The sequence below is a fragment of the Gossypium hirsutum genome, chromosome D11 (assembly GCF_007990345.1).
Source record: "Gossypium hirsutum isolate 1008001.06 chromosome D11, Gossypium_hirsutum_v2.1, whole genome shotgun sequence".
In the NCBI taxonomy this organism is placed as follows: Eukaryota; Viridiplantae; Streptophyta; class Magnoliopsida; order Malvales; family Malvaceae; genus Gossypium; species Gossypium hirsutum.
Genome location: NC_053447.1, coordinates 63,892,804 through 63,964,892, shown reverse-complemented (window position 1 = coordinate 63,964,892; position 72,089 = coordinate 63,892,804). Strand labels below are relative to the sequence as shown.

Genomic DNA, 72,089 nt, shown 5'->3' with positions numbered 1-72,089 from the left:
TATTATATGTAATTTTGTTAAACTAATAAATAATTAAAAATAGAGTTCACATGATATTAATTTATGTTAAAATTGATCAAATTTAAATCTATAATTTTTATTAATTTAAATTTATTAGAGTTTCATTATTGGAGTAAAGAAAAAAATTTGAAAAGATATAACAAGTATTGTTAGTAAATTTCATAATATAAAAGATTAATAATAATGCATAATGAATGACAAAAAAATTATAATATCTGCTTAAATCAATAATTTAATAATTGGTTGACCAAATTGAATGATAAAAAATACTATTTCTATAATAACATGTGGCAATTTCATAATCAAAAGATAAAGAACTATAAAATAGTAATATATAATATAGTATTAATAAATGTTGAAATAGAGAAACATAAAAATAAACTCTCTGTTTAATAATTGCTGATTAAGGTTATTATTTTGTTCAAATTTATTTGTTGAATTTAATATTTTTGTTTAAACTATTTCAAATATTAATTAACTTTCAATTTAATATTTCATAATATTAAAGAAACAACTTACGACACACACAAACTGTTTATATAAACTCTTTTTTTTTTTGGATATTTTTATGTAAATAACTTTGAGTTTTACTTTTATCTCAAAAATAAAGTATTATATCTATTTTTGTAAACACTAATTGCTCATATACATCAATTGATCGAATATGTAATTTATTTATAACATTCAATAATTTTTTTAACTAAAAATATAATTATAAAATAATAATTAATTTATAATTTAAACGCATATAGAAAAATAATGAGCCTATCGACGGAACACCATAATTTAAACTTCAATGTCAAATTGAGCTTGAATTTTAAAAGGAAAACAAAATTGGAGCGATGAGTTGGAATGGACCTCAATCTTGTTGGTTCCACTCCTCAAATATACTATTTTGAAGATTGTTTAATGTTTCGTTGCACTTTTTTTTTTATATTTTGGTCACATCTGTTGCATTATTGTCCTTCAATGTACACAAGTTTATAAAACACTATGTTCTGATGCATGCAGGATTTAGTAAATTTGAAGGTTATCACACTCGACTTCTCCCTGAACCTTGTAAGAATCCCGGACCTCTCAAGAGCCCCAAATCTTGAAAAGATAAACCTTCTCTGGTGTTCTAACTTGCGTGACCTTCCTTCATCCCTTCAACATCTTGAGAAGCTAACTCTTGAATGTCAACTCTTGTGAAAATCTTAGATCTCTGCCTAGCTTTTACAAAGCCACATCCCTAACCGACCTTGATCTTGGAGGCTGCTCCAATCTGTGTAGTTTTCCAGAAATCATGGGCACCATGGAGAGTTTGAGGCATCTTGTTTTAAGTTGAACGGCTTTGAAGGAATTACCATCCTCAATGGGCAATCTTATTGGTCTTAAGTATTTGAGCTTGAGCGATTGCGAAAACTTTGTTTGCCTTCCTGACAGCATTTATAAATTGAAATCTCTCGAGAGATTCTATCTTAAAGGTTGCTCAAGATTGGAGATTTCCCGGAAATCATGGACACCATGGAGTGGTTGTATGAACTTGATTTAAGCGGAACGGCTTTGAAGGAATTACCATCCTCAATTGGCAATCTTATTGGTCTTATGCGTTTGAATATGAACAACTGTAAAAACCTTGTTTGCCTTCCTGACAGCTTTTATAAATTGAAATCTCTCAGGAGATTCTATCTTAAAGGTTGCTCGAGATTGGAGATTTTCCCGGAAATCTTAGACACCATGAAGAGGTTGTACGAACTTGATTTAAGCGGAACGGCTTTGAAGGAATTACCATCCTCAATTGGCAATCTTATTGGTCTTGTGCATTTGAGCTTGGATGACTGTGAAAACCTTGTTCGCCTTCCTGACAGCTTTTATAAATTGAAATCTCTCGAGAGATTCTATCTTAAAGGTTGCTTGAGATTGGAGATTTTCCCGGAAATCATAGACACCATGAAGATGTTGTACGAACTTGATTTAAGCGGAACGACTTTGAAGGAATTACCATCCTCAATTGGCAATCTTATTGGTCTTAATGATTTGAATATGAACAGCTGTAAAAACCTTGTTTTCCTTCCTGACAACTTTTATAAATTGAAATCTCTGGAGAGATTCTATCTTAAAGGTTGCTCGAGATTGGAGATTTTCCCGGAAATCATGGACACCATGAAGATGTTGTACGAACTTGATTTAAGAGGAACGGCTTTGAAGGAATTACCATCCTCAATTGGCAATCTTATTGGTCTTGTGCATTTGAGCTTGGATGACTGTGAAAACCTTGTTTTCCTTCCTGACAACTTTTATAAATTGAAATCTCTGGAGAGATTCTATCTTAAAGGTTGCTCGAGATTGGAGATTTTCCCGGAAAGCATGGACACCATGAAGATGTTGTACGAACTTGATTTAAGAGGAACGGCTTTGAAGGAATTACCATCCTCAATTGGCAATCTTATTGGTCTTGTGCATTTGAGCTTGGATGACTGTGAAAACCTTGTTCGCCTTCCTGACAGCTTTTATAAATTGAAATCTCTCGAGAGATTCTATTTTAAAGGTTGCTCGAGATTGGAGATTTTCCCAGAAATCTTGGACACCATGAAGATGTTGTACGAACTTGATTTAAGCGGAACGGCTTTGAAGGAATTACCATCCTCAATTGGCAATCTTATTGGTCTTAAGGATTTGAATATGAACAACTGTAAAAACGTTGTTTTCCTTCCTGACAGCTTTTATAAATTGAAATCTCTCAGGAGATTCTATCTTAAAGGTTGCTCGAGATTGGAGATTTTCCCGGAAATCTTAGACACCATGAAGAGGTTGTATGAACTTGATTTAAGCGGAACCGCTTTGAAGGAATTACCATCCTCAATTGGCAATCTTATTGGTCTTAAGGATTTGAAGATAAACACTGTGAAAACCTTGTTTGCCTTCCTGACAGCTTTTATAAATTGAAATCTCTTTGGTGTCTTAGTCTTTGTGGTCTTTCAAATCTAATCGTAAAAAACTTGTTTACTGCGGTTGGAGGCAGACCAGTGAATCAGAATGATCCCCATGGGTTTTCCTCTTTGAAGAAGTTAGAATTATCTTAAAGCAATCTCGAGAACTTGCCCACAACCATCAAACAATTTCCTTTGCATGAGTTAATCTTGCGGAATTGCAAGAGACTGAAATCATTACCAGAGCTTCCACCAAGCCTGGAATGTTTAGATGCACATGACTGTACTTCATTAGAGGATGTCTCAAGCATTAAGAAGTTTTTTAAGCAACCACTGTTTTGTCAGGACAAACCATATCGAAGTTTGGTTTTGAATTTTAGCAACTGCTTCAAACTGGGTGAGAAAGGTGTGGGGAATGATATAGATGCAGAGGACAGCACTTCACTAGAGGAAGTCTCAAGCATTAAGAAGGTTTTTAAGCGAGCAGTGTTTTGTAAATCCTTGGGTTGGCTATTTACCAACTGCTTCCAACTGGATCAGAAAGCTGCAAGCGGTCCAGAAACACCAAAGTTGGAGATGCCATTTGAGCATATGGTCACTCTACTAAAAGATTATCATCAGGTCAGCTTCTTCTTCTTCTTTTGGATAGCTATATGCTGAATATTAAATCACGTTTCTAATAATTGTTATCAAACAGGCAACCCCAGAAAGCAAAAAAAGAAATATCGTTAAATGCGTCCCCGGAAGTGAAATCCCGGAATGGTTTGATTTTAAAAGCTTAGGATCTTCCATGAACATCCAATTGCCTTCAGAGTGGTGCTCTAATAATAGCAGGATAAACTTTCCGAGTTTCGTTGCTTCTGCTGTTGTTTCATTCCCAGACTCTCCTTATACTGGTGGGGAATTTGGCATTACATGTGAATGTCATCTAAAATCCCGTAACCGCGACGATCGTTGCTTTAGTTGTTATTCCTACTTTTCGTTTGGAAGTCGATTGTCAGATCACGTGTTCCTCGTGTATGATGGTTTCAAAGTTAGGGAGATGGTTAAAAGTAAGGCATCAAACAACCGTATTTACATTGAAGCCACCTGTAATTTCTACCTTGAAGGGCTGGATTCCTCACAATGCGAGGTAAAACAGTGCGGAGTTCATCGATTATTTGCAAATTAAGGATTCAAAGTGTGACAGCTCAATGATGTTTCAACCTCATAATTAATACTGAATTTCAGAACTTAAATATGTTTACAAAATATTTAACATAATTATTATTGGTTTTATTTATAATTGTAAGAGATTTCTATTAATCTTTATTTTTGGCTCAAAATTTTATATCTTTGTTTTCATTTCTATCATTGCTTAAACACAATTAGAAATTTAATGCATGTGCAAATAACCTTAATTATTCATTTAGCCTTTGTTTGTCACTTTTCCTGTAGTTGGTATTTATGGTTTTCCTTTAGTCCCAAGTTAGTACTGAACTTTCATTCTGTTGAGGGTTTTAGTATTTTTTTTTAATCTTAATTTTATGGTTGTTCAAGTTTTTTAAAAAGTTGATTTTTTTATATTGTTGTAATAGAAATAATATCAATGGAATTAAGATTCAATCAACTATAAAAAGATAAAATTATAATCACATGAATTTTAGTTAACCAGAAATAAGCAAACACATAATCTGAACAAACAAACCATAATCATGTGGTTGATAGAAATATAATCCAACAACAATGTCCAAGTTCATGTTTAAAGCTATATCGAAATTGTTCACAAGCATAAATGGTTCAATATACTAATAATATTAAAACAATCAATCTAATCTTGTGTAAAACTTTGAATCCAAATTATATATATAAATTACATAATAAGGATAAATATTATATAATTTAAAAAAATGAATTTACCTTTAAAAAAGATTTACATCAAATGTCAATTGTATTTATAAATTAAAATCTTGATTTATTTTGTAATTTTTTTAAACTTCAATTAGTAAATTTAATCAAAAAATTATATGTTTCTTTTGTTATTATAAATTTTATTTAAGGTCAATTCATCAAAATTCAATACAGGACAATCTTTAATAATTTTTACTTTTTGTTTAATAAATAAAAAAAAATCATAATGAGTTAGATTTCAAAAAAATCATAACATCAATATATGTGATAGAATAATGTTATTAATTACATTGACGTCATAAATCTACTTAAAAATTATCATTGAATTTTTAAGAAATCAATATATGTTAGATTTTAAGAAATAATGTTATGCATGTTTAATGATGAATTATATTATAATTATTGAAATGTTTGAAACTAATGATTTAGATTATGTTTGTTCGGTAATGCTCCGAAATCTTATTCTAGTAACGGATATGAGTTTGGAGTTTGGGGTGTTTATGTATTGGGATTGAACAACTGTGAAAATCTTAGTTGCCTTCCTAACAAATTTTATAGACTGAAATCTATTCGGTATCTTTATCTCTATGGATGTTCAAATCTGGTCATATGGCCAGATAACTTATTTTCTGCCATTGGAGGAGCTTGTTTAACAGGCAGAACAGGGATGTAGAGAGATCTCCATGGGTTATCCTCATTAAAAGAAGTAGATTTAACTTGAAGAAATCTTGAGAACTTACCGACAAGCATTAAATAACTTCCTAGGTTGCAGGAGTTAATCTTGAGGGAATGCAAGACTTTTAAATCATTACCAGAGCTTCCACCAAGCTTGAAACATTTAGATGCACATGACTTCACTTCACTAGAGGAAGTCTCAAGCACTAAAAAGTTTTTGAGCAAGCACTGCTTTGTAAGGATAGACCATATCAATGCTTGATGTGGATATTTACCAGTTGCTTCCAACTGGATCAGAAAGGTATAGGCAATACTGGAACCCCAAAGTTGCAGATGCTACTTGGAGATATGGTGACTTTACTAGAAGATTATCATCAGGTCAGCTTAAATGTGGCAAATGGTTTATATGCTGAATAATTCGATCATGTTTCTAATAATTGTAACTGAACAGGAATTCCCTAAACATCCAATTGCCTTCAGAGTGATGGTCTAACAATAGCAGGATAAACTTTCCATGTTTCGTTGCTTCCGTTGTTGTTTCATTCCCAGACTCTTATAATGGTATAGAGTTCGACATTAAATGTGAATGTCATCTAAAATCCTGTAATGGCGATAATCAAGACCTTACCTGTTCTTTATCCTTTTGGTTTGAAAGCGGATTGTCAGATCACTTGTTCGTCTTATATGATGATTTCAAAGTTTGGGAGTTTGTAAAAAGTGAGGCATCAAACAACCGTATTTACAATGTGGCTTCCTTAGAATCCGAGGTAAAACAGTGCGGGGTTCATCTATTATTGGAAATTAAGGATTCAAAGTATGAGAGCTGAGTGATGCTTCATCCTCATTTTTGTTATGTCATCTATACTGAATTTCAAACCCTGATCATGTTTATTAAATATTTAACATATTACGTATTTATCATTGAGTTTTTTTTTCTCAAATTTTTATATCAATCAGACCCGGTTCAAAAATTCGAGTTTATTATTTATTTAATGTTTTTTTAAGAAAAGCATTAAAAAAGTATATATATTTTATAATTAATTTTAATGAAAATATTGTTATTACAAAAATAAGAATTCGGGTAATTGACTCAAAAGTCTACCTTATTTCAAACCAATTCAAATATATCATAATTATAGGCGCTTGTCTTTTTATAGTTCTTTTATAAAACTAATTTAAACATTATTAATTTCATTATTTCCCATTTGAATTTTTCCAGCCACTCATTTTATGCCACGTGTCGGAAGTAAAATTTGAATCAGGAAGAGTTAATGGCACTAACGGGTTTTCATAAAAAAAATGGTAATATTTTAATAATTTCAATGACAATTATATAATTTTTGAGAGTTGAATGATTGAAATATAATTTTAATCAAAAGTTAAGGACAACTGGTGTAATTTACCTTTCATTTCGTTGTTTTCAATGTGCAAGGTCCCACACGCTTGAGCAGTTGATATACAGACTACAGAGGGAGGGAAGTAGACCTGTCCATGGGCCGTTGATATTTGACGAATATCACAAATTGAAAATAAATGAAATATTAAAATAATTTCTTTATAAAGTTAAAAAGTTAAATAAATCATTATATTTATATATTATTTAAGTTTGATTTTAATTTGTTTTACTTAATTTTAATTTTAAATATCTTTTGAATTAAAAAATAATATAAAAATAAAAGAAATTTATTTAACTTGCGAACGAAGGTTAAAACAATATAATTGGTTCCCAAGGACTGGACTTTGAATTTGCTGGAGAAGTCGTACAATTATTTTCACACGCTTTTGCAGTGTAAAGTAGTGCGCTGCCTACAACTTTTAGGGTAATTGACTTAAAAAACAATATAATTGGTTCCCAAATCCCAAGGACTAGACATTGAATTTGCTGGAGAAGTCGTACAATTATTTTCAATGTGAATGTCCCACCACACGCTTTTGCAGTGTAAAGTAGGGCTCTGCCTACAACTTCAAAAACAATAGCTTTGCTCATAATCCAGTAATCTTTCATCACATTCTGCGTCCTAACTCCTTTGATTCGTCGAATCTCCCTCCTTCTCGGATGTATACGCGTTTAGTTTAGGTGGAAGTTCATCCTAACATTCAGACTGTTGATCTTTGTGATCTCGATTCCATTGATTTGTTGAATTTTCGTACAATCAATTCAATTTAGATAATTCATACACTGACTTATAAAAATCAACATTCATGATTAAATCTAATAATTAACAAGGTATGCAAAAATATTAATTTTTCCTTTAATAATAATTTTTTATATTTTTTCCACACTAAAAATATAAAATATAAATAGTTAAATAAAAGTTAAAACACTATATAACTCGTTTTTCTTTTGACTACTATTACTTTATAGTAATCAATTTAATAAAAATTTCAACGTTGCAATCCCCGACAATGGCGGTAACAACTTGACTGCCTATAAACATATTATCATTTATAATAAAAATATCACACCCAAAATATATATAATTAAATCGGCAGTGTCCACAAGTGTACGAATCAAATTGTAATATAGTAAAGTTTACAAAGAAACATTGGTAAGTATTTCGAGTACCATACCCAAGGAATTGAAGATTGGAAAATTTATTTATTAAATTAATTACATAAAATAATAACTAATCTAATTCGGTCATGAATTAGTAGTGTAAGTCCAAAATAATAGATTTATTAAACTAATTAAATTATTAAATTCATATTAACCTAATAGACTTTCTTATTCCTAGTGTTTACAATGCAAGCCTCTAGCCTATGATTAATTAAATCCCTAATTAATAAATAGAATATTAACTAATTTTAAAATTTGGGTTTTAATATGAATTAGCTATTAATTAACTAATATTACCTCCCAATCTCACTTTCTCAATCAAGATAGACTACGATTTACTCGATTCGACTTATCTTCCAATCTCGTCTCCCCTATGATAATTTCTTAGGGTTGTCACACCTAGAGTTTTATAATGTGTATCTATACCAACTAACCCTATTATGAATCCTTATTATTTTGTTAATTAATCAACTTGATGAATTAATCAGTTAAATAAACAAATCATGCAAGATATAAATAAAGCACAATAATTATTCTAAAATTCATACAAACATTAGTTGATCAGGCTAATGAAATAAAAATAAAAGAATAAAGTAGAAGAGTAAAGGGAATGCTCATTGATAAATATATTGAAGCGCGGATCCGAAGCAATCTCCACTCGCAATTGTCTTCATATCGGAAGAGGATCTTCTGGCTACAGTAGAAGAAAACTATTTAAGTCTAAAACTCTGTTCAATGGATGGATGCTCTAATTTGTGTACATAAGCCTATTATTTATAAGCTAAAATATGTGCAGTTGATGCCCAATATGCCACCGGTATTAATAAATGCTTGGTATTAAATGGTATCTTAAAATCTTGTTAAATTTGGTCATTGACATCATCCTTGTGACCCACGTTCAAGCTATGGCTCAACGCAGGGGTCGTGTCACGCCATAGCTGTCTTTTTATGGCTTTGGATGTTTTGATCGTGCTTTCACGGCTCGGGATGTAACAATTTATTTTTTAGTGGTGTTAAAAATAGTGATTTTGGGTCTACAAATCCGACAAGTGAGTCCATAAATGTTATTAATTAATATTTACGAATCAAATATAGTATTATATTAAATTTTGATACTGTAATTTTGCCTTATTGAATGAATAGTTAACTACAAGTGGATTGTCCCTAAAATCAAGTGATTTTGAAAAATGATGTATTAAGACCTTGTTTCTGTGAACCAAATATTTACAGAGTGATTGTTTAGGTGTATTGAAATTTGGTCCAAAAATTTTGGTGATTTGATAGTTAATTAAGAAAAAAGACTAAATCATAAAAATTACAAAAGTCAATCGCTATAGATTTTATTAGTTAAATGGCTTAAAAAGTTAAAGTGCAATAGTTTAAATGGAAATTTAACCTTAAGTAAATAAACTGTACGGTTAATGGGCTAATGGTATGTATTTTATATGTTAAAAATATGTTTAATTATTAATAATTAAAAGTTAAATAATAAATAAAAGAAAGGAATCATCATCTTCATTGATCTACCACCGAAATGAACACCCAAAACTCCATTTTTAAAGCTTCTCAAGTTCAGCCATAGGAGATTATGTGAGTCATCTTGTTATCTGTTTTTCATAAATTTTATGTTTTTGAAATTGTTGTAATTAGATCCAGCTAACCAATACCTCCATTTTCAAAATTTTTGTAGATTTTAATAGTTTCTATTATTTTTATTTGAATTTTTTGGATGTTAATGATGGGTTTATAAACTTGGTTGCTAAACATGACTTTTTTGTAAAGTGATTTTTAGTAATTTTAGTGTTTAAGGACTAAATTGCTAAAAAGTAAAGTTATATCAAATTCTTGTAAAAATATGATGAATATGGGCTATATGGGAATTATAGAAATCTTAGCTAGCCATGGTTGGATTAATTTTTGATTGGATTGAATGTTTCGAGTTTAGGGACTAAATTGAATAAAAAGTTAAAGTTTATGGTAAAAAGTGTAAAATAAAGAGTAAGGGTCTAATATATGAATTTCAATATTTTATGATGTTTGAATGGGTTAATTAAATGAAAAATATTATTTAGATCAAGGAACGAAACAATCAGACTCGAAACGTTCAAAAGCTAAATTAACAGATTAATTGCCGACCTTGGTTTCACAACTGTTTTTGTCTAGGTAAGTTCATACTATCTTCCGTAATTACAATTCGTTATTAAATGTTGTTAATTAATTGTATATAAACTGCTGAAATTGGAAATTAGACTATGTGGTAATATATCAAATTCTGAGATAATTCCGATAAACCGAGTAAAAATCTCATACAGGAAGTTTCTGTATGATTCCCGTTCTGAACAGAGCTCCAACATTTGTTGTAGACTCGGATATACATGTGACACGAATTTATCTTGGACTGGTAATCCGTTGTTGTTTTAAAAGTTTAGCTGGACTGGTAACCTTACATGTATACATAGCCTTGGCCGGACTATTTTTCTGTGTTGTCACTGGTTTAGTCCAAATGGGTAACCTGACACATACATTTTTGTATCTGATTAGCTCATACAAAAATCATTTGTTTCCAAGACTTTTTGTATTGAGTTCTTTACAAAGTTCCATTGGAAAATAAAAAATGTACATAGCTAAAATTTTTCATTAAAGTGAACAAAATTATGAATTCTAAATATCTGTATACTTGTTTGCTAACTTGGAATTGTTGAATCATATTGTGTTAAGGTCAACACTTTTAAATGGCTATACGAAATGGTTATGTGAAATGATTATAAGAATTGGTTATACAGAAATAGATATATGTAATGGTTATATGAATCAGTTATACAGAAATAGATAAACGAAATAATTATATGAATCAATTATATGGAAATAATTATATGAAGTGTTATATGAAATGTTTATATGGATAGATATATAAGAAGGGACATTTGAAATGGACACTTAAAATAGAAATGTGAATTGTTAAATGAATAAATGTTGAATTAATAGTATATCAAATGTGTTTAATTGTATATGTTTTATGACATGATAAAGTTATAAGTTTCGTATATGTGAACATATAGGTTAATAATGAACTCATGACCTTACTTATGAATTTTATTTGTGAAAATGTTTAAGTTACAACTTTTACAGTTAAAGTTAAACTTTAATACAAACTTACTAAGCAATGATTTGCTTACATCCGTTGTGTTGTTTTTCTTGTAGATAGTCGGAAGATTATGTCGGTGGAAGTTCAAGTCAGAGCTCACACTATCCGTTCATCAACTCGATGTAAATTTTGGTTACTTTTGATTTAAGTTATAAGTGATATGTACTAAGAGTTCAAATTCACTTGTTATTAGACATATTGTTCCATGCTTTGTTATGTGATGTTGTGGTTGTGTTTATTTCGCTCTTTTGATATGTTTTAACCATGTGTATATAAGTGGTAAGATTATGATAGCTTGTTTATTTTACATATTTTACGTGCTCAACTCTACTTGCTCTTGAATTAATTCCTGCTGATTGGTGAATTTTATGTTTAAATATTATCAAGAACGAAATTCGAATGTTGTGAATCAAATACAAGCAAAAGAGGATTAAACTGAAGCATGAGAAATAGAAGAGGGGCCGAATCGTAAATTTGGGAAATTTAGGGGCTGGTTAGATTTTTGACTTTGTAAAAGCCAAATTTAGAAAATAAAAATCTAATATTATTTCATGTAATTAGTGGGTAGGTGGAACGAGCCTAATTTTAGTATATGGTTTATGTATAAATAGGAGGTATGGTACACTTGAAAAATCACATTGATTTGCTTGAAAATTGAATAGATATCTCGTTCTCAATTCTGTTTCTTTTTACAATTACAATTACAATTTATTTAATTTCAACTCGTCCATATTTTTAATTTTTTTAATTTTTTCTAGGTACACCGATTTTCTTGGGCACGACTGTGTCCAGGGTTTCGAGGAATAAGAAGTTGTAACAATCTAGTCCCTGAGAATTTGACCCTACTTCGCTTATACTATTCTTTTCGTTATTTCATAGGGATATATTATTTTTGTTGCTTTCAATGACACACCATGTAACGCCCCCTTACCCGAGACCGTCGCCGGAGTCGAGCACTAGGCATTACTAAACTTATTTGAGCACTTAAACAAATTCGGACAAGCTGTCCAACTGCATCATAGTTGCTTAAAAATTCATATCTCGAGTTCCGAAACTCAAAATCCAATTCCGTAAATTTTTCCTAAAACTAGACTCATATATCTATCTACTAATTTTTTTCTAGAATTTTTGGTTGGGCCAATTAGTACAGTTTATTAGTTAAAGTCTCCCCTGTTTCAGCGTTCGACTACTCTGACCTCTGTGTATTACGAATCAGATATCTCCCTGTACAGAGCTTAAATGACTATGCCGTTTATTTCTAATAAAACTAGACTCAATAAGGAATCTGTACATATAAAGCATGACTTCTAATTATCTTTTTAAAATTTATGGTGAATTTCCAAATTCAGAACAGGGGATCCAGAAATCGCTCTGGCCCTATTTCACAAAAATTTAAACATCTCATAAAATATAGATCATATACCTGTTTCGCTTCTTCCATATGAAAATAGACTCATCAAGCTTCGATTCCATAACTTATTCATTATTTAATTCCATTTCTACTATTTTTAGTGATTTTTCGAATTCTCATCTCTACTGCTGTCTGAATCTATTTTATGGTAAATTTTACCTATTTCATGGTTTCCATGGATTAGCTAGCAATTTGACATACATAACACCAAATATGATCATGATTAGCCATTCCAATGGCTAATCATTACCAAGCATTTCCATACCACTCAATAACCATATCATAAGACCATATATACAAAATGATTATAATGCTATACATGCCATACTCAAAATATACAAGCCATTATGCCAAGATGGTATACGGATAGTGTGAGTGGGCCTCCGACCGTTCCCGATTTCCGAGCTAGCTTGTCAAAACTATAAGGAATGAAAAGGAGGGAGTAAGCATAAATGCTTAGTAAGTCCATATGAAATTAATAAGCAATTACCAACATGCTTTTAAGATAAAACACCACAATTGTACAATTTCTAATGATTTTCTAAAATCAGAACAGGGGATCTCGAAGTCATTCAAACTCTGTCTCACAACAATTTAAATATCTTATAACATAAAATCCAATTGCATGCACCGTTTCCTCTATATGAAACTAGACTCATCAGGCTTTAATCTCATATTTTATTCAGCCCTTAACTCAATTTCCACAATTTATGGTGAATTTCAAAAGTTACACTACTGCAGTAATCCAAAACTGCCAAGGCCATATTTATTCATTCACCACTATTATTCACTAAATCCATACAATATCATTTCATCCATCATGGTAAGAACACATAATTATGCTTCATAAGTATAGATCCATAATCTCAATGTCATCAAGTATCAAGAACTTATTCCAAATCGTGTCATTTTCATAGTATTCACCAATTCTTAATCTTTTCGGGCCATTTTACATTTTCGTTCATAATCAAATTAGGGAACAACTACGGAATTGAGTACCTCATTATCACAATGCCATAGTAAAATTATGGTCTTGCACATAGTCACATATCACATACCGAGGCCATAGCCCAGCCATGGTCTTATACGGATCACATATCACACTGATGCCATATCCCAGATATGGTCTTATACAGTAGCACATATCACACCGATGCCATATCCCGGATATGGTCTTATACGGAAGCACAAATCACATTTCTCCGAAGCCATAGCCCAGCTATGGTCTTATACGGAAATCACATTTCACATGCTGCCATGGTCCAACCATGGTCTTTTCCGTCAATTCGTCTTAGCCACTGAATGAAAGTACTCAAGTCCGTTGTTCCATTTAATTTGTACTTTTATTCAAATATCATTTTACAATTATCACAGTTTAATGACATTTTATATACAATAATATACTATATCATTCATGAAATTTTCATTTCAAAACATTAAATTACACATTGCATTATTAAAAATCATATGAACTTACCTCGATATAAAATATTAGCAATCGAGCCTATTCCTCGTAAACTTTATTTTTCCCTCGATCACGACTTGAATCTCGTTTCTCTTGATCTATAATATCAATTATTTCTACTCATTAGCATTTATTTGATTTCTACTTCACTTCACAATTTATGCTGTTCAAAATTCGAAATTACACTTTTACCCTAAAATTTACAGTTTTTACAATTTAGTCCCTACTCAATTCACCCATCAATTGAACTAATTTTTTCTCAATTAACACTTTATTTATCATTATAAATTATTTCACAACCTTTGATATTCTCAATTTCAACACCAACATCTAATTCACAACTTTTTCACAATTAGGTCCTAAATACCATTTTCTATCAAAATGACTTAATAAAACAACCTTAATATGAAATTAGAACTTCAATTTCATAATAATTCATCATATACTACCCTTACTCAGCCAGGGTAACTTCCAATTTCACCCACCAAATCAAAAACTAATGAATTAGATGATTGGACCTAATTGTAAAAGTCACCAAAACATAAAAATTACTAAGAAATAGTAAAAATTGAACTTACATGGTGTGAAAATATGAAAAACCAGCATAGGAGACCTGGTACGACGTTTCTGGCTGAGAAAGATGAAGAAAATGTCTAGATTTTTCAATTACATCATTATTTAATTACTAACTTTTATGCTATTTCCAATTTTGCCCCCTGTTCACATTGTTTTCTTGCTTATTTCATACCCAAACCGTCCAGCCATTAACCTTTGGGTCTAATTGCTCTTTAAATCCATCTTTTTAAGTACTTAAGCTATTTAATCACATCTCACAATTTTACAATTAGTTCAATTTAGTCCTTTTCACCTAATTAACTACCGAAATCTTAAAATTTCTTGACGAAACTTTAATACTAACTTATTTACACTCCATAAATATTTCTAAAAATATTTATGGCTCGGTTTATGAATTTGAGGTCTCGATACCTCGTTTTAGACCCAATTTACTTATTAAATTCTTTTCTCTCTTTTTTTTTTACACAAAATTCACTAATTCAAAATTCTTCTAAATTCACACTTGACTCATAATTATTAATTTATTAAATTTTTAAACATACTTGTCGGATTTAGTGATCTCAAATCACTGTTCCGATATCACTGAAATTTGGGTCGTTACACACCAATGTACATAAGTTTTTAAATTAAGGATTTTGAATATTTTGGGTCATGCTACAAAAATTGTAATTCTTGAAGGATTTAAATGAAAATTTAGTAAATTAATGTTGTATATGGTTTGTGTAAGTGTTTGTGTGTTTTTTTCAGTGAAAACAAATTTAGGCATTTCGAACATATCTTAGAACTATAACAATGTCTATCTCAAATGTCGGATAAATTTATAAATTTTTAATTTCAAAACGAGAAAAAAAATTCGTTGGACAGAAAACGCGCCCTACAAGGCACATTATGAAATAAACTAATTCATTAACCAAAACATATTTTTTAAAACTCTATAAGTTTGATTTAGCCTTTTAAATGTTTTTCCTCAACCTTGTTTTTAATTTTTGAATATCATTTGAAATAAAAATAATATAAAATTTAAAAAATTGTATCAAAAAATGGTTTTTTTTTTTTACTTAACTTGTAAGTTGTAAGGAAGGGTCAACTTTATTTTTGCAGTGGATGTACAGTGTGAAGTAGTACTCTGCCTACAAGTTTCTAAGGGTAATTCACTCAAAAAACAATAACTTTACTCATAATTCAAAAATCTTTCATCAAATCCGGTGGAACACCGATATGCTTGCTTCAGGATCTTCTTCTTCTTCTGCTACTGCTGCTGATATGATTCAAGCAAGGACATACGATGTTTTCCTTAGCTTCAGAGGCCAGGAGCTTGGCTGAGCTGGTCAAGATCATGGACTGCAACAAATGGGTTGTTCCTGTATTTTACAGTGTAGACCCAAGAGATGTACGGAACCAAACAGGGAGTTTTGCAGAAGCATTTGCAAAGCATGAAGAAAATTTCAAGCATGAGCTTGAAAAGGTGAAAAGCTGGAGAAGTGCTTTGACTGCAGCTGGCAAATTATCCGGTTGGGATTCACAAGTCACTCGGTAATTGCATCTCCTTTTCATTACAGTTAATCCTTTTTTTCTTTATATTTTATATATTGATTTGGGAGCAGAGAGATTCAGACTAACTCCTTTTTTCTTTAATCAATGATTCATTTTATACTTTGAGAATAACTACTTATTTTCAAAGGAAAAAGTTGTACTCTTGAAGGTGAAATTATAATTTGTTTCTTTATTTAATATACAGGCCCGAGTCAAGACTCATAGATGTCAACGACATATTGAAGAAACTGAATCGTGGAACCTCAAATGCTTATTTAAAGGGTTTAGTTGGAATTGACAGGCGGATGGAGCGAGTTATATCACTAATTCAAGTTGGATTTCCAGATGTGCGAAGGTTAGGTATTTGGGGCATGGGAGGTACTGGCAAAACTACACTTGCCGAAGCGATTTTTCACCATATTTCAAATGGTTTCCAAAGCTGCTACTTTCTTGCAAACGTGAGAGAATCGGAAGAACATGGAAGATTATTCCAATTGCGTCAGGAATTTCTTTCAACCATAATGGAAGATGAAAATTTAAATATTTCAACTCCCACAATCGGAGCAGGCTTTCTAGAAAAATGGTTTTGATAGTTTGTGATGATGTGTCAAACTCAAGCCAACTTGAGTTTTTGTTCAAAGGGATTAATCAGCTTTGCCCTGGAAGTCGAGTCATCGTTACGACTAGAAATAAGCAAGTGCTTATTCAGAATGACATTGATCTCATTTATGAAATGGAGAAATTAGATGAAGATGAATCTTTTCAGCTCTTCTGTCAACGTGCCTTCAGAAGCAATTATCCCACGGCATATCGGTTGGAGCTATCGAAGATGGTTTTAAGTGTTGCTGATGGAAACCCCTTGGCTATAAAAGTTGTTGGATCCTCTCTTTATGGAAAGGACAAAACCTACCAGGAAAGCACCGTAAAGAAACTAAAGCAGGTTCCTAATCCAGACATTCATAAATTGTTGATATGCAGTTTTGATGCACTAGATTGTGAAGAGAAGGATATATTTCTTGACATTGCTTGTTTCTTTAAAGGGGAGAACCGAGACTATGTAACAAGGATTATGGATGCTTGTTATGCCTCCGCACATTCAGGAATTGAGAACCTCATCGATAGATCTCTTATATATGTTTCACAAAATCAAATAGCAATGCATGATTTATTGCAGCAAATGGGTTGGAATGTCGTTTGCAAGGAATCACCTTTAGAGCCTAAAAGACGCAGTAGATTATGGATTTCAAATGACATCTACGATGTACTAATTGAAAACACTGTAAGGGCCTTGTTCATTTTCTTTGAGCATGTCCATGTTCGACCGTCATATTTGACACATTAGAAGACATACTTTTATAGGATATTTATACATATCTGGAGTTCAAATAATATAGTTCTTATTTTTCATATATTTTTACTCCTTAATCTGATATACTACTTTTTATTTAGGGGGCAAAAACACTCAAAAGCATGCTACTTGACATGTCCAGAATTTCAGAGTTGGAATTAAAACCAGAAGCATTTGTGAAGATGCGAAAACTTAAATTCCTCAAATTCTATCATTCTTGCGGAACAAATTCCAAAATCTTACTTCCTCATGGGCTTTTATCACTTCCTGATGAGCTAAGGTACCTCTGTTGGGAGGGGTACCCTTTGAAAACTTTGCCCACCAAATTTCATCCAAGGAACCTAGTTGAACTTGATATGAGTTATAGCCATGTTGAAAAACTATGGGAGGGACAACAGGTACTTATATATATATATATATCAATCTATGCCTCATTCTTTATGATGTTTTTTTAGATTCATTCAAGCATGTTTGGAGCTATTTCATTGTTGTTTTTTGATTCCATAAAGTTGCCTCTACAAATCAATCTATGCCTTTGTTTTGTTTTAATAATAACATAGGAAGAAAATCATTTCCTATACGGCTAGTGTTTGTTTATACTTTTTTTTTCTTTTTATAGGGAAAAGCAATTACAAAACATTTGTATTCCTAAGTCATTAGGGTTTTCTTTTTAAAAGAGATCTAATTTAGTTAAGTTATTGTTGATCTAAGATTTAGTTGTGCTTGATTTATTGAGCAACTCAAATTTTGTTAGTAACAAAATTTCGATGAGAAAAATCTTTAACACATGAACGAAACTCAAACAGAGAATGAAGAAATATAATAAGGCTCCAAGACGTATATCAAGCCATTATCTTTAAAGTTATGTTCACCTCACTTATATTTGGTGGGCAAATGAGTTTCAAACAAATGAATATCAAGGATACAATGAAGTTCGATAACTATTTGTTTTTTACAGTGACGAGAATAGTTCACTAAGCACTGAGCAATGTATAACAAGAAACTCAATTTCTGCAAAAAAATTCTACAGTAATACTTTATTGAATAATCTAATAATATAAAAAATAGAGGAAGGATAGAGAGAATTTTTAGAATTTGTTGGTGTGATTTTCAAATGAAATCTGATATCTATTTATAGGAATTTTAATGCCTTTTCATAGAGACATATTTCAATAGATATCTTTTCTGAATAATAATATATTTAAAAGTGACATAATTATTCATTTAATATCTTTTGATTAAACGTAACTATTTAAACAATATTGTTTGAATAGTTAATACTTCTTTTTCAATAAATAAAATATATAACTTTTGATTAATTGCACCATTTCATTTATAGTTATTAACACTTTGTAAATATTGTTGAAAATGTTCCAACAAATTTTAGTATCATAATACTTGGCTCGAGTAATTTTTAGGTCATTCTTTATTTTAAATCTTTATTTTTATTTTTTTATAAGTATTGAAAAAAATTAATTTCAACTTAAAAAAAAATCTTGAGTTAAAGTTAAAGTCACACTACAACTTTGAAGTTTAATAAAAAAAAACTTAATTTAACTTAAACCAAAATTTGAGCCATGAGTTCGAGCCAGCTCTAACTTCTTAGTTCTTGAACTCAATTACCCCTTAATATATATACCAGTAGGAATATAGTTTAGTCTTTGTTGCACTTTGTTGATATATTGGTAACATCTGCTATATTATAGTTATTCGATGTACACAAATTCATCAAACAATATGTTGTGATGCATGCAGGATTTAGTAAACTTGAAGGTGATGACTCTCAACCATTCCAGGAACCTTGTAAAAATCGCAGATCTCTCAAGCGCCACAAATCTTGAAACTATGAACCTTGTAAACTGTACAAAGTTGCTTGAGCTTCCTTCATCCCTTCAACATCTTGAGAAGCTAACTCATTTGAATTTGAGAATGTGCGAAAATCTTAGATTTCTGCCTAGCTTGTATAAAGCGACATCCCTCACCACCCTTATTCTGAGTGACTGCTCGATTCTCTGTAGCTTTCCAGAGGTTTCATCGAATCTAAAAGAGCTACATTTAGAAGGAACAGCAATTGAACAAGTACCTTCATCAATGGAGTCTCTTTCCCGACTCGTTTTACTGTCTATGGAAGATTGTGTAAGGCTGAATAACTTTCCAACTGCAATTTGTAGTCTAAGATCCCTGGAAGTTTTCTCGCTCAATGGCAGCCTTAAAATCACAACATTTCCGGAGATTTCAGGAAATATAACAGAGTTAAATTTAGGAGGAACTGCAATTGAAGAAGTTCCTTCGTCTATCGAATGTTTCTCTAATCTTCGTATACTCAACCTAGGTTGTTGTAGGAGGCTTAAAGGTGTCTCCACAAGTATTCATAAATTGAAATCTCTAAAGACATTCTATCTTGAAGATTGCTCAAGATTGGAGATTTTCCCAGAAATCTTGGACACCATGGAAAGATTGAGATATCTTGAGTTAAGTGGAACGGCTCTTAAGGAATTATCACCCTCAATGGAGAATCTTATTGGTCTTGAGGAATTGAGACTGAACAACTGTGAAAACCTTGCTTGCCTTCCTGACAACTTTTATAAATTGAAATCCCTTCAGTTTCTTTGTCTTTATGGATGTTCAAATCTAGTCACATGGCCTGATAACTTGTTTTCTGCCATTGGAGGAGCTTCTTTAACAGAGATGCAGAGAGATCTCCATAGGTTATCCTCATTAGAAAATTTAGATTTAACTGGAAGCAATCTTGAGAACTTACCGAAAAGCATTAAACAACTTCCTAGGTTAAAGCAGTTAATCTTGAGGAAATGCAAGAGACTGAAATCATTACCTGAGCTTCCACCAAGCCTGAAACATTTAGATGCACATGACTGCACTTCACTAGAGGAAATCTCAAGCATTAAAAAGCTTTTTGAGCAAGCAGTGCTTTGCAAGGATAGACCATATGGATTCTTGGAGTGGATATTTAGCAATTGCTTCCAACTGGATCAGAAAGCTGTGCGAAATGCTAGAACACCAAAGTTGCAGATGCTATTTGGACATATGGTGACCTTACTAAAAGATTATCATCAGGTCAGCTTCTTCTTCTTCTTCATATATCTTAAATGTGGCAAATGGTTTATATGCTGAATAATCGATCATGTTTCTAATAATTGTAACTGAACAGGAATTCCCTAAAATAAACAAGGTGATTACATGTGTCCCTGGAAGTGAGATCCCGGAATGGTTTGATTTCAAAAGCTCAGGATATTCCATAAACATCCAATTGCCTTCAGAGTGGTACTACAATAGCAGTAAAAACTTTCCAACTTTCGTTGTTTCCACTGTTGTTTCTTTCCCAGACTATTCTGGCGACAGAGAAATTCTCATTAGATGTGAATGTCGTCTAAAGTCCCGTAATGGCGACTGTCATGACCTTAGTTGTTCTTTCTTAACTTGGACGAAACGAATCCCTGGAAGCGAATTGATTGGGTCGGATCACTTGTTCCTCTTATATAAAACTTGTTTCTGTGATGACGATGCTGAAGATAGGTGGTTTGTTGAAACTCAGGCATCAAACAAGCGTATGTATAATGAGGCTTGGTTTAAATTTTACCCTCTCGTTATCAATGTGGATGGGTCTCAAAACACTTGTTGTGAGGTAAAGCATTGCGGAGTTCATATATCATTTGCAAAGGAAGAGGCAGAGTTGCAGCCATCTAAAAGATTCGAGTATCAAAGCTGAATCCTGCTTCTAGCTCAGATTGTTATTTGGGTTAATGGACTCTTTATCATATTTAAACTTTTTATTTTTTTTATAACATAAAATTTTTTATTTTTAAGATTTAATTGGTATTTCATCTCATTTTAGTTAACTTTATTTTGTCTAAATTAATTATGAATATATATATATATAAACTATTTAATATTAAGAATGAATCTAAACAAACTTTTATCTAGATTCAAAAGCACTTCAACTTCAATTTTTTAAGTAAACTTTTTTTTTAATTTTTTTAGTATAAAATATCAAGTTTTTTATATAATTATGTTAAAATAAAAATATATGTTTTAATAATATATAAATTTATCAAAAACCAACATAAATAAATGACTCAAATCTAAACATCACTTTATCTAAATTCATTTTTTATTTTTTATAAACATACAACAATACATCATTCTTCCTTGTTCAATACTTTTACCAAACACAATAAAACATCATATTATTTCTTACGTTCTCACAAACCATTTACATGACATGATAGTTTATAAAAACAAGACATCTATTCTAGTTTTTTTTTTTAACAAACAAAGTAAAACAATACTTTCAAATTGTTTAATCAAATATGGTACTAATTATAGTCCCTAATCTTTTACGCTGCCCACAATGTGATTTTTCGATTGTCTTAATGTGGTTTTAAGAATTTTTTTTGATGAATTATAATAACATGACAAAGTTCGAATAATAAATGCAACTAATATAACTCGAATTCAGGTCACACTTAATGTGATAATGTTCTTAATCATCATGTCATAAGTTTATTCAAAAGTTCTTTAATGTGACGTTCTTTGTGCCAGAGCTATTGCCTTTAAGCTTTTGCATAATAAAATACTATCTGTACCTTCCTAAGAAAGAAAAATTAAATGTAAACATACTTTTTTTCTAGAAGTAGGCATAATTGGCAATAAAAGGAGTTCATCTACTCATAATCCAATAGGGCAAAATTAGAAATTTTTTGGGTCGCTATTAAATTATATATTTTAACGATAGTAAAAATGTAATTTCATCATTTTAATAATCTATATGTTATAATTTTTAAAGGATTAAATTATTTTTATTTTTATTTTTGAGAGGACCAAAACAAATTTTCTATTACTGATTTAAAATTTTATAAATTCTAAAAGGACATAACTGACAAATTTTCCTCACAATTAAGGCTTTCTCTGATAAAAGCCTAGTATAAATTGTTAAAATAGTTTGATTATACAATAATATAAACTTCAAAAATTCCTCACAATGAACAAATAAGTGCAATCCAAATTCCATACCTAATAATGTAAGTCTAACTAGTATGATCAAATCAAGTCACTAGATTTTCGTTCCATATCAATAGCCTTTATGAATGCTTAGGCAATATTAGATAAAAATATGATGATGGTCCATAATCTCTCCCATTGTAGATCTTTTTCAAGTAAAAACATCATGGAGGCTCTAATATTAAGAGTCTGGTTGTATTTTGTTTCTTTTATTAAAGTTAGATAAATTAGTCCTTATAAGTTAAATTAGAGCAAATTAGTTCTTTTTGTTAAAAACTTTATCCATTTTTACTAATAAATACTGGCATGACTGATAGAATAACCAAATAGTTGCATGTGGTGTGCCACATGTACCACATTCTAACGTACAAGGATAGATTTTTAACTGTAGAAATAGATGTAATTTTTAATATAATGACAAATTTTTTCATTGATCTAATGTATAAAAACTAATTTACCTATTTTTTTAGTAAATGAGACAAAATAGAATTTGATTCTTAGTCGATTGGTTTATCATCTTCTTCATTACCGTGAAAAATATGTTAGCTTTGAAATCATGAAATTTGTAACAACACTAAATAAAACTAGTCTAGAATAAAATGTAATTGATGTTTGGATTGTAGAACTATTGGTAAACTATAAAAAAATTCACCCAATAATGTTTGTTACTCAATTATTATTATTATTCATTTAGTCACTAAATTTTTTTAAATTAAACATTTTAGTCGCTCAAAATTGATGTGGGCTTTTTTTTTTGGTTGGTCTAATAAAATTAACCCTCTAATATTTACACATTCTATCATTTGATCCTGAATATAAAAAAATTCAACAAATTTAGCTATTAATATTTACAAAATTTATCATTTTAGTTCAAAATTTTAGAAAAAAATTAAAATGGAAAAATACTATTTTAATCTCTATAAGATGATTAAATTAAAATTTAATTTATATTAAAATTGTACTTTAGTTCCCTGAAATTAAAAATATATATTTAATCCTTTCAAAAATATAATACATAACAAAATTTTGTTTTAATCTCTTAAGAAATTATTATTTAATTTCCGTCCCTAAAAATATTTCTAGATTCGTGTCTGCTGTCAATTTATTGGATGGTTTTTAAAGTGGTACAAAGATTTCCAATGCCATGTTCCCACCACAATGAAGCTATAAGCTTTATAGGTTGATGCAGGCAATTGAGTAAAAGATTAAAAGAGACAATATTTTGGAAAGTGAATATTTAGTGAGTTTTGTTTTTACAACTCACCCATCTTTGAGAGGAGAAAATGGTTTTGAGGGAGCAAATAAATATAAGTTATCACCAATAAGTCCAACTTTCATGTTATTGGAACTACTATTATATAAATCCATACCATTTCTTACTTACTAGCAATTTTGTAAGTCTTTTTTTTATATATATAGAATTTGGCAATTTTGTGAGTCATATTTTGTATTATATATTTTTTATATATTTATTTTATTATTTAAAATTTTAATTATATTGATCTCACAAGTCAATCATATTGAAACGTATAGTCCATAGTTGCAAAGAAAAACAAAGTGTTTAAGTGGAAGTGATTGCTGCAACGACTACTTTGATTGCCACAACAATGAACGCAACAAAAAATCATGACACAAGACCGTTTGTGCAATTTGATTTCTTTATATTTTCTGAGCCTAGCTCAATGAATAAATTTACTATCCTTAATCCCAATACAACAAGTGGTTTAAGTCTTATCATATCCCGATATAATTACCTCACTTTTGTACCTAAAGATCTAGATCACTCACTTTAAGTTCTCTAACCAAATAACAAATGTGTTTTATACTGTCAATGCACTCTCAAATACAAGTTTCTCCAAATATATAAGAGTTCGGACTTGCAAACATTCTAAATCAATTACAATAACTTCTCCTATTAAGCAACAACTAAAACAATATATAGAATATAATAATAAAGTCCAAGATAAAGTAGAATAGTTGGAGATAAGCCTTCAATGTAGTGTTGATCCAATCTCTATATTTCAAGGATCCGATTTAATTCAATCTTTAAAGATTTATTGCTCCACAAGATGGATCTTCAAATATGGGCTAGCATGCATGCACAAAATCATTTAAGTCATTGCGCAACTGATTTGGTTCAAATGATCACCAATTTCAAATAAGGCAAGTTATGTTGACTATTGTAGTGCTCATTAAGCACAATGCTAATGCCACAACCATTGGCACTGCAATAACCACTTCAAAAGTACTTGCCTCCATAATAAAACCTTTATCAAGGTTGATTTAGCTTTTTATACTTAGAGCACAAATCTAGTTTTACCAAATAAACTTTAATCCATCATGATCTGCCCAAACATTATCAAATCAATTATCCTTTATATAAGGATCCAAAAGATTGAGATAAGTCTTCATAAAGTCAACCATATCATCTTGGATTGCTTATTTTAGTATATAAGGTAAGTAGACATAAGAATCATTGAAAAGTAATCTTACTTGGTTTAATCTCTTTTTTAATAATAAACACGAGATTAATTGCACAAAATTCTAAAAATGCAAACAAAATAATTAAAATATTTTGATCAAGCATGTCACAAATAAGACAATTATGCATCTAACGGAATGTCAGCTGCAATGGCCACTTCTCCCAAAACTTGTCTCAACAAATCAAGCATAAATTCATTTGAAAATGAATAAAAATGAATAATTATATAATCCAAGTTATGTTATTATGAAAATGTTTTTATCTTCTATAAAAAAAAGTGTGTTTTTATGTTGTATTATATAAAATCAATAAAAATCTCATACATGATGAGATAAGCATTATGATTTTAAATATTCAATTTTATTAGTTGAATCGTAGCTTTATATCAATGTAATTTTTACATTTTTTTCACTCCATATATGAGATGTTAACTTAAAAGTCAATAAATTTTGATACATTAATATTTATATTAAATAAATTTTGAAATATTTGTGTACTGATATCATTAATTTTATGATATTTTTATACTACTGACTAAACAATTCAATGGTAATAAGTTTGATATCCTATGGGCTCGATTGAACCATCGTCTTAAAAGAATTATGTTTTTTTTTTATGGTATGTTATCAACTCGATCTTGCTCAATAATTCAATATTATCATTTATTTAATTTTTTAAGAATATTAATATTTGTATATTTTTATAATTTTTTATGAATATTTTATTATTAATCGGATGTTCATCAATTTAAAGATAAGTTTGATATATTTTAGGATTCTAATAGTCATTAGAAGTAGAATTTTATTTTATTTGTATTTTTTAAGTTTATAAATATAGGCTTTTCAACTAGTTCCCATGTTTGGTTTTTCTCTATCATACCCAACTCTTCCTTCATTGCATCCATCCACTCTTGATTACCTTCGGCTTCCTCATACCCTGCAGGTTCAAGAATAGCTACATTGCACCTTTGATAAACTTCATTCAATGATCTTGTATCTCTAACTGATGTATCATCCACCATTTCATTAGGATTAAGAGAGAACTCTTGTTTTTTTTTTCTTTTGCATTACTTGTCCAATCCCACTATTCATCTTTTAGTATCTGAACATCTCAACTCAAAATCATCTTCCTTGTCTAGGTTGATGGACTCTATAGGCTTTTGACACCAAACTATAACCAACAAATACTCATTGCTCATATTTTTCCCCCAACTTGTCCCTCTTAACTTGTGGAACATGATAAAAACATAAACAATCGAATACTTTCAAATTCTTCAGAGTTGGCTTCGTTTCAAACCAAGCTTCATGGGGTGTTTTTTTCTCCAATACCCTCGTAGGCAATCTATTTAGCAAAAAAAAACAACTATGTTAGCTGCCTCTGCCCAAAACTCCTTAGGTAGAGACTTCTCATCCAAAATGTGCCTAATCATCTTCATAATGATCCTATTTTTCCTCTCATTGACTCCGTTCTATTGTGGAGAGTAGGGAGTAGTGAGTTGATGCTCTATCCCAGCCTCTTCACAGAAAGTATTGAACCTTTGTGAGGTATATTTTTATCCTATTATCAGATCTGAAAGCCTTAATCTTAGAACCACTTTGATTCTCAACCTATCTTTTATACTTAAAAACACATCAGTAACATCATATTTTTTTCATAAAATAAATCCAACACATTTTGGTAAAATCATCAATAAAGATAATGAAATACCTGCTACTTTAATGAAAGAATTGCTTGTGGACCTCACAGATCAGTGTGAATTAGCTACAACTTCTCTTTAGCTCTTTAAGTCAAGTTTTTGAAAGGCAACCTTATTTGTTTACCAGTCAAGCAGGCTTTGCATCTTGAATTTAACTCCTCCAGAATTGGTAGCCGAATTGCCATCTCATTTTTCTACATGAACTGTAAACTTTTGTGATGAAAGTGTCCTAACCTCTTATGCCATAATTCAGAGTCACTAACTTGACACTTGAATACCACTTACTCCTTCTCGAGTGGATTCAATAAGAAACTCTTCTTTTGCATCTTGATCCTAAATAATACATTGCCACGAGAGTCAAGGATTAGACGCATCTTCTTCAAACATTACCTTGAATCATTTCTCTATCAATTGCCCCACACTTAACATGTTTTGATCAATTTCAGGTACAAACAGAATACTTGAAATCAACTTAGTTCCAACACAACTCTCTATTGCTACTGTGTTTTTTTCCTTTCACTTCTAGGTATTCTCCATTTTCTATCTTTACTCTCGACTTCAATGACCTGTCAAGGTCTTTAAACACCTTCTCATCACAAGTCATGTGATTGGTGTAACCACTATCAACTAACCAATTGTCACATGGAGTGCTTGATGAGAAGCAAGAGACAACAAATAGCTGGTCCTCTTCTTCTTTAACTACAGCATGTGCTCCACTTTGCTGCTAACTTTTTGGTTCCTTGCAGAACCTCTCAATGTGCCCCCATCAAGTTGCAACTTCTGCACTTTACATCTGGCCTTCTCCAACACTTGAAATGAGGATGATTATGTTTTCTAATATACTTACATGAAGAATACTTGTGAGAATTTCTAGTACCATTACCTTTTCAATAGTTTCTGGACCACTACTGCCACCATTCTTTTTCCCATTCCATTTCTGATCCTTTCTCTCTTCTACATCTTAGCCTTCAACACTCCTTTTATGCTTCATTCCTACCTCATTAGCCTCCTCTATTCTTGTGCTTGTAAAGCATTGATCAACTCCACTACTCTCAACTGAGTCAAGTCCTTGGTGTTTTCCAAAGAGGCAATTGTTTATTCATACTTTTCGGGCATAGAGACTAGTATTTTTTACACCAGTCTAGAACCAGAAACATCAGTCCCAAGAACTCTGACCTCGTTGGAAATATTTATCAGTTTGTCTTAGTATTCTTTAATTGACTTAGACTCATTAATCTATGACCTCTCGAATTCTTTGATTAAGTTCAACATCTTTATGCTCTTGATCCTCTCATCTCCTTGATACTCAGCCTTGAGGTAGTCCTATATCTCCTTTGTTGATCCAAAAGCCATAATTATGTTCAATATGGCTAGTGAAACCGAAGAATAAAGACAAGCCTTTGCCTTAGCTTTCTTGGTGGTTCTCTCCTTGTGCATTTTGATCTGGTTCATAGTTGGATTGTTCGGAAGTGGATTCACCTCATATTGTTCCTCAACAGCTTCCTAATAATCACAACCCTTCATGTATGCTTGCGTTCTCACAACCCATGCTTGATAATTCTCTCCATCAAACACAGGTGGGGCTAAGTCAGATAGGTTACTTGATCTCAATTCCATTTTCCTTAAAACCTCACTAGTGTATCTCTCAATTTTCTCTCAGAACTCTTACAAAACTTTCCTCACAGATCCCTCAAGAAAAATAGCTCTTGATACCACTGTTGGTTTAGCAAAAAACTAACAAAAGCATAGAAAAATGTGAATGAAATGGATGATTTAATTCATCAACAAAGCAACCCTTATATACAAGTCTCAAGTAACAACCTGAATAAAAATTTAAATTCCTACTCCTACTAACAAGTTAACAACTCTTAGCTTTAGTCCTACTAACAAGCTAACAGAAAAAGAATTTAGTCAAATATCCCTAGGACTTAGTCTTATTTTTAAAAAAAATAGTTTAAGACACTAACAAATTGTTTGGACATACTTTAGAACATGGGTACATTCCAGTCAAAGTCCATTAAGGTTGGCATTCTTGACAATAAAGGGACTTGATTACATCTTATTTAAACCAACAACTGAGGAGATAATTCCATGCTAGAATATGAAGCAATTATCATTTTTCAATCAACAACCTTGGAGAGAAAAGAAAGAAATTTAAACGTTGGTGGATACTCACTCTTATCCTTATCTTTATGTTTGAGAGTTTTGAAGATGATGGAAGGTTGCTTTATGAAGAGCTTTATTTGAATATTTTTCTAAGATAACTTTCAGCATTTAAACATGTGATAAAGACTCATCTTCTAGTTGCTAACCACGTTGTTGATCAATTTCTTTAGTTGCTTTGGGGGTGTGTTATACACTTGTTGTTTAGGAATTCGAATTGTGTTAACAAATATCATGTGTTATTCTATCTTTACTTGTCTCTTTGACTCACACACATTTTAGACTTGTTATAAAATTTTTTAATTACATCCCAAACTTTGGTTCCAATAGAAGATAAAACGAAATCATTTTGAGTGACTGTAAACCAAGTTATTTATTTCTAAAATAGTTCAAATATCAATAGTTGAAACAAAATGCAAATCTATGCTTTTGTCATTTTCAACTTTGGAAAATACACCGAAAACACATTATAATTATTAATTACAAGTTAGCAAACCATGCAGTAGCTTGAACACAAGGTGAACTTCAAGAAGTCTCCACAAGTGGCAAAGTGCAAGCTGATCCCGCGAACTGTCAACGTGCAAGCTGACCCTGCGAACTTGCGAGACGCAGCTAAAGTTTTGGTGCGTGTTGACTTTGTCGAGTTGCATGGAAAACTTGTTTAGTTCTTTTGTTATATAATTTAGCTAAGAATGAACTTTGTTGTTCATGTTATTTTTATGTGTTTAGGTATGCTTTGATGTATTTAGGTGCTGATAGAATTTATTAGTCAGCTTATCCATGTGTGCAAGTAGGGGTGAAGCAAAAAAATAAATAAATAAATTTAGGGAGTCGAAATTAAATTGTAATTTTTACTATAATAAAAATATAAATTTTAAAGGATTAAATTAAAATTTTATTATTTTTAGAGGGGCCATATTTTTATTAATTTAAAATTTTAAAAATTTTAAAAATTTTAAATAAAAATTTTTTCATTTTAAGGAACCTGCCCAATCAAACCCCCTAAAGTCGCCCATGTGTAAAAGCAATGTTTTGTTAGTTTCCATGTAGTTAGTGGGAATGGTTGAGGCGATGCATTTGATTTTAAATATATTATTTTCTGGTTGAATGAAAGAGCTAACAGCTCCTTTGCTGCACGTTTTTGCTTCCTGTTCTCTGTTCTTCTTTAACATCACCAACAATAATTTATTGAACATAAACATGTCACCAAAAAAAAAATTACTTAGTATTTTTCAACATAAAAAGACTCCATAATTTACTAAACATAACACATACAAACTAGTAGTCATGAAAGTAATGATACGATCATTGCAAGAACTTCATTGATGATGATGTGGTCATTGCCATGGGCCATGAGGCATGGGGGAAACTTTATTTATTTGTTAATTTATTATTAGCATAACTTTACCCATATCCATATCCATAGGCATAGACATAATAACATAGCATCCATAGGTCCATAGCTTTATTTTCTACCACATTCAGGGCGGGTTGCATGACTTGCTGTAAGGACTTTTACACTTACGAGGCGCTGCCTTTGGTGTGCATTTCATTCTACGACCACATCCAATTTCATTGCGTTTACCATCTGCAGCAATCATATATTATGTCCACCCATGCATATTGTTAATTATATATATATATATATATGGATGTCCTATATATAAACATAAAGACTAACTGCTGAATCTTACCCAAGGATTGGTTCTGGATAGGCATGGCAGACAAGGGAATAAAGAAAGAGGAAGCTAAGAGAACACAAACTAAAAGAAACAATGGCTTCATTTTGGATTATAGCTAAGTAGGTTTACTTCGTCTCCTCTCTCCACTCCTATTTATAGCCCAATTTCAAGTCTTTTGTGGATGAAAAAAATATTTAAAAAAAAGGTAAAAGTGAATATTACTGATGAAATCATGTCAGTAACTTCATGTGGGCACTGCTATTAAATAAAGCTATGCCATTTTATATAATTTTGTAATTTATGTATGTATATTTTATCATATTATATTTATATTTAAAATATTTTATGTTTGTGTAAATTTTGTTATATGGTAATTGTGTAGCTAATAAATTTGAGATAAGAACTCAAAATTTTTCTGTGATAATTTGTTTTTGACCCGAGAGAGTACAAGGTTACAATTAATTTTAATATTAAAAAAATTAAAAGTATTGATATAATATGTTTTATAGTAAATAAAAAAATTAATTAATAAATAATTATTTACATTGAATCAAAATTTTTTATATAATAACATTTCAAACTCTAAATTAATAAATTCTTTATATTGAGTGCACAAACTAACTATGCTTTTAGGATCCAATTTTCCACAAAAGAAAAAGAAAGCAATGATTGCTATTGTCTCTTTCATGACATCTATTTATCTAATTTAAAGGAAAATATATAATGTTGACCCCAAGTCAACTGCAGATTTTGCTTTCACCAAACAGCAACCAAAGATTATAAATTTAGAAAGGGATGCCCTCACTTCATTGATGTCATTTATGCTACCATCATCTTACTTTTTTCCCATGTTTCACGTGGATTCGACAATTGTTAGGATCAAAGATAGATTTTCACTTACGGTGTCATTGTTTATATATATATATATATATGCTAATTTTTACATGTAATTTTTATATTATTATTGTAACATTTTAAACCCGACTTAGATGTTATGGTTAGATTTTAAGCGATTATATTAATTTGTTTAAAATTTTTTGACTTACTCTCACTTAGGATGCGTTTCAAAAGCATAATATTTGACACAACTCTCACAAATGTTAGAAAAATGTAAGTTCGAAAACACTTGTTTCAAACTCAGAATTTGAATTCAAAATCGTCTGTTAGAAAGTACAATTTTATTTTAATGGAAAAATTCTAGAAACTAAAAAATTGAATAAATTGATACACAGGCTAATTGAATCAAGCTCTCATGATTCAAATTCCATAAAAATAAAAATAAAAATAGCTTAAGGAGCTTACTTGATTAATAGTCAAATGTTGGAATGGTTTGAAGCATTTCTTTCTTACTTACTTTGGTGGACGGTGGAGGAAGATGATGAGGATGTTTTTTTCATTTTTCCTTCCGCTAAAATACACACATATATACACTTTAATTAATGTTAATTTAGTTTAATTAATCTTGTTTGATTTAGTTAATTAAGAGATTAACTTACACATTTTAATCATAAATTAATTTAAGTGTAAGCAATCATCATTCTCCACTATTTCATGATTAAAGTTGGTTTATTAACATTTTTGTCCTTTAAATAATTGTTATCTTGGTCCTCAAGTATTTTTAAATTAAAACTCAATAGCGATTGAACTTTTCCAATTTAATCCTTAAGTTTTAATTAATAGTTTTCTCGATTAAATTACTTAACTGAACTTCAATATATATTTATACTAATTTCATTAATTTTTATATTTCATCTTTGCAGACTCGATTTATAAAAATAGAATTTTGAAACCACATTTTTTGATACCACTTAAAATCATATTGTTACAAGTTGTCAATGAGATGGAGGCACTGAAGCCTCTCAAGTACAAAGGGAAAAGAGAATGCCCAATGATGAAACTTCAAGAGTGAGAGGAAATAGGATTAGAAATCTGATTTGAACGAATGATGGACCTTGTAGAGCCAACAACATTAAATAAAGGCACTTTAATAAAATTGAAAAATAAAAGAAAAAAATAAAAAAATCAACAAATACCCAACTAACTATTTAGATTAAAAGTATAATCTTAAAACTGTGATCGATTGAGTAACAGAAGTTAGGTGTTTGGGTTGTCATCTATTTTCGTGTAAAAAAATTGAGTGACGTTCTAAGCCATTCACTTACTCCACTGGTCTTAGAAGTTAGGTGTTTGGGTTGTCATCTATTTTCGTGGGGTGCTTAGGTTGTCATCCTTATTCGTGTAAAAAAATTTAGCAACACTCTAGACAAATATTTCATTTCCTTCGTTTAGAGAGAGAAAGAGAGAGAGAGAGAGAGAGAGAGAGAGAGAGAGAGAGAGAACACGAGAAATTGAACAAAGGGTTGTTTATGGTTATGAATTTTTGATAAGTTTAGTGACTTGACATTTTAACTTGAATCAATATTGTGGATTCTAATTATGAGATAATATGATTGTCGAAACCTTTTTTGAGATCGACCTTTTTTATTTTAAGAAAAAGACGAAAATGGGAGTCTCCACCGATCCCTTTTTATGAGGTGTGTGTGATTGGATCACCTCGTAATTTGATCGTTTTAATAAATGGTTTGATTTACTAAAATAACGATTTTTTGTCTACAAGATTCAAAAAATGGGTTCGGAAGTCGGTTATGCATGAGGAAGGATTAGCACCCTCGTAACACCCAAAATTGGTACCTAGTTGATTTATTAATGTCTTAGTGTTGTGAATTGAAAATTTGAAAAGAGTTTAAAACACGATCCTTTTTGTATTAAGGCATTATCTAACCAAAGTAATTTTCTCAAGAAGGGCTTATTTCAAGTTAATCGAGAAAAAGGATCACGTCCCGTGTGTTAGGACACAATGCCTTAAAACCTCGAAAACGAGAATAAACACCAATTGATCATTACTTAAATCTCGTTTTTATTTATTTTAAAATAAATATTCAACTATCTCGGTTTTAGAAGGAAGTCATATTCTGTACGTTAGGAACACAACTTTTCTAAATTCGAAATAATGAACATTTGCCTCGGTTTAAAAAAAATTCCTTTTTTATGCATCGTGTAAAAAAACAAACACTTAAGGTGATGTGTTTTTAATTTATTCGGGCATGATATACAAATGGATAAATGTTTGAACCTTAATGTATGATATGGTGAAAATGAGATAATTTAAAACAACTATGTAGATAGAATAATAAATAATAAGTGAAATAAAAGAATATTATTATAATAACATAATTATAATAATACTATTAATATTAATAATCGTATTATAGTAATAATGATTAAATGAAGTATTTTAAGGTAAATAAAAAATGGACGATGCATGATTAAAAAGATAAATGGACATGACATAAAAATGCTAAAAAATAATGAGAGAAATAAAATAACAATAACATGCTTAAAAATAAAAATAAAACAATGAATGATAGTAATAAACAAAAATGTACCAATAAAAGCATATGCACAATCCAATTCTTATGCATGTATACAAAGGAATAATAAGTAAATAAATAAATAAATAATAAAATAAATAAATAAATAAATAAATGCTCGATGAAAAGAAAATAATAAGAAATACAATTTTAAACATAAACCAAAAGTGAAGGAATAATAAATAAGCAAACAAGTAAATAATTAAAAGAATTAAAATAAATAAAGGGTCTAATTGTCATTTAAATTAAATTAAAAGAATGAATTAAGATAAAATAAATAAATAAATAACATACTAAAATGAAAAGTGTGAAAACAAACAAGGACCAATTGAGGAATTATCCCAATCCTAAGGACACGCGTACCTTCAGCGATTCGAGGACTTAGTTGAAAGCGGTGTAAAATTAAATGGAAACTTTCTAAAAAAGAAAATAGTGAAATTAGGACCTAATTAAAATGACTTAAAAGGCAGAAGGTTGAAAGCGCAAATAGGCCCCTTTTTTAAAAACACGCGGATCCTATTAAAGGATCGGGTCGGATCTCAGGTTGGGTCTCGAGTCAACTGAAACGACTCTGTTTCAGGTATCCCTCTCTTAAAATGGCCAAGGACCAAAAATGAAATTAAGATAAAATCAAATGGTTAAATTAAAAAAGAAATAGGACCACATTGGAAACTGCTTAAAAATTGGAAGGACTAATGTCCAATTATACCCTAGTCACAAAAAACACGCGGATCCTAAGGTCTTGGAACAGGCAATCAGGTCGAAGGCCAACACGGCGCCGTTTTGGTGCTATTGAAACCAGCCCTAGATGACGTCGTTTTACATCTCCTATAAAAGCTAAAATCTTTAAAAAAAATCATTATGTCTTTGTTTTTTTAAAAAAACCTGAGAGTTCTCTCTTTCTCTCTCGGTTCTCCCCATCTTCGGCCCGGATGCCGGCGAGCCTCCACTGTGCCTCCTTCGTGGCCGGAAAATAAAAAAAATTACTTTTAGTCCCTTTCTAAAAGTTATTAAAAAAAAACAGATCCAACCGAATATTTTTTGAAATAAAAAAAAAAGAAAAAGAATCACGAAGGAAAACCTTCAGTCGCGCCACGTTCCAGACCTTCGTCGGAAGTCAAAACCCTAATGGGTTATGAGACATTTGAGGTGCCGAAGGTTGTCCTTGTTAACATTAATGGGAGACAACATTAATGGCAAACAATACAAAGTGGTGCAAGTTTAGCACCCTAAAGTTGACTTTGAAAAAGTGGCATGGGATAATTTTTTTTGGTCCTTGAGATAATGGGCTATTTATTGTTTGGTCCTTAAACCTCAACTATAAATAGGCCTTCTCATTTCTCATTTCAATTCATCCCAACCAATCTTTCTCTCTTAGTTTTCTCTCTTCTCCCATTTGAGAATTCTTAAGGAATTCTATTTGTTTGTAATACTTTGGAGATAGTAAAGTTATCATCTGGTGTTAGTGCCCGAGGACGTAGGTATAATTTACCGAACCTCGTTAAATCTCTTGTGTTCTTTCTTGTCCTATTTTTCTTTCAACATTTGAGGGTATAATAGTAGTATTTAATTGTGCTATTAAATTACTATAGAAGGGATATTCTGTCTAAGGAAAGACTTGGTATTTAAGAGATCCATGTGATCCACCTCTCTTCCCTGGGAATTGAACTTTGTGTGATTTTTTAGTAAAATAATTTACACGCTTCCGACCCTATTGGAACAACAAGTGGTATCAGAGCCGAAGGTTAATCGTAGTATGCTCTGTGGTTGCAGTTTGAACTGATCTTCCACATCAGAAAAGATTTCCTTAGGTATATTGAAAGATTATGGAGAAAATGGTCGGTGTAGGAGCTTCAACATCGTCTATGTGGACAAGACCGACAATTGCAAATGCAAGATTGGCCGTGGAGATCTTTGATGGCACGGGCCATTTTGGTATGTGGCAAAGTGAGGTTCTAGATGCCCTTTTTCAGCAGGGTCTAGACATTGCCATTGATGAAGAGAAACCAGATGATGTACAGGAGAAAGATTGGAAGGCGATCAATCGGTTGGCATGTGGCACAATTCGATCATGCCTTTCTCGAGAGCAGAGGTATGCTTTTTCAAAGGAGACTTCTGCAAATAAGTTGTGGGTGGCACTTGAAGAAATTTTTTTGAAGAAAAACAGTCAAAATAAGCTCCACTTGAAGAAAAGACTGTTTCGCTTCACATACGTCCCAAGTACCACAATGAATGATCACATCACCAAATTTAATCAGTTAGTCACTGATTTGCTGAATATGGATGAGACATTCAAAGATGAAGATTTGGCTTTGATGCTGTTGGGGTCACTTCCTGAGGAGTTTGAGTTCCTAGAAACTACTCTACTTCATGGCAGGAGTGATATATCTCTGAGCGAAGTCTGTGCGGCCTTATACAGTTATGAACGGAGAAAGAAGGACAAACAGAAAAACTCAATCAGAGATACAGAAGCTTTAGTAGTCCGAGGTCGTTCATACACTCGGAAGAAAACTCAAAAGGAGAGATCAAAGTCAAAGTCCAGACTCGGGAAAGATGAATGTGCTTTTTGTCATGAGAAAGGCCACTGGAAGAAAAATTGTCCAAAGCTGAAGAATAAGGGAAAAGCTGCTGTAGATGCTTGTGTTACTAAGCATGATACTAGTGACTCTGAACTATCACTGGTTGCATCATCATCGTCGTTCCATTCAGATGAGTGGATATTGGATTCGGGTTGTACCTATCATATGTCCCCTAACCGGGAGTGGTTCTCTGATTTAGTAGAACTAAATGGAGGAGTTGTTTATATGGGCAATGACAATGCCTGTAAAACTGTTGGGATAGGTTCAATCCAATTAAAGAATAAAGATGGATCAACCAGAGTTCTGACTGATGTTCGGTACGTGCCCAGTTTGAAGAAAAATCTCATCTCATTGGGAGCCTTGGAATTCAATGGTTCAGTTGTTACTATGAGAGATGGGGTTTTGAAAGTGACGTCTGGCGCACTTGTGATATTGAAGGGCATCAGGAAAAATAACTTGTATTACTACCAAGGTAGTACAGTTATTGGAGCAGTCGCTGCAGCTTCCGGTAACAAAGACTTGGACTCAATGCAGTTGTGGCATATGAAGTTGGGACATGCCAGCGAAAAATCCTTGCAAATTCTGGCAAAGCAAGGATTGTTGAAAGGTGCAAAGGCTTGCAAATTAAAATTTTGTGAGCACTGTGTTCTGGGAAAGCAAAAGAGAGTGAAATTCGGCACTGCTATCCATAATACAAAAGGTATTTTGGAATATATTCACTCAGATGTGTGGGGGCCTTCCAAAACACCTTCGTTGGGAGGAAAACACTACTTTGTTACTTTTGTTGATGACTTTTCCAGAAGAGTTTGGGTGTATACCATGAAAACTAAAGATGAAGTGCTTGGAGTTTTTCTTAAATGGAAAACTATGATCGAAAACCAGACTGGCCAGAAAATCAAGCGGCTTAGGACGGACAATGGAGGGGAATATAAAAGTGATCCGTTCTTCGATGTGTGCCAAGAGTATGGTATTGTTCGACACTTCACAGTTAGGGATACACCACAACAGAATGGAGTGGCAGAGCGTATGAATCGAACATTGCTGGAGAAAGTTCGATGTATGTTGTCCAATGCTGGGTTGGGCAAGTAATTTTGGGCTGAGGCTGTGACAAACGTTGGCCATCTTGTTAATCGTTTGCCATCATCTGCATTAGAAAGAAAAACTCCTATGGAGGTATGGTCTGGAAAACCGGCTACAGATTATGATTCCTTACATGTGTTTGGAACCACTGCATATTACCATGTGAAGGAGTCAAAGTTAGATCCGAGGGCGAAGAAAGCTCTCTTTATGGGAATCACTTCTGGAGTGAAGGGATTTCGTCTTTGGTGCTTAAGCACAAAGAAAATGATCTGTAGCAGAGATGTTACCTTTGATGAATCTGCCACATTGAAAAAGGTAGCAGATAAAGATATTCAGACGAGCAATACTCCACAGCAGGTGGAGTGTACTCCAAAACAGGTGGAGTTTGAGCAGATGGGGATTTGCCCAGTTAATAAGTCTAATTCTCTAGCCACAATGGAGGAATTAGAGGTTGAAGAGGTTCTGACCCAAGAACCACTAAGTACACCAGAACCAGTTGCAGTTGCAAGGCCACAGAGAGAAATTCGTAAACCTGCTCGATTTACTGATATGGTGGCCTACGCCCTTCCCGTTGTTGATGATATTCCTATCACTTATCAAGAAGCAATGCAAAGCTTAGAAAGTGATAAATGGAAAAGCGCCATGGATGAAGAAATGCAGTCTCTCCGGAAGAACAATACTTGGGAGTTGGCGCAATTACCGAAAGGTAAAAGGGCAATCGGATGCAAGTGGGTATTCGCAAAGAAAGATGGATCTCCTAGCAAGAAGGATATTCGCTACAAGGCAAGATTGGTAGCTAAAGGCTACGCTCAGAAGGAGGGAATTGACTACAATGATGTATTTTCCCCTGTTGTGAAGCATTCCTCCATTAGAATTTTGTTGGCCTTGGTAGCACAGTTGAATTTGGAGCTAGCTCAACTTGATGTTAAGACAGCTTTCTTGCATGGTGAGTTAGAAGAGGAGATCTATATGACTCAGCCCGAAGGATACACAGATGCTGGTGGTAGAAATTGGGTTTGTAAGCTGAACAAATCGCTATATGGATTGAAGCAATCCCCGAGGCAGTGGTACAAGCGATTTGATAGCTTTATGAGAAGGCAGAAGTACACAAGAAGCAAATATGACAATTGTGTATATTTGCAGAAGCTGCATGACGGATCTTTCATTTATCTACTCTTGTATGTTGATGATATGTTAATCGCTTCGAAGAGCCAAAATGAGATAGATAAGCTGAAGGCTCAGTTGAATCAAGAGTTCGAGATAAAAGATCTAGGTGAGGCCAAGAAGATTCTCGGCATGGAGATAAGTAGAGATAGACCGAGAGGCAAGCTCTGTTTAAATCAGAAGCAATATCTGAAAAAGGTAGTACAATGTTTTGGTGTAAATGAAAACACAAAACATGTAAGTACCCCACTTGCTTCTCATTTGAAACTTAGTGCTCAATTATCTCCGAAAACTGAAGAAGAAAGAGAATATATGGCGAAAGTCCCATATGCTAATGCAGTTGGGAGTTTGATGTATGCGATGGTGTGTACGAGGCCTGACATTTCACAAGCTGTTGGAGTTGTGAGCAGGTATATGCATGATCCTGGAAAAGGACATTGGCAAGCTGTGAAATGGATTCTACGGTATCTTCGAAAAACCGTAGATGTTGGTTTAATTTTTGAACAGGATGAAGCACTTGGTCAGTTTGTAGTTGGATATGTTGATTCCGACTTTGCTGGTGATTTAGATAAACGTCGTTCAACTACGGGGTATCTGTTTACTCTTGCGAAAGCCCTAGTGAGTTGGAAGTCTACCTTACAGTCTACAGTAGCTGTGTCTACTACAGAGGCAGAATATATGGCAGTTACAGAAGCTGTTAAGGAGGCTATTTGGCTTAATGGATTGTTGAAAGACTTAGGAGTTGTTCAAAGTCACATAAGTTTATATTGTGACAGTCAGAGCGCTATTCATTTAGCGAAAAATCAAGTCTATCATTCAAGAACCAAGCATATCGACGTAAGATATCACTTTGTGCGGGAAGTCTTTGAAAAAGGAAAAATTCTACTTCAGAAGATTCCGACAGCAGATAATCCCGCAGATATGATGACCAAGGTGGTAACAACAATCAAGTTTAATCATTGTTTGAACTTGATTAACATCCTAAGAATTTGAGCACTTTCAGGTGTATGGCGCTCAAGAGTGCATTTGTAGGCACTACAAAAGATAGCTTTATCGAATTTGGGGAGTTGAAGGAAGTGTGTGAAGATGTGATTATCCTAATCAAATCTTCAAGGTGGAGATTGTTAACATTAATGGGAGACAACATTAATGGCAAACAATACAAAGTGGTGCAAGTTTAGCACCCTAAAGTTGACTTTGAAAAAGTGGCATGGGATAATTTTTTTTTGGTCCTTGAGATAATGGGCTATTTATTGTTTGGTCCTTAAACCTCAACTATAAATAGGCCTTCTCATTTCTCATTTCAATTCATCCCAACCAATCTTTCTCTCTTAGTTTTCTCTCTTCTCCCATTTGAGAATTCTTAAGGAATTCTATTTGTTTGTAATACTTTGGAGATAGTAAAGTTATCATCTGGTGTTAGTGCCCGAGGACGTAGGTATAATTTACCGAACCTCGTTAAATCTCTTGTGTTCTTTCTTGTCCTATTTTTCTTTCAATATTTGAGGGTATAATAGTAGTATTTAATTGTGCTATTAAATTACTATAGAAGGGATATTCTGTCTAAGGAAAGACTTGGTATTTAAGAGATCCATGTGATCCACCTCTCTTCCCTGGGAATTGAACTTTGTGTGATTTTTTAGTACAATAATTTACACGCTTCCGACCCTATTGGAACAACAGTCCTCGACGGTGGCGAAAGGTGGAACGACAAGTGAGAATCCTCCCCCTCTCTCTCTATTTTTTATGTATTTATTATAGCTTTTCAAACCATATATATATATATAACTACCTTTATATTTTTTGAAATCTTCTCTTTTATTTATTTCTCTGTTTTTTTTATTCGATTGCCTGTAAAAAATAATACGTAATGACTTTTATAGCCATATTACACTGTTTATTATTCAAATTTGTTACTGTTTCTGCTGCTATTGTCTTGCTGTTTCTGTGTTCTTTCTTTGTCTTTTTTTTTTGCAGACATCGGCAAAGTCAATGGAGGGGAGAGAAGAGACGCCCTTTGTTCTTTTGGTGCAAGGCGACAGACGCGCGTCAGGCCTTGGGGTGAGGCACAAGCGTCGTGATCAAGGATTCAATGTATGAGAGCTCAATGATGCTTCAACCTCATTTCTGTTATTTCATCTATACTGGAATTTAACATAATACATTTATCAATGGTTTTATTTATAATTGTAAGTGATTTTTATTTTATGTTTATTTTTCGATCAAAATTTTATATCTTCTTTTTCATTTCTTATCATTTAAACACAATTAGAAATTTAATGCATGTCTAAATTGATTTAAATATAAATAAGTTTAAATACTCATTTAGTTCTTGAATTTGTCACTTTCTCTTAAATTGGTATTTATGATTTTTTCGTAAGTTAGTGTCGAATTTTCATTCCATTTTAGTATCATTTTTGTAATGGTGTTAAGTGCTAGACGTATGGAATTTTTAGATTGTGCCATGTCGGCAAAATACAATTTTCATAAAATAAAAAATTAAAAGGAATACTTAAATTTTTTACTAGAATAACTTTGGACATACAATTGTCTATGTTCATTCATTCCAAAGCTTATTTTAAGAAAAAAAAATTATAAATTTTTTTATAAAGTTTTAATGTTTTAAAAATTTTATAAATATATAAAATATTATTAAAATTTATAAAAAAATATTAAATGAAATTAAAAAGAAATTAAAAATTAATAAAAGCCCATTTAAAAGTGAAGTCCAAAATGAATTTTGAATTTTTTTTTTGTCCTGTACAATGTAAATCTAGAAAACCCTTTGTCCATATTAATTCAAGATGATTTTTATAAATTATATAAAGTTTAAAAATTAATAAAAATTAATTTGCTTTAAACATATAATATGTGTATCAACCATTATTTTCATTCTTTTTTGTACAAATAACATTTAGGAACTTTGACTTCTTTAGTTCAGAAGTACAATCTACATTCTTTTAATAACTTAGTAGCACCTACTCTTTTCAATTTATATATATATACGTGGCAGTTTAATTAGACACAAAGTCTGATAATGGGACATTATCATTAGAAATGGAATAAGTCTTTCCTTAATCAGTTGTTTTTCTTTTTTGTGTGTGTGCACGTGCTCAAAGGCTTCTTCTACTGCTTTAGTTGTTGTTGCTTTGTGTCCAAGAGATTTCAATCTTCAATCATGGTTTTTTAGAAGTAGAACAATAAATCAGATAATAATAAAAAAGTCATGTACTAGAGGTTTTTGAGGATTCATAGCAACAAATACCTTTAGACAAGTAGTAGGTTCAATTTTAATTAGTGGAGGATCAATTGGGTTTTCAACAACTTCAAGAACATTACTTGTTGAGGCTCCCTATAATTGCCTTTTCGATACAGGAGATCTTGAAGATGCTATTTTAGAAGAGTTTGAAAGACTTGAACTTTGTTTTTTGCCTGATGTAACATTGAAGAAACTTGGAAGGAAAAATTTAGAGAATTTTTGGAAGTAATTAGTAGTAAAGAAAATATTGTAAGATAGAATTTTCTTTAGGGCTTTTGATGGTTGAGGAGTATTCCAAATAAAATATTTATCCTCCTTTTGGAAATTCAGAATTTGAAAATTTGGATTTAGATCTCATTTATTATATAAATGGTAAGAATTAGAGTTGTATATGGGCTGGGTCAGGTCCGCTCGAAAAATGAGAGGACTTAGAAAAAAAATATAGGCTCAGAAAATAGACTTGGACAAAAAAAAAAGTCCATTTGAAAAACGGGTCGAGCCTCGAATAAGATTTTTTGGCCCGACCCGACCCAACCCGATTTTCAATAAAAAAACCTACTGCTTCTGCTGCTATTTTCCCACTGTTTTGCTACCATTTCACTATTATGTTATTATTTTGTTGTTAATATTTGGATATTGTATAATACTTGTTTTATTGTTAATTTTGCTACTATTTTAGAAACATTTGCTTGTTAAGTTGCTCTTATCTTAGTGTTAATTAAGTATAAAGACTTTTTTTTTAATTTTTTAAAATTTCTTAGGAAACTTTTATTTTAATATTTTTAATGTATTTGGTGTATTATATTTTTAAATTTATTTATATAAAAATTAAATTAAAAAATTAATACAGACTGGGTCCAAGTTTTACATTTTTATCCGAGTCAACTTAGGAAAAATCTAAGCCCATTTTTTGGGTCAGATCAAGGCCTAGTAATTGGACCTAAAATTTTGTTATGTCCCGACCCGTGAACAACTCTAGTAAGAATGAAACGCATATATTATAGATAGATTAGTCAAAATTCAATCTAATATATATTAAAAAAAAGCATGGATTTATCAAATTCAAAAAAAAATTAAGATTTTAAATTTATTAATAAATAGGCTTCTAACAAAAGCTTAGATTAAATAAACATAAATGTACTCAATTTGCATTATTTTTTAAATTCAAATCCAAATTCTAAAATCCTTTAACTCTCAAACGCTACCTAAAAGAATTGTGAGTAATTTTTAACAATAAAAACGACGCAAAAGTAGGAGTTTTGGTGCCTTATAGCTTACTAAAAGTTTCAAATTTGACAGATTCTCCAGCATCATTCTCCCACTTCTAATAATTAATTTAATTACCACTTCTTCAAAACTTCTAATATTATAAATCAAATTTCAATGTTATTTTTTTTATGTCATTTTGTTGTAAATTTTTAAGCTTTATGTTAGAGCATTTGACCATTCAAACCAATTTTAGAACCTTTTCTTGTCTCATCAAATATTTAGACATATTTTAGAGTATGTGCATATTTCAGTGAAAGTTCATTCAGGTTGGGATTCTTGACAATAAAGAGCCTTGATTACATCTGATTTAAACCAGCAAACGAGGAGATAATTTCATGATAGAATATGGAGCAATTATCCTCGTTCAACCGACAGCCTTGGAGATGAAAGAAAGAAGTATCCTTATCCTTTATCTTTTAAGAGTTTTCAAGTTGATGGAAGGTTGTTTTATAGAGAGATTTATTTGAATATTTTTCTAAGATAACTTATGAAGATAATTTTTAGCATTTAAACATGTAATAAAGACTCATCTTCTAGCTATCGATATTCACGTTGAAGGAGAGCCTGTAAATAGGTTGTTGATTGACTTATTCTTTAGCTATTTTAAGGATGTGTTAGACACACCTTGTTTAGACTTTTATAGAGAGATATTGTATGTAATGTAAAGTATTTGGGAGGAATGGTTTGTAAAAATTGGGCTTTAGCAAATAGTTGAACTCAAATATTGTGTATTCATTCTCCCTTTACTTGTCCCTTTGACTCACCAACTTTCTAGTTTTATCCAACTTTTGTTCCGGCAGAAGATAAAACAAAACTGTTTTGAGCAACTGCAGACCAAGTTATTTGTTTCTACAACATCAATAATTGAAACGGAGTACAAATCATGGTTTATGTGATTTTCATTTTTGAAATAATTTCCTCAAACATAAACATATAAACCTATCACAATCAAAGTAGTACTTGATATTTTTCAACATAAAAACACTCCATAATTTATTAAACATAAACATAACACATACAAACTAGTAGTCATGAAAGTAATGATATGATCATTACAAGAACTTCATTGGTAATTGCCATGGGTCATGAAGCATGGGGGGAAACTTTGTTTATTTGTTAATTTATTACTAGCATAACTTCACCCATATCCATATCGTCCATAGGCCCATAGCTTTATTTTTTACCACATTCAGGGAGGCCTGCAGTAAGGATTGTTTCTTTTACACTTAGTAGGCCGTGGCGTTGGCTTTGGTATGCATTTGATTCCACGACCACATTCATTTCCTTTGCGTTCACCACCTGCAACAATCATATATTATGTCCATCCATCCATGCATACTGTTAATTATATATATATATGTGGATGTCCTATATATAAACATAAAGACTCGCTGCTGAATCTTACCCAAGGGCTGGTCCTGGATAGGCATGGCGGAAATGGGAATAAAGAAAGAGGAAGCTAAGAGAACACAAACTAAAAGAAACAGTGGCTTCATTTTGGAGTATAGCTAAGTAGGTTGAGTTCATCTCCTCTCTCCACTCCTATTTATAGCCCAATTTCAAGTCTTTTGTGGATTAAAAAATATTTAAATGAAAATAGTAAAAGTGAACATTAGTGATGAAAAAGTAAAAATTATGAAATAATATTTATTTTTGACCCGATTAGATCTAAAAGTATAAATTTATAATTAATTTTAATATTAAAAAATAAAAACTACTAATATAATATAATTATATTTATATATATTTAAATAAAATATTTTTAATTATGAAATTAAATTTTTTATACAATAAAATCTCAAATTCACATACTTATTTAAATTATTAATTTGAAAGTAAGGTTAACCCAATTTCCTTACCCACTGAGTGCAGTAACTTTGCTTTTAGGATCAAATTTTCCACAAAAGAAAAAGAAAGCAATAATTGCTATTGTCTCTTTCATGACATCTACTTATCTAATTTACAAAGGATAATATATAATATTGACCCCAAGTCAAGTGCAGATTTTGCTTTCACCAAAAAGCAACCAAAGATTATAAATTTAGAAAGTGATGCCCTCACTTCATTGATGTCATTTATGCCTACCATCATCCTACTTTTTTCTCTTTTACATGTTTCACGTGGATTCTATTTTTACAGAGAATTGTTAGTATCAAAGACTGATTTCCACTTGCAGTGTCATTTTTTTTATTATTATACAAAGCTCAATTTTACTTATAATTTTTAAACCATTAAATCAAATGAAAAACATGTATAAATATACTTAAATTCACGTTTTTTTATTGCCACAATAGAAAAAGTATCAATCGAGTTAATACTCAATCGGTTGTTGTATCATTGTCAATATAAAAGTAAAATTACAATCTCTTGATTTTTATCGTTTAAGAAAATTAAATTTCAATAGAAAAAAAATGTCTTATGAAATGATAATAGAAATTTTGGTTAATGTGGGATTGTTTTTAGAAAATGTTTCAACAATCAACTTGAAGTTGGCTAACATTGATCATATAATGATGATGGTTGGTATTTTGAAATCAGGCATCAAACAAAGTGTACATACATGAGGCCTTGTTTTAATTCTATCTTCTTGTTAACAAGAGGGGTCAAAAACAATGCGGTTCTTGCGAGGAATGGGAGACACAAATGATTTCTCTGAGCCAAACTCTTTTCAAAATGTCTAAGCGAAGAATAGGAAGATGCAAGCTACTCAATATAAAGAGAAATCTGGGATCAATATATCATTGATAGAAGAACAAAGGTGAATTGGTGACTTGAACCGACTTTTGCTGATATTAACACCTTTATCTAAAATATTGATATCGTGGTGGCAGGATAAGGTTATAAAAGTATACAACATAAATAAATAAATAGTCAAATGAACTTAAGAGTTTGAGATCAATATGTTACATATTCAAAGTAATAATTTTGATTGTTTTTTTTAACTTTTAATTTCAGCACTATTTATGACCAATTACATTGAATTTATTCAAATGATCGATCATGATATTGTAACGATATGTATGTGTCACGGAGTTAGCATTTTTAGTCTGATAAATTGCGCGGCTTTGGACGATTCATTTGCTTCAAATATTCCAAGTAAGCTAGCCTATCTCTTGAAAAGGCGAGAATTCTCAAAGAAATTATCTAACACATTGAAACTAAGCAGAAGCAAACTCTCAAGCGAAGAAGCTACAAGCGAACATAAAAGCCGCAAGAAAGCAAATGCACATCTAATGTTTGAGTAAATACTCTCAAAGTATTCTATTACTTGGAATGAATTACACTGAATGTAAAATGGAATGATTAGAAATGAAGGCAATGCTTCTATTTATAGTTGAGCTCTCTCAAATTCTACAATACAATTTAAATTACATCAACGGCTAGGTTCAATGCCTATCTACAATATGAGAGTCCTAAGGGATTTAAACATTATAAAATATTATCCCTTAGAATTTACAATATTCATCATGGAAACTCTAGTTTACTAGAATGTTTAATTGGGCCATCAATACTTTAAGTAAATGGACTTCTCCACGTGCTCCACAAATCATTCCATTTCATGTGGGTTAAATTAGTCTCATTGCAATTTATCTCCATGGGAGATTATGTGCACAATGCCCTCGTCGCATCCTTGAGATAACACTATTCTAACTCATTTTAGAACCATCTCAATGTCTTGGTTGATTCCCAACTAGTCTTTCTATCTGATAGTTCCCTCCCTCGTAACATTTTTCTTGGCTTATGTCTCTGTTGTTGTTTAACTCAAACTATATTTTCTCTTGTACATCTCGATCATAATAGGTCACTACTCTTGATCCTCATAAGAGTTCTCCATTGTGACTTGCCTTAATCAAAATCCTTTTGATCCTCACAAATAGGCTTGGGCACGCTCATGTTGAACATTAGGTTAACCTTGGCTATTGTCGTTAACTTTGGTTTGTAAGCCTTTCGGCTTACTCGCTTAAAAACTCTAAAACGGCCCATGTGTCTTTTCCAAACCCATGGTAAGTCATATTGAAAAACACCAGAAAAGTTTTTGAGGTGTACCTCACTTTTTGCATCTACTTGATTTAACTGCCTAGTTTGCATTACTTATTTACACAGTTAGATGCAAAACCCATCTCTCCCATAGGTGGTAGTCCCACAGGTAACTCAACAGGTTTCACATCAATTTAGTGCACCTCTAGCATTTCCAAGGGGGATACCTTAGCACTCCGATTTACTAAGTAATATTCCTATCACACGTAACATCCTTGACTAGCTGGATTGTCGAAAATACCTTAGTTCCACCCCTTATGTCTCAACTTACCGACACAATGCATTGTTGTTGTCAAGTATCTAAGATAATATGCAATCAGAAAAAGGAACCAAAACAGCATTAAACTTGTCAAGGAAATTTAGGCAAAGAAATAAGACGTAATCATCTAAATGAATTACCTCAAAGCCTTCCTTATCTTTCCAATCCCCAATCTATAGCTCAAATTCTTATGTTAATCCCACAGTGAAGACCTTTTTGGAATTAATAGTCCTGATTCTCTTAGTCGTTTTGCTAATTGAGAGACCAAATTTACTTGCAACTCTTTCTGACGTGAACAAACTAGATGCCCCCGTATCAATAGTAGCACTCTTCTTTCGGCCTACGATGTTGATATCTACAAACATTAACCCTTTCCACTTGTGATCCCTCTTCGCTTTCGCAGAATTAAGTATAATTTATCCAAGCCTTAATACTTTATCCTCAATAAGCTTCGTTGTCTCTTATTTACTGGTTGCAGACAACTTAGATTACTTTAAACAATCCTACATTTTATGCGAACCACAACATGATTAAAAAGCATTGTATCTACTCCTTATCATTCTTCTTGCTCTTTGGATGATTGTTTGGTTTCCTTACCCCATTCAGTGGTTTCCCATTATCACCATGCTTACAATTGTCATCGATGTCATTCTCAACTTGTCCTTTTTAATCTCCCTCACCATTTTCCTTCTCTCTAGGCTCGGAAGACTTGAACTTGCCTTTCCTCAAATCCAGCTCAACAAAGGACTCCGTATTGGTCATGGCTTTGGTAAGCTCTTTGGCCCCTAGTTGATGCAAATATTGCTTCACTCGAGGGTTCAATCCAGCCTTGAACCAGTAGAATGTCTCTTTCTTACTCAAATCAAGTATTTGGAGTAACAACTTAGTGAACTCCCAAGCATATTCTCAAATTATGCTTTGTTATGTAAGCTGACGCAACTTAGCCTGAGCTTTGTCCTCAGCATACTCGAGGTAAAATTATTTCCTAAACTCATTTTGGAACTCCACCCAAGTCCCAATTGTGATACCAACTCATCTCTCATCTATGGACCTACAATGCCACCATAAAATAGTGACATTAGTAAAATAAATTGGAGCAGTGTTTACCTTAATGGCATCATCCTCAATGTTCATTGCATGGAAGTATTGTTCCATCCCCCATAAGAAGTTATTCACACCCTTCGTGTATCTTTTTCCCTTAAACACTTTTAATTTGAAAACATCCATCTTATGCCTGGGTGTTGGCCCCGACACTCTTTTTTCCCACGGCAACTTTGTAAACGACAAGCTCACCTTTGAGCTCTTCAATCTTCATATTCAAAGGCGTCATCATGGCTTTAATTTCCTTTTTCAAAGTCATCATCATGTCTTCAAGATCATCATTCCTCTCGATTAGCTTTTCAATGGAAATTGAAAGTCTATTGCATCTCTTCCATATTAACGTGCAGAACAGCCATCACTTGTCCCTTGAGTTGATCCTTCACAGAGTCCAGTTTTGTGGTGCATCCTTTAATATTTACATTATTCAACATGGTAACTCAATTTTACTAGAGTTTTTTCACTATACCACCAATGCTTCAAGTAGATGAGTTTCTCCATATTTTTCATGAATCAAATCAATTCATGTGGGTTAAATAAACCTTATTTGATCAATTGACCTCCATAAACGATTCTATGCGCAATGATCACTGACCTTAATCTGCAGCCTGTGACACACGCATGAACATGATATATGATTGTGAATTTTGCAATAGGTCAAGGCAAAGGAAACACATGTGATTGTGGAAAGAAGAACTGCAATAGGTTTTAGTGTCACGAGTCACAGATCAAAGCCCATGACCATGGCGCACAGAATGCCCCATAAAGGTCAACTTTATGAGTCTCATTTGACCCACATAAACTGGCTCAATTCGTGGAACCCATAGAGAAGCTCATCTACTTGAAGCCTTGGTGGCCTAATGAAACACTCTAGTAAAATTAGAGTTACCAAGATAATAGTGCAAATCCTAAAGGGATAAGATTGCATAGAGTTTAAATTCATTAGGACTCTTAATTGTAGATAGGCTTTAATTTTGATCATCGATAGGTTTTAATCTTGACTGTCGGTGTAACTTAATCTGTATTGTTAATTCTGGGGGAACGTAACTATAAATAGAGATATTTCCTTCATTTGTAATCATTCCACTCATAGTTAAAAATATTGTTTTCCTTTGACTTTTCTGTTATTCGTTGCTCTTTCAGTTCGAGTGTGCTTCCGCTTTATATTTCGATGCCTTTGAAAACTTCTGCAAGAGTTCTCACTTTTGCAAATATTAGACTGACTTAGAATCGAAGCAAAAAAAATCTCTAAGACCGCGAGATTAACGAGACTAAAGTTCTAACCCCATGACATTAGGTTATACAATTCACCTTGAATGTGGTGGCAAATAAAGCTATGTGCATATGCATGAAATGATGTGATACATTATAAAGTTAAGCCCATGCCTCATGCTCCATGGCAATTACCACATCATCATCAATGAAGTTCATGCCATGACCATATCTGTATTTTCACGACTACTACTTTGTATTATATATAAGTAAATGATTGGTTAAATGGAAACAATCTTGAGAACTTGCCCACAAGCATCAATTAACAAACAGATATATATGTTGAGACTGATTCAAATTCCAAATACAAAGAAATTAAATCCACTAAGAAATGAAGCTAGCAATAGAAACCTTAATCAAATTATAACTTAAACATTAACAAGGTACAATAAAAAAAAGTACATCTTCGAAATATTTATAATTGAAGTATCAATTTACCCATTAACTTTTCCTAGTATTTTACAGGCGAGATCGAATGAAAATTGTTTTCCTTTTAGGATCTTCGAGCTCCATTTCCTTCGAGTCTTGAGGTACCATCTTCTTCTTCTTCACAGGCTCTGTTCCTCCTACAGCTTTGTTTGCAATGTCTTCCATTTTTGTTGATTGTGTCTCCTCCTTCATTAGTTTCACATTGCTTGCCTCATCTTTTAACTTTTCCTGCAAAAATGTCTGATACAGTTTCTTCCCACCTGAAAATGTCTCACCCCACAGAGCCAATAAAAAATTGATGGTTGGAACAGGCATTTCCTAATATCACAATCAACGCAATTATTGCAATCATCCACAAACGGAAAATCTTTCTCTTCTTTATTTTCATAATTTACTCTAAAATTAAGATGAATATTGACGATATACATAATCGAATAAATCCATGAACAGGAAATAAACCCAAATTGACAAGGCATGGGAACCAATCACTATTCTGCTGGAAAAATGAAACCCAGAAATTATGATTGTTATTTTATGCGAAAATGGTCAAATTAAACCAAAACAAAGTCTGATTGATGTAAAATTAAGAGAATATATAGGAGGATAAAGAGAAAAAGAAAACGAACCAGTGAAACCTTTGAGGGAGACGTTAATGGCGGAATCAACCGCAAATTTGCTTAGGTTCTTTAGGAAGCTTCCGATGTTCAGGCCGCGATCGGTGTTCGACACGTTGCGAGAAATATAGACCATGATCGAAAGCTGCAAAGAGAAAACAAAAGGAACGCAGGACTCAATTAAGGAACTGAGTATAAATTTTATTCCTTTAAGATTGAGCTCAGAAAGAAATCATCGCAGGTGATTAAAACCATCTTACACGTGTGAGATAACTTAAAATCTCCGCCGCCAATTAACTGCCTTTTACACTCGTGCGGAAAACATTAAACATTACAAAATGTAGTTCCTGGAGAAAGAGTAAGGGTAAACTATATTATTAGTTCCTAAATTAGAAGTATGTTTTGGGTTTGGTCACTTGACTAAAATAGTTATAATTTAGTTATTTAATTATTTAATTATTTAAAAATTTTTATTTAAATTATTAGAATGTTAAAATCAATGCTATATAGTTTTTTCTATTCATACTGTATGTACTAATAAAATGTTTTTTTCCCTTCTCTTTTATAGTTTAGTTTTTTTTATGAAATAATATTGGACATCATAAATCTACAAATCAAAATTCAAAGTTTTTTTTTCAATCTCCTATATTGACTATCAGATAAACTTGGATCTAAAGTATGTTCTACTTGACGATATGTATTAATCTACTCTATCAATTATCGAATCGTCACTTGAAGCTCACTGGTGAATTTTAAAAAAAAAATTTACTAGTTCAGTGATTTAAATAAAAACTTTTAAATAGTTTAGTGACTAAATTATAACTAATTTAGTGACTAAAACGAAAACTTACCTAAAAATTTAGTGACAAATGATGTAGCTATCAATTTGCAGTTTTGATAGGGTGAGTAATTAATAGTGTTGAATATTAAACCAACCAATTTTATGGAAGGTCAATTGATTTATATATGGGTTATTATTGTCAATGGAATTTTTTAATTTTAGATTTTGTGATGTCTACATTTATAATATTAAAAAAAATTATAATTAATATATTGAAATAATTTTGATATAAAATTAGAATTATTATCATTTATTAAAAATAAAAATTCTTAACAAACTCTTGAACATTAAAAAACTCAAAAGTTGTCATTTTCTTTAAGGAAAAAAAATTGAGGAAAGAAAAGAAATGGAAAACCCAAATAAAGGAAGGAAAATGAGTTCTTCTAACAGTAACCGAAAGCTACCCACGATCAAGATTCACCTCCCAACCTCCCCTCATCACTCGACCTCCGCAGCTTCCTCCCCCAGCCCCGTCGCTGGAGCTCGTCGTAAGATTGGCGTAGCGGTGGATCTCTCCGAAGAGTCCGCCTACGCCGTTCGCTGGGCTGTCCAAAACTACCTCCGACCAGGCGATGCTGTCATCCTCCTCCACGTGTCTCCAACCAATGTACTCTACGGAGCTGATTGGGGCCCACTTTCCCAGGCCCAACAAAGCCCACGAACGCCAGAGACCCAGAAGCAACTGGAGGACGACTTCGATGCCTTCACGGCTTCAAAGGCAGCGGATTTGGCCAAACCCTTGAAGGAAGCTGGGTTTCCCTTCAAGATTCATATTGCGAAAGATCATGATATGAGGGAAAGGTTGTGTCTTGAGCTGGAGAGGTTAGGGTTGAGTGCTGTTATAATGGGGAGTAGAGGGTGTGGAGCTGAGAAAAGAGGGAATGATGGGAGGTTGGGAAGCGTTACTGATTATTGTGTGCATCACTGTGTTTGTCCTGTTGTTGTTGTTAGGCATCCTGATGAGAAAGATGGCGGGAATGGTCAGCCTGTGGTGGCAGATAAGGATGCCAGGGTGGAGGAAAAAGGTGGCAAATGTTAATCCTATCGGTATTTCTCGTCGTTCGAGTTTGATTGGAAATTTGGGATCTTTGTATGTGTTTTAATGCTTAATTTGGATTGCTTGAGCAGGTTTTTATTGCTTATATGTTTTCGTAGTATGAAAAGATATAGTAGAAAAGTTGTGTCATATGATCCATATAGCCTATCCCATATGCTAGCCTTGAATATGGCTGAAAATTTGGCTTCTTGGCGGTATTTAGATGTTTAATTCAGATTATCTTAGCATTTTCTTTCTTGGTTATGTGTTTCTAGTGTTTTAGATGATGATTAGAGAAAAGCGGCAGAATACCAGTTACCACACATAGTGAGACCTAGCATAGATTACTGTTGTTATGGATGATAAAAATTTTAAGTTGGCGAAAGCTGGTCTTTTCTTGGTGTCAATTTGGCATAATATTATATTTATGTAGATGGCCACTTGTTGGGAATGGTTTAATATGTTTATGTTTTTAGTGATTCAAAATGCATTTTTTGTTAAATTAGCTGAAAATAGGGCATGATAGTAGAATATGATATTTATAGCTCGTCCCAGATAGTGGGAAAGGTTTAGCTTCTTTTTCTTGTAGCTCATATATTGTTTATTCTAATTTGGAGTATTAGATTTTTTAGTAATGGGAGGATTTGTTTAGTCAATGGGATTAGTTTTGTCTCCTTGAAATTTCCTGTTGATTGGGAGTTAATTGAAAAGTAGATAGGTGATGGAAAATAAAACTATTTGTGTGGTGTCACTTTTAACTTGGTATAAAATAATGAGTGAGCAGTTGATAAATATTATAAAGATATGTGATGGCAATTGTTACTGTGTTCCTTAAGCAACTCTCTAAATGCTTGAGGGCCATAGTTTTCCCTGCCTTGAGCATTCTTGTGGATGTTATGTTGTTAAACTTTTAGAGCTAATTGATATGTGGACAAGTTATGTACAATGGAAGTGATGGTATAATGAAGATGATATGTAGTACTGTTGAGTGCTAGACCTTAGGAGCTATAAACTTCTAATAGATATCACTGCTTGATAATTATGCATAAATATGATAAAGGCATGCGGATAACAGAGAAGTCTAAGGAAATGCTAGTATGAATATATGAGAAGGCAAGTTTGGCCTTCTCATGGAATTTTTAGTATCTTGAGAAATGATCAAATTGTCGTGGAAAGATGTTTTAAGCAGTTGTTTGTCCACGTAAAACAAAGCAATTGATGCCTAGGAGGAGTTGGAGTATTTCTAACTGTTGGGAATTGGGATGATCGGTTGGAGCTAAAAGGGGCTATTAGAAACTGTTTGCATGGAACTGCAAATAGTTTCGTAGATTTCAACTGGGAGAATATGGGAAGATAAAATGCTTCAGTGTGCAATTAAATGTTTGATAGAACATGGTTTTATTGTCATATATGTTGCTTTACAGCATACTAGTAGGATGTTCGATCTGCTAGAGTTGGTAGGCTGTGGAAATATTTGGATTAATCTGATTTCCTAAGCAATTTGAGACTGAAAATATAACTTTTAGATCCTAAAATATATGCTTAGATTCAAAGAAAGCTCTTGCAGTTTGGAGTAAGCTTTTTTATACACCAATTGGTCATTGCCATTTCCTCCAGTTTATTCAGGCTATTGCTTGTTTCCAAGCATAGTGGAAAGAATAAGAAGACATGCAAAGAAAGAGATCTGTCTGTATCATTACCTGGTAGAAACATTTTTAATTAATAGCCATAAGTTTGCCTGTTATGAAATCCATAACATGTTGTAGTAGCAAAGCTTCTTGTATGAAATTTGCTTGAATTGCTGAACTACTGAGCTTACCACCAATTCTTGTAAATTTGATGCTTCTTTCATGGCAGATGCCTAGCAAGTCTGGTAATTGCAGCTTTATCCCATCAATAGCAGGTTTGTATCTTGTTGTTGGAAATATCTTCATTTCTATTTTCCATTCTTTCATGCAAACCTGTTTATATCTGATTTTTTCTTTATCTAGCTTTTCTTATGTTGTAGATAGCAAAGAAGACTATGAGTCGCTCAGGATTAGCTCGGATGAAGGATTCAGTTAAAATGGATCCTAGGATTCTCTCTTTCTACTTTCATCTCCGCATTGTTTAACTTTTTATTGGTGATGTTATCGTATGATTGATGAGGTTCTTGATTTCCTTTTATGGCGCTCGGGTCATGATTCACTACACCGTGATGATATAGTATAAGATAACCCCGGTGTCAACTTTTTCTTTTGGTTTTATGAATATTTGATTTGATGCCATAGTGCAGGACAGAAACATGAAAAAATATTTCATGAACACCTTGAATTCAAGGGCAATTTTTTTTATGTATAAATCTGGACTACTGTCTTCTTCTCTTTTTTGTGTATGTGCAAAGGGCATCGATGTTTGAGATAGATAGTAGAAGGGGTCGTTCATACTTTGCCATAATCAATTACATTGAAAATCGATAACAAAAATTACCACAAAATAACTAGGTTGGTACTTAGCTATATGATTACGTTAAAAAAATAAATGTGTGATGAAATAGACCTAAAATTTGCATGACTTTGATAACAAGTTATTATATATTTTTCTTAAAAGGAAGTATTACATATTTTTTTATAAATATTGATATATTGAGGTAAAATCTTTTGGAAATTAATAATCATAAGGTTATCTTCTACATTAATACCAATGACTATTTTAGCAATAAAATATTTTGGCAATGAACAATCATGCCATAAATAAACATTCATCATTACAGCTGATTTTCAGCAATGCTAAATGAAATCATTAACAAGCATTCCATTTATTCTTTCCATAAAACCCTAACCAAAATTTTTCAAGTCAGTGTTAGGCGGTGTAATCTTTGAAGGCAAGGAGACGACTTTGTTTAGAAGAAAACTGGAGTTTTAACATGGAGCGGGATCCTATATTCACTATGATCTGCTTTTTAATAGTAGTTTTTTCACACTTGGAATTGTCAGAGGAAGTTGATGTTTTAGGTGTAGAAGGATCAATCAGTGATGGTGAGACACTGGTTTCATCATTAGAAACCTTTCAGCTAGGCTTCTTCTCACCTGGAAAATCAAGAAACAGGTACTTGGGAATATGGTTCAAGACCTGCCCTGGAACGGTTGTTTGGGTTGCAAACAGAAACAATCCCATTGCTGATGGGCAAGGGGTTTTAACTGTAAGTGACAGTGGAAATCTTGTCCTTTTGAACCAGACGAAGAGTGTCGTCTGGTCATCCAATATGTCTGGGACAGCACAAAATCCTGTGGCACAGCTTTTAGATACTGGAAACCTTGTTCTCAAGGACAACAAAAGCACGGCTGGAAGCTATTTGTGGCAAAGCTTTGATTATCCATCAGACACACTCTTGCCAGGCATGAAAGTAGGATGGAACTTAAAGACTAGCGAGGAAAGATATTTAACATCATGGAAAAGTGCTGATGATCCATCCCCTGGAAACTTCACTTTCAGACTTGACAAAAATGGATTACCTCAGTTAGTCATTGATACAGAATCAATGAGAACGTACCGTACAGGACCATGGAATGGATTTGGGTTTGAAGCTATTCCAGCATACCTCAACTTCCTCTTCAAACATAATGTCGTGTCTAATGAGAATGAGATATTTTTTAGTTATGAAGTTGCCAACAAGGAGATTACCACGCGATTATGGTTGAATTATACTGGTTATTTACAGCGTCTTATATTTACCCATGATAGTAAAATTTGGGAATTTTTGTACTCAGCTCCATTTGATAAATGTGGGATCTATGGATTCTGTGGTGCTAACAGTATATGCAGCAGCCGGAGAGCAGATGCCTGTAAGTGTCTAAAAGGGTTCATTTCAAAATCACAAGAGTCTAAGAACTGTGTAAGAGAATCATCACTAGACAGTCAAAAGGGAGATGGCTTTACCAGGCTTGTTGGGGTTAAAGTGCCGGATTTGTTAAAATTTCAGTTGAACGAGAGTTTGAATCTTAAGCAATGTGAGGCTGAATGCTTGAAGAATTGTTCTTGTACAGCTTATGTTAATATGAATGCAAGTGAAGGCCGCACCAGCTGTGTGATGTGGTTTGGTGACCTCTTTGATATTTCAGAAGTGTCAGACATGTACCGAAATGAAGTTGTCTTTATAAGACTTTCAGTTTCAGGTCTAGGTATGCACCACTTATATTGTTCATCTTTTTTACTTTTTTTTTTTTTTGCATTTGATACTGTCTTTTCTAGGATTAACCCATGATTCGAGGAAAAAGAATAGACTAATGGCTATCCTAGTTGTGTCAATCATCTCAAGTGCAACTATTTTGGGCCTAATGTCCTTCATAATTTGGAAGAAATGGAAGAAACGAGGTAAGAATACTCATCCAAACTTGCTCACTTTCTTCAAATAGATTTGCAGTATTTAAGAGATCAAACTCAATTGAATTATAGATGATTTGCTTCATTTAACAAGATTAGAAAGTGGGGAAGATGAAAGAGAAGTGCCCTTGTTCCACTTCTCTACCATAGAAATTGTTGTTCCAATAGGGTCGGAAGCGTGTAAATTATTGTACTAAAAAATCACATAAAGTTCAATTCCCAGGGAAGAGAGGTGGATCACATGGATCTCTTAAATACCAAGTCTTTCCTTAGACAGAATATCCCTTCTATAGTAATTTAATAGCACAATTAAATACTACTATTATACCCTCAAATATTGAAAGAAAAATAGGACAAGAAAGAACACAAGAGATTTAACGAGGTTCGGTAAATTATACCTACGTCCTCGGGCACTAACACCAGATGATAACTTTACTATCTCCAAAGTATTACAAACAAATAGAATTCCTTAAGAATTCTCAAATGGGAGAAGAGAGAAAACTAAGAGAGAAAGATTGGTTGGGATGATTGAAATGAGAAATGAGAAGGCCTATTTATAGTTGAGGTTCAAGGACCAAACAATAAATAGCCCATTATCTCAAGGACCAAAAAAAAATTATCCCATGCCACTTTTTCAAAGTCAACTTTAGGGTGCTAAACTTGCACCACTTTGTATTGTTTGCCATTAATGTTGTCTCCCATTAATGTTAACAATCTCCACCTTGAAGATTTGATTAGGATAATCACATCTTCACACACTTCCTTCAACTCCCCAAATTCGATAAAGTTATCTTTTGTAGTGCCTACAAATGCACTCTCGAGCGCCATACACCTGAAGGTGCTCAAATTCTCAGGATGTTAATCAAGTTCAAACAATGATTAAACTTGATTGTTGTTACCACCTTGGTCATCATATCTGCGGGATTATCTGCTGTCGGAATCTTTTGAAGTAGAATTTTTCCTTTTTCAAAGACTTCCCGCACAAAGTGATATCTTACGTCGATATGCTTGGTTCTTGAATGATAGACTTGATTTTTCGCTAAATGAATAGCGCTCTGACTGTCACAATATAAACTTATGTGACTTTGAACAACTCCTAAGTCTTTCAACAATCCATTAAGCCAAATAGCCTCCTTAACAGCTTCTGTAACTGCCATATATTCTGCCTCTGTAGTAGACACAGCTACTGTAGACTGTAAGGTAGACTTCCAACTTACTGGGGCTTTCGCAAGAGTAAACAGATACCCCGTAGTTGAACGACGTTTATCTAAATCACCAGCAAAGTCGGAATCAACATATCCAACTACAAACTGACCAAGTGCTTCATCCTGTTCAAAAATTAAACCAACATCTACGGTTTTTCGAAGATACCGTAGAATCCATTTCACAGCTTGCCAATGTCCTTTTCCAGGATCATGCATATACCTGCTCACAACTCCAACAGCTTGTGAAATGTCAGGCCTCGTACACACCATCGCATACATCAAACTCCCAACTGCATTAGCATATGGGACTTGCCATATATTCTCTTTCATCTTCAGTCTTCGGAGATAATTGAGCGCTAAGTTTCAAATGAGAAGCAAGTGGGGTACTTACATGTTTTGTGTTTTCATTTACACCAAAACATTGTAATACCTTTTTCAGATATTGCTTCTGATTTAAACAGAGCTTGCCTCTCGGTCTATCTCTACTTATCTCCATGCCGAGAATCTTCTTGGCCTCACCTAGACCTTTCATCTCGAACTCTTGATTCAACTGAGCCTTCAGCTTATCTATCTCATTTTGGCTCTTCGAAGCGATTAACATATCATCAACATACAAGAGTAGATAAATGAAAGATCCGTCATGCAGCTTCTGCAAATATACACAATTGTCATATTTGCTTCTTGTGTACTTCTGCCTTCTCATAAAGCTATCAAATCGCTTGTACCACTGCCTCGGGGATTGCTTCAATCCATATAGCGATTTGTTAAGCTTACAAACCCAATTTCTACCACCAGCATCTGTGTATCCTTCTGGCTGAGTCATATAGATCTCCTCTTCTAACTCACCATGCAAGAAAGCCGTCTTAACATCAAGTTGAGCTAGCTCCAAATTCAACTGTGCTACCAAGGCCAACAAAATTCTAATGGAGGAATGCTTCACAACAGGGGAAAATACATCATTGTAGTCAATTCCCTCCTTCTGAGCGTAGCCTTTAGCTACCAATCTTGCCTTGTAGCGAATATCCTTCTTGCTAGGAGATCCATCTTTCTTTGCGAATACCCACTTGCATCCGATTGCCCTTTTACCTTTCGGTAATTGCGTCAACTCCCAAGTATTGTTCTTCCGGAGAGACTGCATTTCTTCATCCATGGCGCTTTTCCATTTATCACTTTCTAAGCTTTGCATTGCTTCTTAATAAGTGATAGGAATATCATCAACAACGGGAAGGGAGTAGGCCACCATATCAGTAAATCGAGCAGGTTTACGAATTTCTCTCCGTGGCCTTGCAACTGCAACTGGTTCTGGTGTACTTAGTGGTTCTTGGGTCAGAACCTCTTCAACCTCTAATTCCTCCATTGTGGCTGGAGAATTAGACTTATTAACTGGGCAAATCCCCATCTGCTCAAACTCCACCTGTTTTGGAGTACACTCCACCTGCTGTGGAGTATTGCTCGTCTGAATATCTTTATCTGCTACCTTTTTCAATGTGGCAGATTCATCAAAGGTAACATCTCTGCTACAGATCATTTTCTTTGTGCTTAAGCACCAAAGACGAAATCCCTTCACTCCAGAAGTGATTCCCATAAAGAGAGCTTTCTTTGCCCTCGGATCTAACTTTGACTCCTTCACATGGTAATATGCAGTGGTTCCAAACACATGTAAGGAATCATAATCTGTAGCCGATTTTCCAGACCATACCTCCATAGGAGTTTTTCTTTCTAATACAGATGATGGCAAACGATTAACAAGATGGCCAGCGTATGTCACAGCCTCAGCCCAAAATTGCTTGCCCAACCCAGCATTGGACAACATACATCGAACTTTCTCCAGCAATGTTCGATTCATACGCTCTGCCACTCCATTCTGTTGTGGTGTATCCCTAACTGTGAAGTGTCGAACAATACCATACTCTTGGCACACATCGAAGAACGGATCACTTTTATATTCCCTTCCATTGTCCGTCCTAAGCCGCTTGATTTTCTTGCCAGTCTGGTTTTCGATCATAGTTTTCCATTTAAGAAAAACTCCAAGCACTTCATCTTTAGTTTTCATGGTATACACCCAAACTCTTCTGGAAAAGTCATCAACAAAAGTAACAAAGTAGTGTTTTCCTCCCAACGAAGGTGTTTTGGAAGGCCCCCACACATCTGAGTGAATATATTCCAAAATACCTTTTGTATTATGGATAGCAGTGCCGAATTTCACTCTCTTTTGTTTTCCCAGAACACAGTGCTCACAAAATTTTAATTTGCAAGCCTTTGCACCTTTCAACAATCCTTGCTTTGCCAGAATTTGCAAGGATTTTTCGCTAGCATGTCCCAACTTCATATGCCACAACTGCATTGAGTCCAAGTCTTTGTTACCGGAAGCTGCAGCGACTGCTCCAATAACTGTACTACCTTGGTAGTAATACAAGTTATTTTTCCTGATGCTCTTCAATATCACAAGTGCGCCAGATGTCACTTTCAAAACCCCATCTCTCATAGTAACAACTGAACCATTGGATTCCAAGGCTCCCAATGAGATGAGATTTTTCTTCAAACTGGGCACGTACCGAACATCAGTCAGAACTCTGGTTGATCCATCTTTATTCTTTAATTGGATTGAACCTATCCCAACAGTTTTACAGGCATTGTCATTGCCCATATAAACAACTCCTCCATTTAGTTCTACTAAATCAGAGAACCACTCCCGGTTAGGGGACATATGATAGGTACAACCCGAATTCAATATCCACTCATCTGAATGGAACGACGATGATGATGCAACCAGTGATAGTTCAGAGTCACTAGTATCATGCTTAGCAACACAAGCATCTACAGCAGTTTTGATCTCCCAGTGGCCTTTCTCATGACAAAAAAGCACATTCATCTTTCCCGAGTCTGGACTTTGACTTTGATCTCCCCTTTTGAGTTTTCTTCCGAGTGTATGAACGACCTCGGACTACTAAAGCTTCTGTATCTCTGATTGAGTTTTTCTGTTTGTCCTTATTTCTCTGTTCATAACTGTATAAGGCCGCACAGACTTCGCTCAGAGATATATCACTCCTGCCATGAAGTAGAGTAGTTTCTAGGAACTCAAACTCCTCAGGAAGTGACCCCAACAGCATCAAAGTCAAATCTTCATCTTTGAATGTCTCATCCATATTCAACAAATCAGTGACTAACTGATTAAATTTGGTGATGTGATCATTCATTGTGGTACTTGGGACGTATGTGAAGCGAAACAGTCTTTTCTTCAAGTGGAGCTTATTTTGACTGTTTTTCTTCAAAAATTTTTCTTCAAGTGCCACCCACAACTTATTTGCAGAAGTCTCCTTTGAAAAAGCATACCTCTGCTCTCGAGAAAGGCATGATCGAATTGTGCCACATGCCAACCGATTGATCGCCTTCCAATCTTTCTCATGTACATCATCTGGTTTCTCTTCATCAATGGCAATGTCTAGACCCTGCTGAAAAAGGGCATCTAGAACCTCACTTTGCCACATACCAAAATGGCCCGTGCCATCAAAGATCTCCACGGCCAATCTTGCATTTGCAATTGTCGGTCTTGTCCACATGGACGATGTTGAAGCTCCTACACCGACCGTTTTCTCCATAATCTTTCAATATACCTAAGGAAATCTTTTCTGATGTGGAAGATCAGGTCAAACTGCAACCACAGAGCATACTACGATTAACCTTCGGCTCTGATACCACTTGTTGTTCCAATAGGGTCGGAAGCGTGTAAATTATTGTACTAAAAAATCACACAAAGTTCAATTCCCAGGGAAGAGAGGTGGATCACATGGATCTCTTAAATACCAAGTCTTTCCTTAGACAGAATATCCCTTCTATAGTAATTTAATAGCACAATTAAATACTACTATTATACCCTCAAATATTGAAAGAAAAATAGGACAAGAAAGAACACAAGAGATTTAACGAGGTTCGGTAAATTATACCTACGTCCTCGGGTACTAACACCAGATGATAACTTTACTATCTCCAAAGTATTACAAACAAATAGAATTCTTTAAGAATTCTCAAATGGGAGAAGAGAGAAAACTAAGAGAGAAAGATTGGTTGGGATGATTGAAATGAGAAATGAGAAGACCTATTTATAGTTGAGGTTCAAGGACCAAACAATAAATAGCCCATTATCTCAAGGACCAAAAAAAAATTATCCCATGCCACTTTTTCAAAGTCAACTTTAGGGTGCTAAACTTGCACCACTTTGTATTATTTGCCATTAATGTTGTCTCCCATTAATGTTAACAGAAATTGCCACCAACTATTTCTCTTTTGGCAATGTAATTGGAGAGGGTGGCTTTGGTCCTGTTTACAAGGTAACCAACCTGGAATATGTTATGCTATGTCTGCAATTTAAAATCCTTGAATGCAATTATTATACGAACGCAGGGAAATCTCCCAACAGGACAACAAATAGCAGTAAAGAGGCTGTCAAAAGACTCAGGTCAAGGTATTGAGCAATTCAGGAATGAAGTAGTTTTGATAGCCAAACTTCAGCATAAGAATCTTGTTGGACTGCTTGGTTGCTGCATTCAAGGAAATGAAAGGATGTTAATCTATGAGTTTATGCCTAAAAAAAGCTTAGATTACTTCATCTTTGGTTAGCATGGGTTTCCTATACATTATCTTTACTATAAAACAAATATTCAATACATAATTTTGAGGTTCATAGGGTGTTATTTGTGCAGATCATAAAAAAAGAGCACAACTATCATGGCGAAACAGGTTTGATATTGTTCTAGGCATCACAAGGGGACTACTCTATCTCCACCAAGATTCTAAACTCCCAATTATTCATAGAGATCTCAAAGCAGGTAATATTTTACTAGATAGCAACTTGACCCCTAAAATTTCGGATTTTGGGTTGGCAAGAATTTTTTGTGGCAATGATGTGGAAACAAAAACAAGTCGAGTGGTCGGAACATTGTAAGTTCTATTACTTCTTTTATAGATTCGATTCTTCGGCCTCATTTCATATAAAATGCTTTAATGCAGTGGTTACATGGCTCCTGAGTATGCAATTGATGGAACATTTTCAGCCAAATCCGATGTTTTCAGCTTCGGTGTGCTTTTGCTAGAAATAGTAAGTGGTAAAAAGAATAGAGGGTACAGTCATCCCGATCATCTCCACAATCTTCTAGGCCACGTAAGTCATAACAATGGAATCTCTTTTCGATTTAAATTACGGTCACAGATGTATGTTCAGTCATGTACCATTTTTTCTTTTTGCGTAGGCGTGGTTGCTTTGGAATGAAGATCGAGGTTTGGAAGTGATGGACACAATCTTAGAAGAAACATGTGTTAGGTCCGAAGTGCTTAGATTTATCCATGTTGGGTTATTGTGTGTTCAAGAATGCCCTGAAGACAGACCAACAATGTCATCTGTTCTTCTCAAACTCACAAATGAAGAAGCAACTTTGCCTCGACCAAAAGCACCTGGTTTCTTCGTACAAAGGAATCCCTATGACAATTTTAGTTCTACAACAGTGACAACTGATGTCACCATATCTATTCTTGAAGCTAGATAGAACTTTCCTGCTATGTTTATTCAGTACATAGGTTGTATTTAATGATTAAAGTGTTGTGTCTCTTAATTATGTATATCAAAAGTAGCATCACTGTGTTATTTACCAAGTGATGTAACTATTCGAATAGAAATTTAGGGACGTGGTAAGTTGATGAAGACTTCAGAATTAACACAGATTTTAAACTTAAAACTATCTATGTTTGATAATTTCTTGCAATGGATGGAAGGTTTTGTCATATTTGATGATTTTATTTTTTTGGGTTACTTTTTAGAGATTGAGTGGAAAAAGTGTACAGGATTTAGTCACCCAAATCACCACCAACATCTTCTTGGATATATAAGCAGAAATTTTTGATGTATTTGTATCTTTTAGATATTTTTCATGTCTATTTTTACGGTTTATGATCGATTTTATACTTAATTAAAAACATAAATATGATACTTCAAAGTTCTTCCGAATAGGCTATTCATATCAAGTGTCATAGTCTTACCAGGCAATTAAGAGGGTCTCAGCAAAATGGATCATTCCAAATTGCATTTTTAACTTCAAACTTCTTTCTTGAATAGTTACAAATTGTTAGGTCGACATAGAATAGGGATTGCAGTGGAGCGAAGCAGGTCGGATTTTTGCCTACCTCAACCCCAACCCCGACCCCGATCCCGACCCCTGCCCAAGATTATATACAAATACTCAATCCTTGATCTGATCCTAAAATTGAGAGAAGAAAACCCGCCTCAACGCCCGACTTGCAATTTTATGAAAAAACCAACCTTAACATAACCCGATTCAAACTTATTTTATTACATCAAACAAGTTTTGTAATCATAAAAGAACTATATAAATTAGTCTGATGCACTAAATTTATTTGATTATAACATAGTTAGTTCGATAGACCATTTATAATCACATGTTGGAACTCATTTGCTGACTTTTTTTTTTAACCATCATTGATGGTCCATCATCAACCAACGCAAATTTTAAAATTATATGAGGTTCAACAAAACAACACATAATCTGCAGAAATAATGGCAAAGTGCAAAAAAATGTAAATTGCATATTTATTTACAAAGATTAGAACCTGACTTTTTGCCTCTTCTAAACATTTCTTTCAGTAATCGGAAGTGGAAAATTTTACAGAAAAACACATGCATCCTCCAAGCTTTGGTCAAAGAAGAGTTGCAAAACTTTATAGAAACAAGGGGAAATCCCTAAACCACACCTCAAATCACACTAAAATTATCAACCCTTTTCTGATCAGTAAACAAAATTAATATACCATGGAGACAAATGGTCATAACACATAAGCTAATTAAAAGTCACGGTTAACGGGTTAAGAGAGTTTTCGTTGAGGGGTTAGATTGTAATAAAAAATTGCAATAAAAGTAATTTTGTAAATATTTCGGAGCGGGTTTATCATAAACTTGACCTTACTAAGTTTTAAATTTAACCTAATCCGAACCTGATTTTAGTAATAAAAAAAAACTGACCCTATAGAGTTAGATTAGGTCAGAATCCGTCAGTTTTGAGTTCTTTTCTACCCCTAATATAGAGTTGTGCAGAAATCACGTCAATAATCACGTCTTACAAAACATAGGTTTAGTTGATAGCTTTTTACTAAGTCTTTGTATTCTTGTTGCTTATGCATTTTTTATATCTCCCCTACAAATGGGGACACATGGCAAGACAAAAGGTCACCTAAGGACACACTCCACCAGCCACATAATGAAAGGTAACGAGAAGCCTCACTCCTCATCTCAACCACTCGACTAAGCGAAGGTAACCATCTACTTTTCCCAACATTTGGCCTACTATTAAGAGTGTGATTCTTTTAATCACCAAATCTCATCTAGGTTAATTATTTTATTCTGAATTAGAACAAATGATATGATATATCTCATCACAAATATTTTTGTTTTATTGAAGATTTTTGTCCCATGTGTCTCGTAACGATGATATAATTATAGGTCCACCACGTTAACACCATCTTATACAGAACTTCGCTTCCAAATATTCCCTTAAGATAATGAAGAAGAGATAGACTCTCTAATATATTAAAACATTTTCAAATATTTATAATGTTCTAATAACTATAAATAAATATGTGCAATTAATCAAAAGATTATATTATTTAATTATTTAAAAAAGAATTATAACTGTTTAAATAATATTATTTGAATAGTTATAATATTAAATGAATAATTTATGTGTTTATTTTAAAGACATTATTATTCAAAAAGACACCTACTGATGAAAGATGTCTCTATATAGAGATATAAAAATTCCTATAAATAGAAATGAGATTTCATTTGGAAAACAGACCAACAAATTCTAATATTATTTCTTTCCTTCCTTCATTTTCTAATACTATTAGATTATTCTATAAATTGTTACTGCAGAAATTTTTTGTAGAAATCGAATTTTTGTTATACATTGCTCAGTGCGTAGTGGATTATTCTCGTCAGTGCAAAACGCAAATAGTCATTGGCTTCATTGTATCCTTGAGGTTAATTTACTTGGAACTCATTTGCATACAGAAGATAGGTGGGGGCGAATATAACCTTAAAGATAGTGGCTTGATACACGCCTTGGAGCATTGTCCTATTTCTTATTTTTCTATTCGAATTCCGTTCATGTGTTCGAAATTTTTTTCACCGGAGATTTGAACTAACATAATACACATACCCACACTCTATCAGTTTACTCCCAACAATCACCTTCACCATCTCCATTCTTCCTTACTCTTTAATTTTTCACTTCAACTACATGAACCGACCTCCATTTACACTATTACATATTTTTCTGTATTTTTTTGTTGTTGACCCCACTCATCAATAGTATTGTACGCAGCAAAAACAATCATTATTATGTCTTGTAAAATAGATCATAAAGAAGTTATTCTTTAGGGGATAAAATAATAAAGCGTGAAGAGCTATGAATGAAGCGAGTAGAAGGCATAATTGATCTGTCAAGTCAATTGCAATGAATATGGATTATAACAAAATAATAATGCTATTACTCTGCTTTCACCTTTTAAATCCCAATAATAACTACAAGGTTTGATATGTGACAAAATTATGTTCAAAAGAGATACAAGTGATACTAATTATTCTTGGCAAAGAGCTACTAGTGTCAAAGCGTCATTTTCGAAATATCTGAGGAAGAAGGAAATTATGGTTTAGTTTATCCATGCTACTTAAAAATGCTTTTGAATCTTATCAAAAAAGAACTTTTGAGTCACTTTTTAATTAGAGAATTTTTTTTAAAATTACTTTGTTTAAAAATACTTTTATCTGCCCGAAAAGTGTTTCTTAAAAATAATACTAAACACCCTTTATTTTTATTATTAATATTGGCTTAAAAATAATATTTTATTATTAATTCATAAAATTTAAAAATATTAAAGTATTTTCATTTTCCTATACTTTTTTTGTGTTTATTCATTTTCTTCATTTAAAAATAAAAATAAAAATTTTAGGCTTTTGCATAAATTTTTAAAAAATATATAAATTAAATTATTAATAAAGAAAATATTTTATTTTTTTATAAATTTAAAGATAAAGTTGATAATTAAGTTAAATTTTAAATCTTTCTTTAAAAATAAAATATAGCAAGATTATAAAATTCATTTTATATTTAGGAAGTTTATAGATTTCCTTTCTCATGAATTTACCCCAATTTAGGTAATTAAAAATTAAAAATTTTAAAGGAAAGAAAGAGAAATTTACTATCATTTCCTTTATTTTGTTTTAATTACCGTGGATAACTTACCTTATTTTACCTTATTTCCCGAGAGAAAGACGCTTTCCCTACAAATCAATTGTAATATATGTAGACGAGAAGAGAAAGCTGTTTAGAAGAAAAGTTGAGTTTTAATATGGGGAAGGCTCCCATATGCACTTGGATTTGTTTTTTAACACTGGTTTTTTCACACTTGGAATTGTCAGACGAAGCTGATGTTATAGGTGCAGAAGGATCAATTAGTGATGGTGAGACACTAGTGTCATCATTAGAAACCTTTCAGCTAGGCTTCTTCTCACCTGGAAAATCAAGAAACAGGTACTTGGGAATATGGTACAAAAACAGCCCTGGAGCAGTTGTTTGGGTTGCTAACAGAAACAACCCCATTGCTGAAGGCAAAGGGGTTTTAACTTTAAGTGACACTGGAAATATCCTTCTGAATCAAACAAACACTGTGGTCTGGTCAACCAATGTGTCCGGGGCAGCACGAAATCCTGTGGCACAGCTCTTAGACACTGGAAACCTTGTTCTCAAGGACAACAAAAGCATGCCAGAAAGCTATTTGTGGCAAAGCTTTGAACACCCATCAGACACACTCTTGCCAGGCATGAAAATAGGATGGAACTTAAAGACGGGTGAGGAAAGATATTTAACATCATGGACAAGTGCGGACGATCCATCCCTCGGAAGCTTCACTTACAGACTTGACAAAAATGGGTTGCCTCAGCTATTCATTGATAGAGGATCAGTGAAAAGATACCGTACAGGACCATGGAATGGAATTGGCTTTGGAGGTGTTCCAGCAGTTCCCAATTTAGTCTTCAAACCAATTGTTATCTCTAATGAGAATGAGGTATATCATACTTAAGAACCTGCCAGTAACTCGATTACCATGCGATTATGGTTGAATCAGTCTGGTTATTTACAACGTCTTATATGGGAACAGAAAAGTAATGAATGGGATGTTTTATACTCAGCTCCATTTGATAAATGTGGGAGCTATGGATCCTGTGGTGTTAACAGTATATGTAGCAGTAGGAGAGCAGACGCCTGTGAGTGTATAAAAGGGTTCGTATCAAAATCACAAGAGTCTAAGAACTGTCTAAGAGAATCACCACTAGACTGTCAAAAGGGAGAAGGCTTTACAAGGCTTGATGGGGTTAAAGTGCCGGATTTGTTGAAAATTGAGTTGAATGAGAGCTTGAACCCTACCGGATGTGAGGCTGAATGCTTGAAGAACTGCTCGTGTACAGCTTATGCTAATGTGAATGTAAGTGAAGGCCGCACGGGCTGTTTGATGTGGTTTGGTGATCTCTTTGATATTACAGAAGTTTCAGACATGTACCGAGGAGAAAATGTCTTTATAAGACTGTCAGCCTCAGGTCTAGGTATGAATACTAGCTACGCATGTTCTCGTCTATTTTATGACATATATTTGGAATAGAGTAATTCAGTGTCATGTCTATATTCATCATATGTGTTTCTCCATTTTTCAAAACAAATGCCTGATTTATAACTTGTTTCTTAACACTGTGTTTTTCAGGATTAACCCATGATTCAAAGAAAAAGAACAGAATGGCTATCATACTGGTGTCGATCATTTCAAGTGCAATTATTTTGGGTCTAATATCATTCATAATTTGGAAACGCTTTGAAGTCAAGCATCATAGGTCTTTTATGTTTATGAATAAATAATATAAGAATTATTTCTTTGAATAAATCAGATTTCCCCTTTAAAGAGAGATAAATGAGTCAAATGTTGATATGATTTCAAGATTATGTTAGATGGAGGATATGAGGTTAGAAGTCTATATATATATATATATTAAGTTGAATCCCATTATTTATTAAAGAAATAAAATATAGTAGCAAAATAAAAGGATTTGTGGGGTGAAAGGTAGAGGGGTGCGGGGGCAAAGCTCACGTGATACGAACCATACCGCACAAGTAAAATTCATATAGAACTACAGTTTTTCAATTGATATTGATTGGAATAGAGTTTTTCAACTTTTTAAATAGATGTAATTGAAACCCCTTTTGTATCATTTGATTTTCAACCCTAATAAATTGTGTATTTTATTTTTCTTTTCTTATTACTTTGCGATCATTTTATTGTCATTATTGACATTTACTCTAACACTATCTATAATTTATAATATAATAAAAGGATCAACTCTAAAACTGTAAATACATATACTTTCAAGTATATGTACCCTTCATTTCGATTATATCACATTCATAATTTTAGAGAAAAAATTGTCGACAAATCAAGCTTCATTTTCTATATTTATCTTATTTATTTAGTACACAATTCATAGAACGTATAATTATATTCAAGTAAATGAAATATCACAGGATGAGGAAAACCAAACTGCAAAAAAAAAAAAAAAAATCGACTGGTTATGTGCAACTTTATCAACTCCATATATGAAAGATCACTATTTAAAAAAAATTGAAAACTCATAACATTTTAATTATCATCTAACCTTTTTTTTTCTTTACAGGAGAAATATTATACAATTCTAAGCATGAGTTAGAAAAGGTTCCTTCTTGCAGCTACCGTGGTCCTAGAAGATTTCAACATGAAACATCAAGCTTTTGTTGTCACAATGAAAAAGTTAAATTAACGATAATTCAGATTCCAGGTGCTTACTTCTCAATCTGACAAAATTTTACCATTTCAAAAGTAAATAAGAGCAGATAATAGTATATTCTCATTCACATCTTTTGGAGTTCATTTGGATAAAGAATATGCATCTTCAAAAGACAGGATTTACGCATTTCGAGCACAAGAACAAATAAATCATGATCTCCCATCACTAATACCTGAAGTAAATAGTCCATGTTATTTTCGACTATACTTTTATGATACTGATAATGATCTTCAAAATAGAATGAGAATAATACAAGAAGCTAACTTAAATGTAAGAATTGTAAAAGTGATCATGAAAATTTTTGAAGGAAATCCCCATGCTCAAGTGCTAAACAGATTAAAATGTTTCCGTTCATTGGACTATCTGACAATACATATTGCAACAAATACTAATCTTGATCAAAGAGTTTACACAAGACCATCAACGGATCAAGTTGCTACTATATAGGTTGAAGGAAACAATCCAAATGTTCCATTTGAACGAGATATTGTAGTCCATGCACGTTCTGGAACTCGACATAGAGTAAAATATTCTTAAAATCAGGTGATAAATCATTGAGAATAGATGGCTACTATTCATTATCAATGATTACTTGACCACATCCAAACAAAATATCACAAATATGCTTGATCCCAACTAAATAATCTTTCATGTTCTTGTCATTTTTCTTGGTATTATGCAGCATACATCTATAATGTATCTTCTTTGTGCGTGATTGATCAGTAAATATTTTATTCAACTTAGTGCAAATCTCAAAAGAAGTATTAAGACCATTTAGATGATTATGCAGAGTAACAACATTAATAATGATGCCAAAGCATAATCTTGTTGTTCAAAAGCAACAAAAACAAGATTCTCGCATTTGTTTACTTTCGTTATTAAGAATAATTCAAGAAGGAGTTGCAGTTGTACCTTCAATAAAGGATTGAAGACGATGAGTCTTAAGTGTAAGGAACACATGTTTTTAGGCTAAAAAATTACTTTCATCAATCAAAAGAGATTTTTTCTTCTTTTTTTTTTTACATAATGCAGTAGAACTCTGTGAAGAAGACTAAGAATTTGCAATAGGTGTTGTTCTTGTTGCAAGAACCACAATTTCATCATCAGATAGATTATCACTGACAATCGCCATTGATGCACCTAGAACTAGCAAGAATGAACAAAAAATTACAAAATTTAGCACTAGAAGACGAGCAAATCTAGCTCTGATATCGTACTGAAAAAGCTAAAAGCAATGTGTTAACACTGAATATCGATAAAGACAATATAGAATGATTGCAAAGTAATAAGAAAAAAAAATAAGAACAAATAAATTTTACGTGGAAACCCTTTCGAGAAAAACTACGGGCAGAGAAGAAGAAAATTCACTATTGTCGAATTCAAATTATACAAGAGGAGTTTCGGCTAAATCTATATTTATATATTGAAAATCCTTATTCTAATCAATATCAAATAGAAGCAATGTAGTAAGCAGCATAAAACGATCGCAAAGCAATAAGAAAAAAAATAAGAACACACAGATTTTACGTAGAAACCCTTTCGGGAAAAAACCACGAGTAGAGGAGAAGAAAATTCACTAATGTCGAATTCGAATGATACAAGAGGAGCTTCAACTACATCTATTTATAGGTTGAAAACCTTATTCT

The 72,089-nt window shown here is 32.8% G+C and overlaps 6 protein-coding genes and 2 long non-coding RNA genes across 12 annotated transcripts in view; 5 read left to right on the top strand and 3 right to left on the bottom strand.

The window, feature by feature from the left end:
* Positions 1-4,218, top strand: part of LOC107929742 (disease resistance protein RPV1) — a 7,191-nt gene extending 2,973 nt beyond the window's left edge. The window contains exons 4-7 of the mRNA XM_041104354.1: positions 1,033-1,211; positions 1,488-2,946; positions 3,087-3,554; positions 3,631-4,218. Coding sequence (XP_040960288.1) covers positions 1,033-1,211; positions 1,488-2,946; positions 3,087-3,554; positions 3,631-4,104 — 2,580 coding nt within the window. The 3' untranslated portion in view covers positions 4,105-4,218. The remainder of the gene's footprint in view (positions 1-1,032; positions 1,212-1,487; positions 2,947-3,086; positions 3,555-3,630) is intronic.
* An 11,539-nt stretch (positions 4,219-15,757) lies between these two features.
* Positions 15,758-21,372, top strand: LOC107929787 (disease resistance protein RPV1). 2 transcript variants are annotated; one of them, XM_016861294.2, is made up of 5 exons: positions 15,758-16,185; positions 16,391-17,464; positions 17,635-17,931; positions 19,289-20,608; positions 20,703-21,372. In XM_016861294.2, exons 2-5 carry the CDS (start codon positions 16,766-16,768, stop codon positions 21,258-21,260), a joined length of 2,874 nt encoding a protein of 957 aa, XP_016716783.2. In that variant the 5' UTR covers positions 15,758-16,185; positions 16,391-16,765; the 3' UTR covers positions 21,261-21,372. The 2 variants fall into 2 exon arrangements, with proteins under 2 accessions (XP_016716783.2, XP_040960768.1); XM_041104834.1 differs by lacking the exon at positions 15,758-16,185 and having other exon boundaries at positions 16,984-17,125; positions 17,226-17,464; positions 20,703-21,359.
* Positions 21,373-30,096: 8,724 nt separating this feature from the next.
* LOC107929770 (uncharacterized) lies at positions 30,097-30,723 on the bottom strand. Its single transcript, XR_001692891.2, has 2 exons — positions 30,588-30,723; positions 30,097-30,481 (listed from the first exon to the last, which is right to left on the bottom strand). It is a non-coding gene; the product is annotated as an uncharacterized lncRNA (long non-coding RNA).
* A 13,600-nt stretch (positions 30,724-44,323) lies between these two features.
* On the bottom strand, positions 44,324-44,905 carry LOC107929719 (uncharacterized). The gene is made up of 2 exons (XR_001692885.2): positions 44,763-44,905; positions 44,324-44,656 (listed from the first exon to the last, which is right to left on the bottom strand). It is a non-coding gene; the product is annotated as an uncharacterized lncRNA (long non-coding RNA).
* A 5,457-nt stretch (positions 44,906-50,362) lies between these two features.
* On the bottom strand, positions 50,363-51,282 carry LOC107948204 (uncharacterized). Its single transcript, XM_016882669.2, has 2 exons — positions 51,080-51,282; positions 50,363-50,713 (listed from the first exon to the last, which is right to left on the bottom strand). The coding sequence occupies exons 1-2, from the start codon at positions 51,201-51,203 to the stop codon at positions 50,484-50,486; spliced, it is 354 nt and encodes a 117-aa protein (XP_016738158.2). The 5' UTR covers positions 51,204-51,282; the 3' UTR covers positions 50,363-50,483.
* A 913-nt stretch (positions 51,283-52,195) lies between these two features.
* On the top strand, positions 52,196-55,306 carry LOC107948205 (universal stress protein PHOS34). 4 transcript variants are annotated; one of them, XM_016882671.2, is made up of 3 exons: positions 52,196-52,933; positions 54,802-54,847; positions 54,953-55,306. In XM_016882671.2, exons 1-2 carry the CDS (start codon positions 52,255-52,257, stop codon positions 54,807-54,809), a joined length of 687 nt encoding a protein of 228 aa, XP_016738160.2. In that variant the 5' UTR covers positions 52,196-52,254; the 3' UTR covers positions 54,810-54,847; positions 54,953-55,306. The 4 variants fall into 4 exon arrangements, 2 of the variants coding, with proteins under 2 accessions (XP_016738160.2, XP_016738159.2); XM_016882670.2 differs by having other exon boundaries at positions 54,936-55,306; XR_001697263.2 differs by having other exon boundaries at positions 52,202-52,955.
* Positions 55,307-55,849: 543 nt separating this feature from the next.
* Positions 55,850-64,052, top strand: LOC121223223 (G-type lectin S-receptor-like serine/threonine-protein kinase At4g27290). The gene is made up of 6 exons (XM_041104353.1): positions 55,850-57,104; positions 62,772-62,839; positions 62,913-63,123; positions 63,212-63,449; positions 63,519-63,669; positions 63,758-64,052. Exons 1-6 carry the CDS (start codon positions 55,850-55,852, stop codon positions 64,049-64,051), a joined length of 2,217 nt encoding a protein of 738 aa, XP_040960287.1. The 3' UTR covers position 64,052.
* Positions 64,053-67,925: 3,873 nt separating this feature from the next.
* On the top strand, positions 67,926-69,345 carry LOC107929745 (G-type lectin S-receptor-like serine/threonine-protein kinase At4g27290). The gene is made up of 3 exons (XM_041104351.1): positions 67,926-68,642; positions 68,736-69,160; positions 69,333-69,345. The coding sequence occupies exons 1-3, from the start codon at positions 67,926-67,928 to the stop codon at positions 69,343-69,345; spliced, it is 1,155 nt and encodes a 384-aa protein (XP_040960285.1).
* Positions 69,346-72,089: the final 2,744 nt, after the last annotated feature.

Bases quoted from the DNA above. Each gene is read 5' to 3' on its own strand.
- LOC107929745 (XM_041104351.1), top strand. From the start codon at position 67,926: ATGGGGAAGGCTCCCATATGCACTTGGATTTGTTTTTTAACACTGGTT. The intron at 68,643-68,735 runs GTATATCATACT...ATATGGGAACAG, and splicing joins TTATCTCTAATGAGAATGAG to AAAAGTAATGAATGGGATGT.
- LOC121223223 (XM_041104353.1), top strand. From the start codon at position 55,850: ATGGAGCGGGATCCTATATTCACTATGATCTGCTTTTTAATAGTAGTT. The intron at 63,124-63,211 runs GTTAGCATGGGT...TTATTTGTGCAG, and splicing joins CTTAGATTACTTCATCTTTG to ATCATAAAAAAAGAGCACAA. The intron at 63,670-63,757 runs GTAAGTCATAAC...CTTTTTGCGTAG, and splicing joins TCCACAATCTTCTAGGCCAC to GCGTGGTTGCTTTGGAATGA.
- LOC107948205 (XM_016882671.2), top strand. From the start codon at position 52,255: ATGGAAAACCCAAATAAAGGAAGGAAAATGAGTTCTTCTAACAGTAAC.
- LOC107929787 (XM_016861294.2), top strand. From the start codon at position 16,766: ATGGTTTTGATAGTTTGTGATGATGTGTCAAACTCAAGCCAACTTGAG. The intron at 17,932-19,288 runs GTACTTATATAT...TGATGCATGCAG, and splicing joins AACTATGGGAGGGACAACAG to GATTTAGTAAACTTGAAGGT. The intron at 20,609-20,702 runs GTCAGCTTCTTC...GTAACTGAACAG, and splicing joins TACTAAAAGATTATCATCAG to GAATTCCCTAAAATAAACAA.
- LOC107948204 (XM_016882669.2), bottom strand. From the start codon at position 51,203: ATGGTCTATATTTCTCGCAACGTGTCGAACACCGATCGCGGCCTGAAC. The intron at 50,714-51,079 runs GTTCGTTTTCTT...AGACATTTTCAG, and splicing joins CTCCCTCAAAGGTTTCACTG to GTGGGAAGAAACTGTATCAG.